This window comes from Mercenaria mercenaria, chromosome 1 (genome assembly GCF_021730395.1).
Source record: "Mercenaria mercenaria strain notata chromosome 1, MADL_Memer_1, whole genome shotgun sequence".
In the NCBI taxonomy this organism is placed as follows: domain Eukaryota; kingdom Metazoa; phylum Mollusca; class Bivalvia; order Venerida; family Veneridae; genus Mercenaria; species Mercenaria mercenaria.
Genome location: NC_069361.1, coordinates 114,863,672 through 114,923,659, shown reverse-complemented (window position 1 = coordinate 114,923,659; position 59,988 = coordinate 114,863,672). Strand labels below are relative to the sequence as shown.

Below are 59,988 nucleotides of genomic sequence, written 5' to 3'. Positions count from 1 at the left end.
CCAGCTCGAAATTCAACTTTGAAAATAATCTGAATTTCGAACTTCGAGCTGGCCCTATATTCAAATCTGGCTCGAAATTCAACTTTGAAAAAATCTGAATTTCGAACTTCGAGCTGGCTCGATATTCAAGTCTAGCTGGAAATTAAACTTTGAAAAAGATTTGAATTTCGAACTTCGAGCTTGCTCGAAATTCAACCTAGCTCGAAATTCAACTTTGAATTTCGAACTTCGAGCTGGCTCGAAATTCAGTCTAGCTCGAAATTCAACTTTGAATTTCGAACTTCGAGCTGGCTCGAAATTCAACTCTGGCTCGAAATTCAACTTTGAATTTCAAACTTCGAGCAGGCTCGAAATTCAACCTAGCTCGAAATACAACTTTGAATTTCGGACTTCGAGCTGGCTCGATATTCAAGTCTAGCTCGAAATTCAACTTTGAATTTCGAACTCCGAGCAGGCTCGAAATTCAACCTAGCTCGAAATTCAACTTTGAATTTCGAACTTCGAGCTGGCTTGAAAGTCAGTGTGGCTCGAAATTCAACTTTGAATTTCGGACTTCGAGCTGGCTCGATATTCAAGTCTAGCTCGAAATTCAACTTTGAATTTCGAACTTCGAGCTGGCTCGAAATTCAGTCTGGCTCGATATTCAACTTTGAATTTCGAACTTCGAGCTGGCTCGAAATTCAACCTAGCTCGATATTTAACTTTGAATTTCGAATTTCGAGCTGGCTCGATATTCAAGTCTGGCTCGAATTTCAACTTTGAATTTCGATCTTTGAGCTAGCTAGAAGTTAAAAGCTAGCACGAAATTCTTGATGTTGATGTTGAATTTCGAACTTCGAACTGGCTCGAAGTTCAAAGCTGGCTTGAAATTTAATTTCGATCTTCGATGTTAGTGCCAACTTCTCGACGCTACACCTGCTGAGATATATACAGTATGAGAAGAACCTCCTGGAAGAACCACTTTCTGCTTTCTCTCGAATAAATAGTCTCGAAACCTATTTAACTGGCCTCCAGATATACCGGTAGATTCCAACTTGAACCGAAGACCTTTGTGCCATACGCGGTCAAAGGCTTTAGAGATATCACAGAAGACTGTGCGGACTTCTTTACCTTCGTCTAATGGTTGGCAAAAAGTATTATCTATAGAAACAAGTTGGTTAGTAGTTGAGTCATTGGGAACAAATCCAGATTGAAGTACTGAGATAGTGTTGTTTGCTGAAAAGAAGTTAAAAACATGCTTATGAATGATTTTCTCTAGTGCTTTGCTGATCGTGCTTAGAAGCGATATAGGTCTGTAGTTAAAAACTAGCTGTGGATAATTTTTCTTCAAAACAGCACAAACATGAGCTAATTTCCATTGGGATGGCATTCAACCAGTGTTAATGGACTTGTTAAAAAGCTGACAGAGTGGTCTTGCAAGCTCCTGTGAAAGTTCCTTCAGGACCCTATTATTTACGTTATCGGGTCCTGCCGCTTTACCTACTGTGAGTGATTTGAGTGTTTCCATTACTTCTTTCTCTGTGATGTTGATTGAGTCAAGTTTTGGATGGGTTGTATTAGTTTGCAATTGTGGTAGTGTTTTGTTATTATCATTTAATAGTGTTTGAGATTGAAAGAAAATACCATTGTCATTTAGTGGTGGAACAGATGTGTTTTTTAAGGTGATATGAACTGTTTCAGTATCTTCCAATAGTCGGATGTTTTAAGGTTTAAGGTTCTGTAGTTTGTCTGATAGTTTTTGTGACAGTTGTGCTTTTGCATTTCGTATTAATTGTGTAGTTGTGTTTCATATTAGTTTGTTTGTGTTCCAGTGATGTTCATTTTGAGTTCGTTTGGCCTTATCGTATGCCCTCTTTCTCTTTCTAATGTGTTTTCGTATATCGTTATGCATCCAGGCAGGGTCTGATTGTCTGACGGTAACCATTTTGTTTTGAATGTGCTTTTTGATATGGATAGAATTGTATCAGAAATATTGCCATCATCCGGGTTGAGGAGTCCCAACTGATGGAGGCAGCTTCTCGTCTCAGGTTGTCATAATCCCCCAGGTCGAACTTCCTTATATTACGCTTATATGTTTTTGAGTTGGGCTTTGAGCAATTAAGACAACAATAGACTAAGATTTTGGTCAAGAAAGGGATCTCCAACTCCGGATGTATTATACACTGCATGCAGAGGATACCAAAAAAAGGTCGATGAGAGAGTGAGATGTTTCAGTGAAATGAGTTGGTTCATTTATGATCTGATTCATGTTTATTGTGTAGCTATGTCGTTTATTTTTCATTGTGTTGTCGGTTTTAACATATCTAGATTGAAGTCACATGTGGTGATTACACTGTTTATGTTTGTGTTGAAGGCAAGACCGATAGAGTTTTCTATATTTGACAAAAGAAGAGGGGAGGAGTTAGGAGGGCGATAGAATGTACCATAAAGAATATTTCTATGCATGATTCTAAGTTCTATCTACATGCACTTGACTCCAGTAATCTCTAAATCAGATTTCCTAATAGCTGGGATATTACTTTTAACATAAACCAAAACGCCACCATGGCTGTCTCCAGGTCTGTCCTTTCTGAAAAGCGCAGCATCATTTCAAAAATGATAGAGTCAGACTCAGTATCATTACTTAGCCAAGTTTGGGTAAAAGGAATGACGTCGAAGTGTTGGAGTTCTCCTTGTAATATGTCTTGTTTGTGGAAAAAACTCTGGACATTATAGTGTACTATAAGATTCTTTCACTGGTTGTAGGTGCAGATGGGAATTTCCGGTCTCGAGGGTAACTGTTAAGGCGGTTACGAGGCTCCAGCCAAAAAAATCATATTTGTTAATCGGATGATTGCATACGCATATAGGCCCAGGGGAGTTACGGATTTGTACCTGATATTTTCTTGTTATGTGGAAAGACATATCAACAAAAACAACATATGTCAGTATTAAATGGAACATTTCCACCAAGGTATACATAGAAAACTTTGATAAAGAACAACATACGAATTGTTCATCAATATGAATTTTGTCAAAGTATTTGATCGAGAAATAGTATGATGCAAACAATGGCCCACGGCCTGTAAACACTGGCTCTAACGGTTTTTGGCGGGATGAGTTGAACAAAGAGCCAATGATACTGCCGAGGCGGCGCTAATGAATCCAAGACGTAAAACAGAGTGTGCCGTGATTTTATTTCTTTTGTAACAACTTGAAACCATATTCCCATAAACAGACAATGTAGTTCTACTCAAAAATGATTGTATCTTACATGTATGAAGAACAGTTTGCAGAGAAAATTTTTTCTTTACACGAGCCGATTCAAAACGAAAGTTGACTTTAGACAGTATTTTCGTGACGATTTCTACAATGTAACAATTTCAGAAAACTAGTTGCGTCTGATCTGAGAATCGCACAGTATCAAAAAATAAATTGTGTGGTTTGTCTTTGATGTTAGAGATTGAGCCAACCAGAGTTGAAGCCAATACACTTATAATTAGGTTTAACGCCCGTTTTAACTTGTAAGCAATTAGCTAACCATACAGATTACGTGTATTGCACCTCTATCCGCGGTAAGAACATATCAAATATTTGATTACTTTCACCAGGACATGTCACAATCATTAGATCTACTGGGTAACTGGGTGCATTTATACATTTGGTATAGAGGATACTTGTTGATTTCTGTGTAAAATGAATAGTTTTTTTATGCTTTTTTTAATGAAGTACTGAATATATCAATGAAATGAATTTGATATTTTCACTGTTTCAAAGCTACGGTGTTCAGTTTGGACCATCGAGATTTTTATTCAACCTGAACACCATACCTCGAAAGTCGAAATCACAAAACCACGATGGTGAAAGTTGAAATCACGAAACCAAGATGATGAAAACGCGATATTAGTTCGCGTTTCCACCGTTTTCATCATCGTGGTTTCGACTTTCAGCATCGAACATTCGACTTTCGACTTCCATCATCGTAGTTTTGACTTTCAACATCGTGCTTTCGACTTTCATCATCATGCTTTCGACTTTCATCATCGTGCTTTTGACCTTCGACTTTCAAAAGTGAAAGTCGAAACCACGATAATTTAAAGTCGAAACTACGATGTTGAAAGTCGAAACTACGATGACGGAAGTCGAAAGCACGATGATGAAAACACGAAACCACGACGGTGAAAACGCGAAATGATATCGCGTTTCATGATCGTGGTTTCGTGATTTAGGCTTTCATCGTCGTAGTTTCGAGTTTTCACCATCGTGATTTCGACTTTCATCATCGTAGTTTCGTGATTTCGACTTTCGGTGTATGGGTTAAGAAATAAAAATATCGATTGTCAGAACAGAACACTGTACACAGCAGTGAAAATATCATCTTTATTTCTTATTGGTACGGTGCGGTGCGAAAGAATATGACCGACAAATAATTGGAAATTCTTTCCGAAATATACGCCAATAAAACCTGCACTGACAAAAAGATATACGCTGCAACTTATCCACATGCTAAAACAACAAGAAGAAGAAAAACACAGCTAGAACTCCCATGTACCTACCTAATCATTATTTTAACAGATATTGTGACGTCATGACATTTGGACGTCAAGACGCAGAGTATTCATGTCGTGCGGGTAAAATTTGGTAAAAAAAAAACAATGAAAAAAATGTACATGTAGTAATAAAAAGAAAAATTGTCTGTTTTACATGTAAATTGGAGGTATATAGAAATATCTTTCACGGAATATATTTCACGAGCGGCGAGGCCAGGACGGAAAATTTAAAATCTGGTGTTCTCAGCTAAAACATATTCGATCTTCTTTAAATGAAAACAAACATTTTACATGACTTTTCAATGGCTTTTCTCAATAACACCAGTTTTTTCTCGTTCATTGATGTATATATAGTATGTAATATTTTAGAAAGATTGAACGATTTGATTGTCTACTTGCCGATATTATTGCCACTTCAATAAATTTCATCATAATGACTCACTCATAAAAGAAAATAATAATTTTCTATAGAACTCAACTTTCAATTAATAAGGTGCGAGAGTTTCAACTTTTAGCCATTCTTTTTTGTATGATTTTCATTAGTCTAATTACTAGTCTTTAATTAACTTTTTGATAAATGTTTCACATGATAAAATATGAAACAAACAAGAAACATGTCTTCAAAGATTCAGACATAGCATAGTTACATTATTCGAACAAACGCTGGCATAGAACATCGAAATCTGTATACTTTCATATATTAAGGCGCAGCTATATAACCTGTATATTCAGGCGAAATAATGCAGAATTGAAGTGCCATTTTTGTTTCTCATGAACAATTGTAATGTAAATTGTTACCATTCGATCACTAAAATACTGTTAAAACGGGCGTCATACCCCGTGAATTGCAGCAGTTTGGCTCAAAATCCGACAATATGTGAAAGTTCCGTGGCGGAGGCCCCAAATAAGCGCAGACCGGCGATAACCGTACATAAAGCACATAATTTATTGCATCTGAAATAATCGGTATTATTTCTGCGATACCAACAGTACGTTGTGGAATACACAAGTATGGTGAAATATCAACAACGAAAAGCAAACTGCTTAAGAAGCAAAAGTTAAATTAAAGGATTAGCAATTTACCTCCGTTTGTCTGTGCTGAAGTAACTTACCTTTTAGGTCTCATTGTTCCATTGTCTTGACGATAGTGTATCAAAATTTGATGTTTTAATTGAGGATAGGAATACAATAAACGATTTGTGTAACCAAAACGCTAATTGGTTACCTGATGATTACTTAAATACTGATAAAGATGGGCGTTAAACCTTATAAATGTTAGATGTGCATCGACTCCAACTCTGGTTCTTATAGCGCCATCTCCGCGGCATTGGCTCTAACTCTATGTACAATTGGTCGGAAGTCAATTTTCCTTTTGACACGGTCCTATTTCATCACATTCAAGAGTTCAAATAAAGAAAAATGTTTTCTTTACATATCGGTCTTAGTATATTTGTAAGGTACAGTCATTTCCGAGTGGAACTACATCGCCTGTTCATTCAAATATGGTTCCAAGTTGTTAAAAAATGTATAGAATAAGCTCACCCCGTTTGTTTCCTTATGGTATGGGTTCATTTGCGTCGTCTCGGAAGTGTCATTTGCTCTTTCTTCAACTCACCTCCAGAGTCGGAGCCTTTGTTAACAGGCGGTGCGTATTAATATAATAATACATTTGTAATTACAACAAAGGGCCATATTGGCCCTAAGTAGCTAACCTGACCTTGACTATATGACATTGAGTAAACATATGACGCACTGAATCATGAATGGTTATATCTGTATTTAACAACTTATACATAAAACAGTGAATAATTTGAGGGATGACCTTAAAATGGCTCTACATACAAAGTTTGACAGAGATGCATCTATTGCTTTTAGCTGTAATGGCCCCTTAAGGGGGCCAAGTGCCCCTATTGGAAAAATTTGTAGAGTAATTTGTAATTATCCATCTTACTGTTCATGAGTTGTTGTTATTCTCTGTCTCTAAAAGGGACCAAGTGCCCCTATTTGAACAAAATTGAGAGTGGACTTATCAAAGATGCTACAGACCAGGTTTGATGAAGATCCAGCAAGCAGTCATGAGAAGTTGTTTAAAGGTCCTAGCAGCCCCTAAAGGGCCAAGAGGGGCTCTTCTTCCGAAAAAGTTTGAGAAGAGACTGATGACTGATGAAGATCAATCAAGCAGTTCATGAGAAGTTGTTTAAAGGTTTTTCTGTTTTGGCCAGATGCCCCCATTTGAAACAAATCGGAGAGATGACCTTACACTGATGCTACAGACCAAGTCTGATGAAGATCGAACAAGTGGTTCATGACATGAAGTTATTTATATGAATTTCTAATTTTAGCTCTTACAGGCCCTAAGTTGTTTCAAGGTTTTTCTGTTTTTAGTTCTCAATTAAATGTTAATACTTCTGGTGGCAACTTTGAGAAAATACTTTATTAATAAATTGTGATCTTACAGTCTTTTAAAGTTTCTCGATATATTATTCCAGGAATTGTCCAAACCGGTCTCTTAATAAGACACATTGTCAAGGTGTTATAGTGTTTACTTTCAAATGGAGGTTTCAGTTGTAATATTTTGAAGTCTCCTGAAAAAGGGTATAACTCCAGAAATAATCAGCCATGAACGTCCCGATATTATGCACATGTCCCCCTCATGTTGATGATGTATACCACGTTTCATTGTTCACACTCTTCTGATGCAGCTATAATATTTCAAAGTCTAAAACAAAGTCATAATTCTATACAAGAGATCATAAAGTGATCTTGGCGCCCACCATTGAGCCTTTTTTGAATGTTCCAAATTTCAAGACTAGCTCAAGGTCGAAATTAAGGTCAAAGTTTATTTCGGTACACAAAACTGTACATGTGGTCCATGCATGTGGTCAAAATTTGAAAGCTGTAGTTTGAGAAATGTGAAAGTAGGTCACTAGATCAATTTCAAGGTCAAAGTTCATTTCGGTACACAAAACTAAGCACATGCTTCAAATTTGAAAGTTGTAGCTTGAGAAATGTGAAAGTAGATACTAGGTAAAATTCAAGGTAAAATTTCAATTCAGAACACAAAAGTATGCATGTGGTCCAAATTTGAAGCCTGTAGCTTAAGAAATGTGAAAGTAGGTCACCAGGTCAATCTCAAGGTCAAAGTTCATTTTGGTACACAAAACTATGCATGTGGTCCAAATTTGAAGGCTGTAGCTACAGAAATGTGAAAGTAGGTCACTAGGTCAAAATCAAGGTCAAATTTCATTTCGGAACACAAAACTATGCATGTGGTCCAAATTTGAAGGCTGTAGCTACAGAAATGTGAAAGTAGGTCACTAGGTCAAGATCAAGGTCAACTCATGTCAAGGTTCATCTAGCCACTCAAACTATACATGTGGTCCAAATTTGAATGTTGTAGGTATGGACAAGAAGTTTTTCCCTATATAAGTCTATATAAACTATGTGACCCCCAGGGCTGGACCATATTTGACCCTAGGGAAATAATTTGAACAATCTTGGTAGAGGACCACTAGATGATGCTACATACCAAATATCAAAGCCCTAGGCCCTGTGGTTTTGGACAAGAAGATTTTCAAAGTTTTTCCCTATAAAAACAAAGGGCCATAACTCACTCAAAAATTGTTGAATCAGTCTGATTTTCTGAAGGGACACAACTAGGGTACCAATACATCATTCTGACAAGTTTGGTCAAAATCCCCCAAATAGTTTCTGAGGAGATGCGATAACGAGAAATTGTTAATGGAAGGACGACGGACCACTGACGCAGAGTGATTTAAATAACCCACCATCCGATGATGGCGGGCTAAAAATATAGTAACTGAACATAAAAGTAATGTCCTCTTTATGATGACGTATGAGGGCTATTCCAAAACTAATGCAACTCCCATGTTAACATTTTAAAATATGGTTAGTACCTAGATTTTACAGAGATAAACATTTTGGAAAATCAAGACTTAGCTGTATAAAGTTTATTACCTTGTCTAATTGTAATTCATGGTCCAAGCTTCCAGTACAGTTGTTTCATTACAAGTATTTCTACATGGACAATTTTACCTTGTTTTTTTTCTTATATCACCACTTCATGTAAATGAATCTATTACAGGGAAACAAGAGGGCCATGATGGCATTAGATTAGTCGTCCGAGTTTCACAGCTGGCTTCAACAGTTTTGGTAGGGGAAAATAAAAACACAAAGAAACAACAGGGTCATATGACCCTATATCGCTCACCTGTTAAATTTGGCCGTGGAATCATCAAGATAAACATTTTGACCAAGTTTCATGAAGATAGGGTCATAAATGTGGCCTCTACAGTGGTAACAAGCTTTTCCTTTGATACGAGTGGTAACCCCACATGACCCAGTTTCAAACTTGGCCTTTGAATCATCAAGATAAACATTCTTACCAAGTTTCATGAAGATAGGGTCATAAATATGGCGTCTAGAGTGTTTGCAAGTTTGTATCAAGTCAAACCATAAATGAAGTCTCTGTATGGCTGCAAAGGCCAAAATAGCAAATTTTGGCCCTTTTAGGGGCCATAACTCATGAACCCATGATGGGATCTGGTCAGTTTTCGAAAGGAACCAAGATATTATGCCAATACAAGTTGTTTGCAAGTTTGATAAAAATTGATTGCAAAATGTGGTCTCTATAGTGTTCACAAGAAATTGTGGACGGACGAAGGATGATCACAAAAGCTCACCTTGGTGAGCTAAAAACACAAGGAAAATATCAGTTCTGTTAAATTCTTTTGAAATAGGACCTGTGTTTTCTGACAAGAAGATTTTGAAAGTTACCATGTGTTGGTAATAAATGTGTATTTGTTCAAGGATACTAAGACACAATATCAAGAATTTTTGGTGTAGAGAGAAAGAGGTAGTTATGTGGGGGTGGGGAGATAAAGGGTGGTAGAGTAATGGGGGCAGGAGTGGGGGAGTGATATCATGATAAAATATCAAGAAAAAAATATACTAAACGTTATGTCTTTGTATTTTGAAAGGCAGTGGGTGAAGGTTGGGATTGGGAGGTGATGGAGTGTAATGCAAGCAAAGGATGGGTACGTACGATACTAAGAGACATTATCAAGAAGAGTAGAAAAAAAATGTGGGGGTGGGGTGGGTGAATATAGAGTTAGGGGTAACGTGGTTGGGAGCTATACGGAATTTAGTACAGGTCAACCCAAGGAACATCTGTGTGAAATTATTTTGAAATCTGGCCTGTAGTTTCAAAGGTGAAGATTTTGTTTTCTACTTAACCAAACTGAGAAAAGAAGCCCATCTCCAGGCAGCCATGTTTTAAATGGAACAGAATTATCTGAAAGAATCTGGTAAAGGGTCATCGAAGGAACATTGCTGCGCAATTATCACAAATTCTGAGTGTTTTTTTTTGTTTCTCCTTTTGGTTGCCATAGCAACCAGAATTCTGCCTGGATGAAACAGACAGAAGGAATCTGATAGCTGACCACCCAAAGAACATTCATGTGAAGTTTGGTCAAAATGGATTGGTGATTTAGAATGACATGTTCTTAAAAGAAATTGTGGACGGCAGATGGAGGACAGACATCCAAACAAGAGGGTCATGAAGTACCTGTATCGCTCATCTGACCTATTGACCTAACGATCATCAAGATTAACATTCTGACCAAGTTTCATTCAGATATGGTCATAAATGTGGTCTCTAAAGTGTTAAGTAGCTTTTCCTTTCATTTGATCTAGAGACCTAGTTTTTGACCCCACATGACCCAGATTCGAACTTGACCTAAAGATCATCAAGATTAACATTCTAAGTTTCATGAAGATACAGTCATAAATGTGGCCTCTAGAGTGTTAACAAGCTTTTCCTTAGATTTGACCTAGTGACCTAGTTTTTGAACCCACCTGAATCAGATTTGAACTTGACCTATAGATCATCAAGACCAACATTCTGACCAAGTTTCATTACGATATTATCATAAATGTGGCCTCTACAGTGTTAACTAGCTTTTCCTTTGATTTGACCTGGTGACCTAGTTTTTGGTCCTACATGACCCAGAGATTCAAACTGGACCTTAAGACCATCAAGATTAACATTCTGACCAAGATTCATGAAGATACAATCATAAATGTGGCCTCTAGAGTGTTAACAAGCTTTTCCTTTGATTTGACCTGGTGATCTAGTTTTTGACCCCAGATGACCCAATATCGAACTCTTCCAAGATTTTATTGAGGGTAACATTCTGACCAAGTTTCATTAAGATTGGCCAAAATTGTGACCTTTAGAGTGTTAACAAGCTTTTCCTTTGATTTGACCTGGTGATCTAGTTTTTGACCCAAGATGACCCAATATCAAATTTGTCCAAGATTTTGTTGAGGGTAACATTCTGACCAAGTTTCATTAAGATTGGGCCAAAATTGTGACCTCTAGAGTGTTAACAATCTTTTCCTTTGATCTGACCTGGTTACCTAGTTTTTGACCCAAGATGACCCGATATCGAACTTGTCCAAGATTTTATTGAGGGTAACATTTTGACCAAGTTTCATTAAGATTGGGCCAAAATTGTTAACAAGCTTTTCCTTTGATTTGACCTGGTGACCTAGTTTTTGACTCCAGATGACCCAATATCAAATTCTTCCAAGATGTTATTGAGAGTAACATTCTGACCAAGTTTCATTAAGATTGGGCAAAAATTGTGACCTCTGGAGTGTGAACAAGCTTTTCCTTTGATTTAACCTGGTGACCTAGTTTTTGAGCCCAGATGACCCAATATTGAACTCGTTCAAGTTTTTATTGAGGGTAACATTCTGACTAAGTTTCATTAAGATTGGGCCAAAATTGTGACCTCTAGAGTGTTAACTGTCAAATTGTTGACGACGGACGACTGACGGACAACGGACACAGGGCGATCACAAAAACTCACCTTTGAGCACTTCGTGCTCAGGTGAGCTAAAAACCTTAAAACTTCGTGCTCATGTGAGCTAAAAACAAGTCAACTCATAATTTTACCATAAATAATCTGTATTTTACAAGTGAAAATAACATATGCATAGTGAATGTAGCAGTTGCAATGATCGACAATATTTAAATGAACTTATGAAAAATTGACAAAGTGACATATGAGTTTGTACCGGCAACAATGATGGATAAAAGGGACTGGTTAAAGTGTATGTACACATCGAAAAAGATGATTAAAATATATACACTGTATCTAAGAACTAAAATTAATTATACATATCTATTAAGTTATTTTGAGAATATAACGTGGAAATGTCCTATATTTAATGCCAGAAGGAATCATATGGAACTTTCTCACTTTATTCCTAAATTCTTGGACACATTTTGAATGTTTCCAATTTTCCTAGACAAAATTGTTCAAATTGTATAATCTTATCTCTGATTTTGAATATAAAATGCAAAAAATAAAAATGCTACTTGAATTTTTTTTTAAATCAAAAATCTTATTTCTAAAGCAAAATTAAGAACACTGTTTTCACTTGGTATTATGCAAAGGTTCAAAAAAGATACTTAAACATGCAGGTTTTGATTGATGCACAAAAAAACTGACATAAAACTAAGGCATAAAAATGTAAGTACAATTTCACCAGCAACAATCCACTACAAATAAAGAGTGTTTCAAGTATTGTTGAGAGTATTCAAGCTGTTCACATTTGGGTTCAAGGTTATAAAAACTTGAGCTTGCAGACCTGTCTTAGAATACAGCCTTGCCATTGGTCAATTTTAAATGTGGACTCAAAAACAACCAGTCACATACTAGAATTTTGAGACCCAAAACTACATATATCTGAACACATCTGAACTAGACACAGTCGAAGGCAACATCACTTCGACAATATCGCTTGATGTAAGACACCTTTACAACAGTGGTATCCCAAAGTTTGATCACTATGACTATTGAACTTTTTTCATAATTATGTTGGAGGAAGTGGACACCTCCTAAAATTACTTTAAAATATAAAGAATTCATTTCTATAATGGATGTGACTGTCAATTTATCATCCACATACTCAATTTAGAATTGTTATTTTGTTATATTGTACCTGATTTTAAATAAAGTATCCTGTAAAATTTAATGCATATTGTATTTCTTGTTTTCAGATAATTTTAATGTTACCTGTAGCACTCAATCTTTGTATAATTAATGGAATGTAAACTCAATAACTATATTAAGAAATTTACAAAAACATACTCCTTACATTCTTTGTCAAGACAAAAAGGTGTGCAAGTTATTTTTTAACAGAACTAAGTTCATCAATTTAACAAAAAACATTACATGTACAAAAACAAAATACCAATCATCATGAAGATAACTTTTCTTAAACTGCTTCCTTTCAAATTTTAGTGTAACTTGTTTAAATGTGTAAAATTTAAGACACTTTAGATCTATAAATACTTCTATGTGAAAAATCTTCTTTATGTTTTTACTTTAAATTATTTAGTTTCTTAAAACACTAATACATTTTTTCTTGCATCTTGAAATAGTGTTTGTTAAGCCTTTTGAAAGACTTTCTTGAAAACGTTAACAGGCATACACCATATAAAAAGCCTATATAATCTGCTTTCATTCTTTGGCACATAGTTGTAAAATTTAACTATTGCAGTATCTTAATTAAAGTTTATGAAGGTTTCATTTCTTCTTTCTATCAATTTCGAGTTATTTGAACAAGATGATGTTTGTAAGACTGTTTTAAGTCCAAATGACACAATTTAATGCCATATTGTTCATGGTGGAGGAAGACCTAATGTGCTCCTAAAGAGCATTATATCAGACATAAGGGGCACCTTGGTAGAACCACTGAACTTCCATAAAACAGCTGAATTACTTTCTCATTTGAAGATCACAAATAAGTACATGTAAATCTGAAATAAAATCTCAATCAATTTTAACCCTTACCCTGCTAAATTTCTATAATGAACTTGTCCATCTTTCAATTTCGACAGTACCATTAACTGTTAAAAAGGATGCTTACCAAAAAGATACTGACTGAATGGCAAACAGTGCAGATCTTAATCAGACTGCACGGCTGTGCAAGCTGGGCTGATCACGATCTACACTGGTGTCTAAGGCAGAATCAATCGTGTCCAGCATGATAAGGGTTAAAATGATGCTTCATATGTTTGCTAGCTGACACACATGAATGTTTAACAGTGCATACTTCAATAAGCTGTTCCAGCACAATATACTAGCAGTATATATGCCACTTAACTGTCTGAAGTGAATTATTTTCATTTTATAATTCACTTTTAAACACTTGAAGATATTATAACAAATAAAAAACTGATTATGCATCCAGAAGCAATAAAATTCTATATGCAATAAAATACAACTTTACTTCTCATTTAAAATACTTTAAATTTAATAGACTTCAGATAAAACAATATTACAAATACATAACAAGAGTGCAAGAATGTCACAATATACGCCCGTCACAGCAAATTTCTTTACTCTAGCACCTGTATTTGCAAATGGAATTTTAATTTTGTGGTTGTTTAGTAATAACTAAGTGTTTTGTTTTTCTAAGTCCACAAAAAAACTCCTTACCAGGTAGAGATACCTTAAAATACACCTAAAATTGGAAAGTAACATCTATGTTGTACCACAGAAAAGTGGTCTTGGTTTTTCCCTATGGTCAATTATAAAACAAGTTACAATATAAGTTATTTATAGTAACAACTAAGGGAAGTTAATCTTTAAAAAAAAAAAAAAAAAATAATCAAAAAAAAAATTGTAAGTCCTCACAAAAATCTTTACCAGGTAGAGACTGGTCAAAATACACCTCAAAATTGGAATGTAGCATGCATGTTGTACTACAGAAAGTGGTCTTGATTTTTCCTACGACTAGTAATGAAAAAGTTACAATATAAGCTATTTATAGTAACAACAAAGGGAAGTAATTCGAAAGAAGGGAACTGCGCATGACACTTCGTCTCATGATGGTGTATAATTGTGTCAAGTTACATCAAAATCCTCCATGCATGAAGAAGAAATGCTTCGGACAAAGTCATTCTTGTATCTGACCTTTGGCTCTAAGTGTGACCTTGACCTTAGACTAGGGACCTGGTTCTTGCGCATGACACTACGTCTCGTGGTGGTGAACATTTGTGCCAAGTTATATCAAATCCTCTATGCATGAAGAAGAAATGCTCCGGACAAGGTTTTCATTCTTGTATCCTTTGACCTTAAGTGTGACCTTGCCTTATAGACTAGAGACCTGGTTCTTGCGCATGACCACTCCGCCTCATGGTGGTGAACATTTGTGCCAGTTATATCAAAATCCCTCTATGCATGAAGAAGAAATGCTCCGGACAAAGTTTTCATTCTTGTATCCTTTGACCTCTAAGTGTGACCTTGACCTTAGTAACATTAGGGACCTGGTTCTTGCGCATGACACTCCTTCTCATGATGATGAACAATTGTGCCAACTTTCATCAAAATCCCTCTATGCATGAAGAAGATATGGTCCGGACAAAGTCATTCTTGAATTTGACCTTTGACCTCTAAGTGTGACCTTGACCTTAGACCTAGGGACCTGGTTCTTGCGCATGACACTCCGTCTCATGATGGTGAACAACTGTGCCAAGTTTCATCAAAATCCCTTCATGCATGTAGAAGATATGCTCCGGACAAGGTCTGTGGACGCCGCCCGCCCGCCCGCCCTCCAACCCACCCGCCCGCCCGCCAGGGGCGTTCCCATAATACGTCCCGTTTTTCAAACGGGCGTATAAAAACTATATTAAAAGCTAATAAAACGACCAATCTAAAACCCTGTCAAACAAGTACATATTTCTTTGTGTTTTAATGACCAACAAACAGTGCATATCAACAATTAATAAGTATGCATTTTTGCTGTTTTGATCTTTTGATGCAAATGCTCGTTAAATCAGCCATTCGACAAACATGTACATGTATACAATAAATCTGAACCTTTGATGCCAAAAATCTTTTAAATATTTTTTAAAAACTTACCAAAACAGTTTAAAGCCCATTAAACAATCGTCAAGTCACATAAATCCATGTGCATTCTCTGCCAATGTTTTTACTACTGGCACCTCTCTACAGTTAAAAACAAGCACTGTCACTATTAGTGACAAATGCGCTTGAAACAACCCTTAGGATTAGATGAACACTTGTATTAGGGTTAGGGTTTGTAACCTTGACCTTGACCTGAAAGACCGTGGTCATAAGCGCGACACACCTTCTCAATATGGTTAACATTTGTGTCAAATTACTTTCAAATCCCCCTATGAATGTTGAAGTTAAAGCCCAGACAGGAATTTACATGAATGCACACACACACACACACAGACCGACAGTGCGATTTTAATATGCTCACCTTCGGGGGCATAAAAATGTTAAAGGCTCCTGCTGTAATGTTACCTTCCTTATCTGAATGCAATCATAAACAAAAATCCACACCTATATCACTAATTTGACCTTGAAAGTTTAACATTCAGCATAAAATCTAAATGATAAAATTCACGATTCCATCTAGAATTTTCATGTGACTATAAATTATTTCTAAACTGTATTAAACTTAAAGATTCAAAATTCCTACAACAAGGTTTGAACACAATAATGTTGTAACTCATATTAAAGAAGGACATACGACACTGTGACATTCAACCCTTAAAAATCTTAGTGTAACTGATTAAAAGAAATGCACTAAAACTGCACTGAAAGATATGATCTGTACAATAACTACACACAACAGTTAAAATCAGCAGTTTTGTCAAATGTATTTCATGTACATCTATACAGTATATAACTACACTTACCAGCAATGATTTTTGGTTTTGTTAGGTTTAACGTCGCATCGACACAATTATAGGTCATATGGTGACTTTCCAGCTTTGATGGAAGAAAAAGACCCCAGGTGCCCCTCCATGTATCATTTTATCACAGGCGGGCACCTGGGTAGAACCACCAACCTTCCTGAGCAGGCTGAATGGCTTCCTCAATGCCCCGAGTCAGGCTTGAACCCACATCAGTGATGGGCAAGTGATTCAAAGTCAGTGGTCTTAACCACTCGGCCACGGAGGCCCCTTTATCTAAAATGAACATTCACCATTAACATAAAGCCTTGTACAATGTGCAGTTTTTTTGTATTTTTCTTTTTCAAAAATAAATACATGACTAGCAGATTCATGTTACTTAAAATAATTCTATACTTCTAAGAATCTTTTGTAGACTAATTATAAACTAATAATATGAAAATAAATTAGATAATAAACAGTATTAAAAAAAAATCTTCAAAATGAAATACATGTGATGTACATCTTCGGTAACCGTATTTTACTAACAATGCACTAAGTCTTTCTCTTTTACACCTACTAAAACATGCTGACATAACATTTTTCATTTCAGAGCATAAAATACCTATGTGTATTAGACAGAACAGTAATGAGACTGAAAAAGAATCCAGTGAACACTGTAAATATTCAGTAACAGAGACTGTACTTTGACAATCATGAGTTTTAACTTGGAAAAGGCAAATATCCTATGGATTTCAATAAAAACACATGGAATAATAAAATCGGTAGCAGTGTGAAACTGATAACCTGACACTTAGTCCGAGCTGAACCAAGGTTTAACATGATCTCAAATATCTGTATGAGGATGGTCATATGAGATATTTTCTCTATATTAGAAGCTTATTATGGGAAAGGAATACATAGAGTGAAAGTGAAAGAGGTATAAGTACTTTTTTTATTTATAAGCACTTAGGCCTCTTTCGCTTTCGCCCCTTGCATAATACTGTGCCTTAATAAAAAGTACTGTCATAGTTTAAAATACAACTATAGGGAGACATTATGAATTAACTCAATTGATGAAGATATTGAGAGATTACCACCTACTTAGATTTAGACACTTTAAAAGTTGTCATGATTATTTCACACAATTGGGTGGACCTCAAAGAATTCTGTATGAATTTGAAACATCTAATTGTCAAAACATGGTTTGAAATCTTTATTTTTCATTAAAAAAGAAAGAAACAAAACTGTGGGCAAAATGACGGGATTGTACTGTTGCTATTTGCTTTCACTAGCATAACAACAGAAAACAAGAGCACCGCCTTGCGGGTGCTGACGCTCATCTGATTTTTTTTGTGTAATAGAAATATTGTCCTACCCATGATTTTCTAAGTCTAAAAAGGGCCATCATTCTTGCAAAAAGCAGGATAGAGTTATGTTTCTTGATGTACAGTGTCCACTTATGATGGTGAAAAACTTTTGAAAATTTTTAAAGCATAGTTTGATAGTTTAGAAAAAGTTGACTTAAACATAATCCCAAACCCAAAAAAAAGATTTTCTAAGCCCAAAAAGGGGGCAAAATTTTGCAAAACGGGATGGAGTTATGTTCTTGCTGACAGGTAGCTTATGATGGGAAAAAGTTTTGCAATTTCAAAGCAATAGCTTTGATGTTTAAGAAAAAAAGTTGCCCTAAACATAAAACTTCCCAAAAAATCTGTTTTTTAAAGCCCAAAAAGGGGGCCATAAATCTTGCAAAAAGAGGACGGAGTTTGTTTTTGCTATACAGGGTCAATTTTTAGGGTGAAAAGTGTTCAGTTTTAAAGAAATAGCTTTGTATTTAGGAAAAAAGCGCCTAAACAAAAAACTTAACCAAGAAAATAAATTTTTAATCCAAAAGGGGCAATAAATCTTGAAAAAAGCAAGAGGGAGTTATGTTTCTTGATGTACAGGGCTGTTTTGATGGTGAAAAAAGTATTCCCAAGTTTCAAAGCAAAAGCTTTGTTTTAGGAGAAATTTGACCAAAAACAAAAAAACTTAACCAAAAATTTTGATTTTTTCTAATTCAAAGGGGCCAAAAATTTTGCAAAAAGCAAGATGGAGTTATGTTTCTTGTTACGGGGGTCGTTAAATGGGGGAAACAAGTATTCCAAGTTTCAAAGCAATCTTTGATTTTTAGGAGAAAACTGACCTAAAAAAAACAAACCAGGCAACCCGACGCCGACCCCGAAAAAACCCGCTCAGTGATGAAAATAACTCATCATTTTTTTAAAAAAATCAGATGAGCTAACAATAACAAAATGTCTGTAAGAAATAAGAAAATTTTTTCTTTTTTGGTAACATTTTAAAAAATTTGAAACTATTAGAACTTTAAAATGGGAATGAAAAAGCAAAAAAACTTTAAAAACAAACCTTAAAAAAAACACTTACAATTCATAAATTTAACCAATCACTGGTTTCTCCCTTACCTTTTTTAAAAAGAATTTTACACAACTGACAGGGTTAATTAATAACTATCTTTCCCCCCAATCCGTGACCAATAGGTTGCACAGGCTAAAAATACTTTAAAAATTCCCAAATCTTCAAAAAAAATTTTGGGGAAATTTTTTTTTAAAAAAAAACAAAAAACTTTAAAAAACAATCATAAAAAATAGGTAGCATCAAAACTATGGCGACCCCATCTACCCACATTGAAAAGTTCAAAAAAACCTTGAGCGATCTGAACAATTTCTTTCCTTTTTCAACTTTTTAAACGAACTTTCCACTATATTTAAATTTGTCATGTATAAAAAAAAAATGGACTATATTTAATAACTTTAAGCCTCGGGCAGCGGATTTTGCCTTTGCGACCAGGATGGATCAGTCCTTTTAGAAATATAGCAGGGTAAAGGTTAAAGCAGTCCAATATAATCACTGATCTTTCTTTGAATCTTTTTCATCTGTTTCTGTCTCTTTTCCTTTACTTTCTGCGTCATCTTCTTTATCATCTGTTTTATCAGCATTATCAGTATTCTGTACGTTTCTTTTCTTACAGCAACCCCCCGCACTGACTGAGTTATCTATGATTCGCCTTCCCTATATACAATAAAAAGAAAAAAAATACAATTCTTGATCTTTATAAAGTTGGTACTTTGTTTGTTTCAATAAACTTGGAATATTCGATGGTGACATTCCAGCATAAAAAAAAGACAACGCCCCCGGTTTTTGCTTTCTGGCTTCCCTATGGCAGGACAAATCCGGGTACAACCACATTTTTCACCATGCTGGTTAAATGGCTTCCTCACAAGGTGGCCTGAGCAAGGCTTGAACCAAAAGAGGCTTAAGGGGACCAATCCATGTAAGTGGACTTTAACCATTCAGTCATGATGAAATGAATCATATTTCAGAATCCAAGTACCCAGTAAAAATAATGCAAACAACTGAAACTTATAACAAAATTACATTGGCTTTCATTCAATATCTATATTTCTGTAAAATCTTGAATTTTCACAATGAAGTTTGATAAAGTTTGGTATTCCCCTTTCCTTAAAACAAAACTAAAAACAAGGGGGCATGAAGGCCCGTATGGCTCCCCTGACCTATTGACCTAAAGATCATCATTTAAACTTTTTACCAATTCCATTAAAAATTTGGTATAAATGTAGCCTCTAAAGTGTTAACTACTTTTCCTTTGTTTTGCCGGTGACCTATTTTTTGACTCCAATGACCCGTTTCAAACGGGCCTTGAAATCAAAAAATTAACATTCTGACCAATTTCATGAAGAGTAGTCATAAATGTCCCCTTCCCCCGTTTTAAACCCTTTTCCCCTTTGATTTGACCTGGTGATCAGTTTTTGACCCCAGATGACCCAATACAAACTCCTCCAAGTTTTATTGAGGTAAATTCTGACCAAGTTGCATTAAGATGGGCTATTTTTTTGCTCCCCCCCCCCCCCCCAGCCCCAGATTTAAACTTGACCAAAGATCATAAAGATTAACATTCGTTTAAGTTTCTAAAGAACATCATAAATGTGGCCTCTAAGTGTTAAAAGTTTTTCCCTTTTTGATTTGCCCAAATGCCCTAGTTTTTGACCCCCCTGACCCAAATTTTAAAACTTGCCCCTATAGATATCAGATTAAATTCTGCCCAAGTTTCTTTAAATAGGGTCATAAATGTGACCAACATGTTAACAACTTTTCCTTTGATTTAAAAATGGTGACCTGTTTTTAACCCCAGATGACCCAAAAAACAAATTCGCCCCAAATTTTTTAGGGTAAATTTGCCCAAGTTTTTTTAAGTTTGGGGCCAAAAATTTGTGACCCTAGAGTGTAACAATTTTTTTCCTTTGTTTTAAACCCCTTTGTGCCCTTTTTTTTGTCTAATGACCCAGATTCAAACGGCCTTGAATCATAAAAGGTTTAACATTCTGACCGTTTCATGAAGAGTAGTTAAATGGGGCCCTCTCCAGTTACAACTTTTTTTTTGATTTGCCCCGGTGATCTATTTTTTGACCCAGATGCCCCAATATCAAATCCTAAAGATTTTTTTAAAGGAAACATTCTGCCCAAAGTTCTTTAAGATTGGGCAAAAAAATTGTGACCTCTAAGTGTTAACTTTTTTTTCCTTTGATCTGACCGTGACCTATTTTTTTACCCCAATACCCAAAAATTTTTGAACTCGCCCAAAGATTTTATTGAGGGTAACTCCTGCCCAAAGTTTCTTTATGATTGGGCCAACATTTTGACCTCTAATTTTAAAACAAGCTTTTATTTGATTTGCCCTGGACCTAATTTTTGACCCCAGTGATGCCCCAAATTCAAACTCCTCCAAAATTTTTTTGAGGATCATTCTGCCCCGATTGCATTAAGATTGGGCAAAAATTTGACCTCAGGTGTTAAAAATTTTTCCCTTTTGATCTACCTATTTTTCCCCCAGATCCCCCCAAATTTGTTTCTCGCCAAGTTTTTATTAGGGTAACATTCTACCAAGTTTCATTAAGATTGGTCAAAATTGTGCCCTTTTAAGTTTTAAACAGTCAAATTGTTGACGAGGGAGGGATGATGACTCAAAAGGGGAGGACACAGGGCGATCAAAAAAAGCCACCTTGAGCACTTCACCTCAGGTTAAACAAAATTTTTTAAAATTTGATAAAAATATTTCTTATAGGAATAAGGTCAGCAAGTCGGTCAAAAATGTGCTTTTGTGGTGTAGTCAAAGTCCAAAGTGAACAGATCCTGATTTTCCCACTTTTGAGGCAAATTTGTGTAGAATGAGTACTTCAATCACACTTTTTCAATGCTCGAATACATTCTGCATGAAATGAGACTGTTTTCATGTTCATCTCCAACAATGGCAAATTTTTTCAGATTGAAACCGGAAGTAGGGGTTTATTGTGCACAAGACAAAAATTTCGCCATTTTTTGGACAGTCCAATACTGTCCCGCACCGTCCAAATCAAAAAAGGGAAACATTCCCCAAAATTTTGGAGGACAAACTTGTCTATTCAAAGGTGGTGTTTACTTTCATCTATGTTTTAGTAACCCAATATTGTATAGGGTTTATCAATACAAAAAGTGAAGGCATTCTCAATAAACTAAGCATGTAACTTTTTTTCCATTCAAGGGACACTGCTGCCCAACCATCCAGATTTATTGTCACTGAAACACAAGGTAAACTTGACATTTAATTAAAAGGAGAACAAGAAAGTTTTTGTACATAATCATAGAACACTAATTAGGTTAACTGGAACAGACTTGAAAAATAGTGTTAATCCCAGTTCAAACTCACCTTTTTTAGCAATTTAATCACAAAAACATAGACCCATATGGTTTACAGAAAACATTCAAGACAAATTCAATTTTCAATGACTATTTTTCTCAAAACCACATCTTTAAACTACAAAAAGCAAAAACTTGACCTTATTTCTAAATTGGATAATTATATCAGAAATTAACGTACACCCATATAATCTTTTTATAAAATGCAGTCTTTTAAGAGTATTACCAGACTGGTAAGTGACCAAATAACATTATTTTCTTTCAAATTATCTTCAATTTTCTGTTTCTTGTCTCGAAATTTTTAACAAAAAAAATTACGACGCCCTTTTTTCAGTATTTTTGGGTTAAAATTTAATTTATTGTTTCAAAATTTTATACTTTTGGTTTTTTAGTGTTTTTTCACTTAATTTTTCAAAAGGGGATTTCAAGGACAGCCTAAAATTTAAGGGCTTTTCGGTTTCAAAAAACCGAAGAAGGACCACGCTGCCTTTCACAGCTTTCCTTTTCTAAATGAGGCTGCATTAATCCCTGTGGTATGGGGGGGAATCTCCTTTGTTGGGCTAATCACATCACATAAACATACCAGTAACTGGAAAAATAAGAAGAAAGACGCATATTCAATAAACACACTGAAAATGTAAAAATACAGAAATCAGTAATATATAAAGCCGAGGTCTATATGATTTTCAAGGGGAAATTTTTCATACAAACCCCCTCGGTAATGCAATATTTTTTTTCATTATACCGAAAATGTTAAAAATCAAATAAATTTTCTGGAAAAACCTACAAGAGCACCCCCTTGCGGGGGGCTGACGCTCATCTGTTTTTTTTTTTTGGGGAATAGAAATTTGCCTACCCAGATTGCTGTCTAAAAGGGCCTATTCTTGCAAAAAACAGGATATATTATGTTTTTGATGTACAGTGTCCACTATATGGTGAAAAACTTTGCAAGTTTTAAAACAAAACTTTGATGTTTTTGGAAAAAAAATTGACTTAAAATAATACTCAACCAAAAAAATGATTTTCTAAGTCCAAAAGGGGGAATAATTATTTCAAAAAGCAGGATGGAGTTATGTTGCTTGCTGTACAGGGTCAGCTTATGATGGTGAAAAAAGGGGTTCAGTTTCAAAGCAAAACTTTGATAGTTTTAAAAGAAAAATTTTACTAAACATAAAATTAACAAAGAAAAATATATTTTCTAATCCGAAGGGGCCCTAATCTTGCAAAAAGCGGGTGGGTTTTTCTTGCTGTAAAGTCAAATTATGATGGTGAAAAGTGCTGCAAGTTTTAAACAAAAGCTTTGTGTTTAGGAAAAGCTTACCTAAACATAAAAATTAACCAAAAAATGATTTTCTAAGTCCAAAAGGGGGAATAAAACTTGCAAAAAAACAAGAGGATTTTTTTTCTTGATGTCAGGGTCTGCTTATGTGGTGAACAAGTATTCCCAAATTTCAAAGCAAAAGCTTTATAGTTTAGGGAAAAATTGACCTAAAATAAAATTTAAAAAAAAATTTTATATTTTTCTAATAAAAAGGGGCCATAAATCTTGCAAAAAACAAATGGAGTTATGTTTTTTTGCTATAAGGGTCAGCTTATAGGTGAAAAGTATTCCCAAATTTCAAAGCAATACTTTGATAGTTGGAAAAAGCTGACCTAAACATAAAACTTAACAGGCAACGCTGACCCGACAACCCCTCAAGTGATGAAATAACTCATCATTTTTTTTAAAAAGAGCTTCCGTAGACGCCAACTCAATTTCAAATTTGTCCCCGAGGGAGGAAAATTACCCAAAAAGGTTTAAAAAACAAAAAAGTTTTAAGTTCAAAAAGGGGAAAAATTTGCCAAAATTATTCATTATGGGGCTTGTGCATCAACTAGTTTTAAACCCTAACCGTAAGTTCAATTTAATTTCTTAGTTTTTTGGGGATAGAAACCGCATGTAAAACTTTAAAAACCCGAATTTTCAAAAATCCAAAAGGGGATAATTTCCCAAAATTTATCCCAAATTTTTGGAACTTGATCCAGTGAGGTAGTAATTGATCTAGAAAAAAAAAAAATAATTTTAAACTTATGCCTTTTTGTAAAATTTTATGTACTTGCACGCAAAACTTTAACCAGAATTTTCTAAGTCCCAAAAGGGGGGGATAATTTTGGCCAAATGAAGGTCGAGTTATGGGGTTGCTGCTATCAACTATTTTTTTAACCCCCGGAGACACATGTGAAGTTCAAAAACAATATCGCATTTGTTTTGGGGATAAAAACTTTCATGTAAAAATTTAACCAAAAATTTTTTAATCTAAAAGGGGGGTAATTTGTTCAAAAAACATGTCAGAGTTATGGAACTTGATCCAGTGAGGTTGTAATTGATCTAGAAAAAGAAAAAATAAGTTCAAATCTATATGCCTTTTAGAAATAGCTGTATGTACTTGCACGCAAAACTTTAACCAGAATTTTCAAGTCCAAAAGGGGGGCATAATTTGGCCAAAATGAAGGTCAGAGTTATGGGACTTGTTTGCTATCAACTTTTTTTATAACCTCGAAACACATGTGAAGTTTCAAATCAATATCTGCATTAGTTTTGGAGAAAAACTTGCATGTAAAACTTTAACCAGAATTTTCTAAGTCTAAAAGGGGGCATAATTGCTAAAAATACATGTCAGAAGTTATGGGTCTTGACCCAGTGAGGTTGGTAATTGATCTAGAAAAAGAAAAAATAATTTCAAATCTATATACCTTTAGAAATAGTGTTGAAACTTGCATGCAAAACTTTAACCAGAATTTTCTAAGTCCAAAAGGGGGCATAATTTGGCCAAAAATGAAAGTCAGAGTTATGGGACTTGCTGCTATCAACTAGTTTTAAACCCCAAAGACACATGGTGAAGTTTCAAATCAATATCTGCATTATTTTTGGGAGATAGTAACTTGCATGTAAAATTTTAAACCCAAAAAATTTTCTAAGTCCAAAAGGGGGAAATAATTTGCTCAAAATACATGTCAGAGTTTGGGACTTGTCCCAGAGAGGTTGGTTATTGCCCCTAGAAAAAGAAAAAATAAGTTCAAAGCTTATCCCTTTTAATTGATGGCTTTTATGTACTTGCATGCAAAAACTTAACCAAGGTGTGACGCCGAGCCGACACGACGCCAGGGTGAGTAGAATAGCTAGACTATTCTTCGAATAGTCGAGCTAAAAATCAGATGAGCTAATAATGAGTCAAATGAAGTATCAATAAAAAGTAGATTATTACTACCCAATATAGCAAAGACAGTAGTCCTCAGTTCTAACTAGAGAGCGCCCAAAGACTTTTTTCAAGTAATATTATGGATAGGCTTAGGCTTTCTCTTATCGTTGCCCCCTATATCTATGTGCGTATTTTAGCCTTGCATCAGTGCCGAAACCGACAGCAGTAACAATCGAAATACGGCTGTAACTTTCTTATTTCTAAACAAAATATGCAAGTGTGAACACTCTTTTCTTAGTTAGATCATTTCTGATCCAATGATCATAGTCTTGATTCAAAATTATTTAAACAGTTGTCGGAATTTTTGGCACGGACAGCAAATCGTTAAAAAAGAAAAATCGGCAGGGTTAACACATGCATGTACACCAGAGAAAATACTTCAATCCTATAATATAATCATAAGTGCCTCGTCAAAACTGATTGCTGCAGTCTTTAATTAATGCGAAAGTATCAATCACTGTACTGGAGATCTAAAAAAATATATCACATGCCTACAGAAAACCAAAATAGTGCTGCAGCACAAGTGATATTAAATTACAGATTATATCATATAGAAAGGAAAATATCGATTTTGCAATCACACAGGAATATGATATATTATTAAACTAATGGGAAATTTACATTGGGCATTTATGTGAGTATCACATAAACACCCTAGAATCTGGAAATACATGTAGACAACTACGCTATGTTGCACATTTATAAACATGCTAGGAACTGGTGATATATATGTCACATTAACACAAATATTGCTCTTATAAACACACCAGTAACTGGAAATGTACAAAAACTATGTGATAAACAAATGTGTTAAATAAATCATGTAGTTCGTAAACAACATGTACATTGGTATAATACATGTTTCATCACAAAAGTGTGCAAGGTAGTAAAATCAGAACTGTATCTATTACCAAGAATATCAATTAATAATCCCAATATCTAAAATAAATATAGGACGTGATAAAACTTTTAAAAGATACAGGTCACGCACTGTTTTGTATTTCTTTCAAATCTGGACAAAATATTCAGACACTGCTTCGTTGCATGAATTTTCTTGTCTGGATAATTGTAAATTTGTGTACTTTTATTGCAAACCTACTGGGGTTCTTAACATTTTTATGTACAAAAACAGCTTACCAGTCCCAAGAGTAACCCTGTCACTATAGTCAGCAAGGCAAATATTACATAACATCCCCACTCTGGTATCCCATACTCCTCTGTCATCAGTGTGTAAAATGCCTGCAACAGTAAAATGACAATTTCTATCACCAGACACACAGCATCCAAAATGTTCAAGTAGGCCTTGACCATGTAGTTTGACCTACTGATCTGACCAAAAAATGTTTGGAAAATATTTAAGCTCACCTACAAGCAGGTAGTTGGTTACTGCAGTTGAATAAATTCCAACACTGCCAACCATGTTTAAGCTATTTGTAGAAATCACTACCACAAGTCTAACTAGAGATGCTTTTGAGAAAAGCGCATGTCTCCCACAACTGCCCCTATGAAAAATGTTAGTTTCTCTAGATGTTATAGATGAGTGGATCCAATTAGATGGTCTGGATGAGTGGATCCAATCAGTAATTCAGGGGCCATAAATCAAAAATGCCTGGGCGGATTTGGCTAGTTATCGAATCTGGGTAAGGTCTTATGGCCAAACACATTTTGTTCAAGTTTGGTGAAGATCGGATGAAAAATGTTCGACTTAGAGAGCGGACAAGAGTAAACAGACGGATTTTTAGGTAATTCAAGGGCCGTAACTCTAAAATGCCTGGACCGATTTGGCTAGTTATCGAACTTGGCCGAGGTCTCATGGTCAAACACATTTTGTTCAAGTTTGGTGAAGATCGGATGAGTAATGTTCGACTTAGAGTGCGGACAAGAGTAGAAAAGCTGATTTTTCGATAATTCAAGGGCCGTAACTCCAAAATGCCTGGACCGATTTGACTAGTTATCAAGCTTGGCCGAGGTCTCATGGTCAAACACATTTTGTTCAAGTTTGGTGAAGATCGGATGAGAAATGTTTGATTAAGAGTGCGGACATGAGTAAAAAGGCCAATTTTTCGATAATTCAAGGGCCGTAACTCCAAAATGCCTGGACCGATTTGGCTAGTTATCAAACTTGGCCGAGGTCTCATGGTCAAACACATTTTGTTTAAGTTTGGTGAAGATTGGATGAGAAATATTCGAATTAGAGTGCGGACAAGAGTAAAAAGACCGATTTTTGGTAATTCGAGGGCCATAACTCCAAGACGCCTGGACCGATTTGGCTAGTTATCGAACTTGGCCGAGGTCTTATGGTCAAACACATTTTGTTCAAGTTTCGTGAAAATCAGATAAGAAATGTTTGACTTAAGAGTGCGGACAAGCTTTGTGACAGACACACACACAGAGACTGGAGTAAATCAACATGTCTCCCACACCACTGTGTGGTGGGAGACATAATGAATAACCTGAAAATAGCAACTTACTGACTGACCAACATGTTCACACAAGATGCCCCCCTTCTTCAAATGGGGTTGGGGGGAGTAAGGGTCATCTCCACTTTATGCCTAATCATCCTATCAAGCTTCAGGTGCTTCTCAAGTTAAAAGGCATAAATAGTTTTCAAAGTTCAGGTCCCTGTGACCTTGTCATTTGAACTATTTACCCAAACAAGAGGGCCATAATGGCCCTATATCGCTCACCTGAAACCCCCCTGGGCGGGACCATATTTCACCCAAGGAGGATTATTTGAACAATCTTGGTAGAGGCCCACTATATGATGCTACATACCAAATATCAAAGCCATAGGCCCTTTTGTTTTTGACAAGAAGATTTTCAAAATTTTCCCCTATATAAGTCTATAGAAACAATGTGATCCCCAGGGCGGGGCCATATTATATCCTAGGAGGATAATTTGAACAATCTTGGTAGAGGCCCATTAGATGATGCTACATACTAAATATCAAAGCCCTAGGCCTTACTGTTTTGGACAAGAAGATTTTCAAAGTTTTTCCCTATTTAAGTCTATATAAACCATGTGACCCCTGGGGTGGGCCATATTAGACCCTAGCAGTCTTTGTCGCAACTGGGTCGCCTGAAGTCCGGGACAAGTAGATCCTGTTTCGAGCAAGCCAAAGTTTTCAGGTGGTTGCCCGAACGGACAAGTGCATTTTCCGAAATTTAAGTCCCTTAATTTTTACAATAATTACAAAAAGAATTTCATGAATCTGAAATGAACGTCCTAAATACTAGCTTTCATATATTTATGTTTGAATTGATGGCTTCAGATTTGCAATATATAAAAATAATTGGATTAAAAGTTTCCGAAAATACCCCAAGTGTTTGAGACAACACGTAATGGAATTGACCAATGACACAAAAACTGGGAGTGATGATGATTTAAATAGTTATCGGGGAAATCAATATCTTGTAACTTAATTCAGCAAATAACTTTATTCTTGCAGAAAAGAACATTTCGATAGTAAAGCTACGTTTACACTATGTTCCCGGTGGCCACGGCAATCACGGTTCAGACCACCGTGGAGAAAACGGGATGAACGTGAAACAACGTTGGGGGACGGAATAGGCAAACGTGACAGACCGTAATTGCCGTGGATGCCGGGCCAGATTTTTAAACTGTCAAAAAATTTGCCACGGCAGCCACGGTGCGGATAAGAACCGTGCTAGACCGTAGTAAAACGGGAGAAACGCTACAAAACGTGACAGTACGTAATAGGCCGTTACAAAACTGGGAAGTGATCCGTAGTAGGACGGGAATCATATGTATTCCCCGGCATCTGAAGTTCCTTTCCAGTTTTGTCACGTTGTGCACCGTTCATTCACGGTTCTCACGGCAAGCTAGGGTGTATAATAGCCGTTTCGTTACGTTTGAATTACGGTGCGTCCCGGTGTGTGACGCTTTACAGGCCTGTGTGCTACGGTACGTTGTGTTCTACTACGGTCTGACACGGTGCACGCAGTCTTGAAAGGTGTATAAAAAGGCCGCGGCAGGCAGGAGAGCTTCATCTGAGTCTGAGAAGCCGACGACGAAACAATAATAACTTGATCAAGCTTTGAAATGCCACCAAGGAAGCAACGAACAAAGACCCCCCCCCCACCCCACGTCCTGCACAGGTAATACCTAATACCAGTTGAGGAGTGGTCTGAAAGTCCTCTTCCCTATTCAATGCCGCCAGATCAAGAGGAGGTTACTGCTCCTGCTAACCCAGTCCCTGCCAATGAGAACGAGGAGGTAGAAGACGACGCATGTACTAGAAAGAGGGCAGTCCCTAGGGTCGTTGCCAACTTTTCGGAGGAAGAGAAGGAGACCATTATTGACTTCTTGCAGCATAATCCAACGCTGTACTCCAAGAGGCTTGCTGGTTACAAAGACGCGGCGGCAAAAGACAGGCTGTGGGCGGAGCAGGCCAGGCAGATGAAACGCACCCCTAACGAACTCAAGACGTGGTACGACAGCATGCTGCACCAAGCTTGGTAAACTAAAGGAAGCGGCCACCAAGTCAGGGCAAGCTGCAGATGGCTTCACTGCCACCGAACGGTAAGTCACACTTTATTTCTGCGCCGGGATTGCTCTTAATACTTGTAATATTATTTGTAGTGACAGCTTTACCTCTAGAAGTAGTTTAATAATAATAATAATAGTAATAATAATTATAATTTATACAGATATTTTCGTATAAGTTATAAATTTCAAATTCTATTTCATCAGGTGGATTTGGCAGCACTTCCAGTTCCTGTCGGAGCACATCACTCAGATGCCCAGAAGGACCGTTGCGAGCTTCAATGCCCGACTTCATCCTTCTTCTTTTGCTACATCTTCCACATCTCCACCTGCTCCTGAGGCTCCAGAAGACGCTCTATCTGCCGGCACACAGATTCTACGCACACGTCGTCTACAGCCAGCGCTAACCCAGGTGCCCTTATGGGCCTCTTGGAAACTTTCCTGACCCAGTGACAAAATAAGGCACACCCATCAACTGCGTTTGGCTACTACATCGATGGAAGTCTTCGAAGCCTCCCACCAGCTATCCGACGAAAAGCAGAAGCCAGAATTATAGGGCCTTCTTGCTGACGCAAAGACTGGATAACTGCAGCAAACAAACAAGAAAACACAAAATCTTCTTCGTCTTGGGCATTCATGTTCACTTGTCGAAGTATCTTGATACAATGATTGCTATTAGTTGAGGGGCTTTCTTTATACCGTGGGCACAAACGTGCTCTAAAGCTCTCCGGCGTACACGTTTGATCCGTAGAAGGCCTTTACATAACGTGAAAAACGCATCAGACCTGGAAGAAGACGTGAAAAACGTGAGGGATCCCATCAGAACGCGTCGGACCGGGAAGCAACGTACATGCATCCCTGGTAGAACGCGGCCCGAAACTTAGTCCGCCTTGGAGGAGCCGCTTCTTTACCCCAACGGCCCGTCACGGATACCGTGATAATCCGTGATGAAACTTAGCACAACCTAACAAAACTTGGATATGGAGACAAAATTGGCCAAAATCCCACGGCGCAATACGTTTTGGGCAAACGGGGCTGCCGTGGTCGCCGGGAACATAGTGTAAACTTAGCTTAATAAAACATTTTTTCCCCCGATCAAAAATAAAGGAGATAAAGGTACTACTTACTTTCGAATTTTGTAAATTTATCCAACTTTTAAAATATTTAAAAAAACAAGAGGGCCATGATGGCCCTATATCGCTCACCTGTTATCATTGCACTTAAGGACAAGAAGGTCAAAAAATCATAACCAAGATCAATCAAAAGAATCATGAGAAAATATAGTTGAAATTTTCTTAAAGGTACAGATATGTCAAAAAACACCTATAAATTGGAGGTACCATCCATGTTGTACCACAGAAAAGTGGTCTCGGTTTTTCCCTACGGCCAATAATAAAAAAGTTACTAAATAAGCTATTTATAGTAACACAAGAGGGCCATGATGGCCCTATATCGCTCACCTGAGTACCATTGCTTTAACCAAAAACAAAAAGAAAAAATTCTTACAAGGTACAGATATGTCAAAATACACCTAAAAATTGGAGGTACCATCCATGTTTACCACAGAAAAGTGGTCTCGGTTTTTACTGTTGGCACTTCAAAGAGCAACTGTGGGCAACATTATCTTTATTGATTTTCAGCATTACTCTTTGATGTGGGATGAAAGTTAACCTGTTTGACATTGTGAGATGACTGATGTAATTTGACCTAATTCTGCTGAAGATATATCCAAGTGTATAAAAATGTACCTTAGATTAATATTTTTTGTACAATTTTATAATGTTGCTGAGGAACTGTATTAGTTTGTTTTCTTTTTTATAAATGGAAAACTGAAAGACTTGTAACAAAGACACCTAATCTGCACTGAAGCCAAAACAGTTATTTTATTCTATTTCTTTTTAGATTCTATTAAAATATGGTGCCTCAAACATGAAAGGTTTTCATATAAATTGTACTAGCTCATATAAAATTCATATAAATATGAAAACTGACTGTAAAAATTTAGTTCAGAACTTGGGTATAGGCACTGGTGTTGTAGAATATAACAAGTCTGATCCATTATTGCAGTTTGAACAACTACACTATATACAAAGGCCCTGACTAAAAAAGTAAGTTTCAGAAGGGTAGTGCAAATCTGAACCCAACAACTGGCATATAACTGGTTACCGGTATAGATAATACTTTTTTCTACAGTCTTCTCCCGTAATTTCTGTCTGCTAGGTAATTACTTGAATATTGGTTATCCACTTACGTTGGCTTAGCCTGCCCATGGATAGTGTGAGTAGGTTAATTGACTACCATTTAAATAACTGAATGTTGAATTAAACATAAACCCCAAAATACATCATATAAACAAAATGATTTCGGGCAAGTAAAAATGTTTTTGGGCAAGTGATTTTCTTAACTTACTTGCCCAAAATGACAAGTACTGAAAAAAAATTAAGGCGAAGACTGCCCTAGGGGGATAATTTGAACAACCATGGTAGAGGCCCACTAGATGATGCTACATACCAAATATCAAAGCCCTAGGCCTTGTTGTTTTGGACAAGAACATTTTTTAAGTTTTTCCTTTCAGTTGCCATGGCAACCAGAGTTCTGTATGGAATTCAAATCTTTGAACAATTTTTAAAGACCATCCAAGGATCATCCCTGTGAAGTTTTATCAAAATTGGCTATGTGGTTTAAGAAGAGATGTTGTTTAAAGGAAAGTGTGGATGAACGGACGCCGGCCGGCCGGACAATGGCCGGACAGTGAGCGATCACAACAAAAAACAAGAGGACCATGATGGTCCTGAATCGCTCACCTCTTCCCACATGACCCAGTTTTGAGTATGACGTCGGTTTTTCTATTATTTGACATAGTGACCTAGTTTTTCAGCTCATGTGACCCAGTTTTGAACTTGACCTAGATATTATCAAAATAAAAATTCTGACCAATTTTCATGAAGATCCATTGAAAAATATGGTCTCTAGAGAGGTCACAAGGTTTTTCTATTATTTGACCTATGGACCTAGTTTTCGAAGGTACGTGACCCTGTTTTGAACTTGATCTAGATATCATCAAGGTGAACATTCTCACTAATTTTCATGAAGATCTCATGAAAAATATGGCCTCTAGAGAGGTCACAAGGTTTTTCTATTTTTATACCTACTGACCTAGTTTTTGATCGCACGTGACCCAGTTTCGAAACTGACCTAGATATCATCAAGGTGAACATTCAGATCAATTTTCATGAAGATCCATTGAAAAATATGGCCTCTAGAGAGGTCAAAAGATTTTAATTATTTTAGACCTACTGACCTAGTTTTTGACCGCAGTTGACCCAGTTTCAAACTTGACCTAGATATCATCAAGATGAACATTCAGACCAACTTTCATACAGATCCCACGAAAAATATGGCCTCTAGAGAGGTCACAAGGTTTTTCTATTATTTGACCTACTGACCTAGTTTTTTAAGGCACGTGACCCAGTTTCAAACTTGACCTATATATCATCAAGAAAAACATTCAGACCAACTTTCATAAAAATCCCATGAAAAATATGGCCTCTAGAGAGGTCACAATGTTTTTTCATTATTTGACATACTGACCTACTTTTTGAAGGCACATGACCCACTTTCAAACTTGACCTAGATATCATCAAGATGAACATTCAGACCAACTTTCATACAGATCCCATGCAAAATATGGCCTCTAGAGAGGTCACAAGGTTTTTCTATTATTTGACCTACTGACCTAGTTTTTGATGGCACGTGACCCACTTTCGAACTTGACCTACATATCATCAAGGTGAACATTCAGACCAATTTTCATGAAGATCTCATGAAATATATGGCCTCTAGAGAGGTCACAAGGTTTTTCTATTTTTAGACCTACTGACCTAGTTTTTGACCATACGTGACCCAGTTTCGAACTTTACCTAGATATCATCAAGATGAACATTCAGACCAACTTTCATACAGATCCCATGGAAAATATGGCCTTTAGAGAGGTCACAAGGTTTTTCTATTATTTGACCTACTGACCTAGTTTTTGATGGCACGTGACCCACTTTCGAACTTGACCTAGATATCATCAAGATGAACGTTCTGACCAACTTTCATGAAGATCTTATGAAATATATGGCCTCTAGAGAGGTCACAAGGTTTTTCTATTTTTAGACCTACTGACCTAGTTTTTGATGGCACATGACCCAGTTTCGAACTTGACCTAAATATCATCAAGGTGAACATTCCGACCAATTTTCATGAAGATCTTGTGAAATATATGGCCTCTAGAGAGGTCACAAGGTTTTTCTATTTTTAGACCTACTGACCTAGTTTTTGTTGGCACGTGACCCAGTTTCGAACTTGACCTAGATATCATCAAGATGAACATTCTGACCCATTTTCATAAAGATCCCATGAAAAATGTGACCTCTAGAGTGGTCACAAGCAAAAAGTTTACGGACGGACGGACGGACGCACGCACGGACGGACGGACGACGGACGACGGACACCGCACGGTCACAAAAGCTCACCTTGTCACTTTGTGACAGGTGAGCTAACAACAGGGATCTTCTACTGCATAACCAAATCATGCTACCAAGTTTTAAGGTTCTGTGTCAAAAGGTTCTCAAGTCACTATGCAGGAATAGTTTTCAATGTTCAGGTCCCTGTGACCTTGACCTTTTAACTGTTGACCACAAAAAACATAGAGGTCATCCACTTCATAAATCCAATCATGCTAAATTTGAAGGTTTTGGGTCAAGTGGTTCTTGAGTTATTGAATGGAAACAGTTTTCAAGGTTCACGCCTTTGACTTCCTGTCCCAAAAACAATAGGGGTCATCTACTTTATAAGCAAGATCATGCTATCAAGTTTGAAGGTTCTGGGTAAAATGGTTCTCAAGTTATCAACATGAAACTGTTCTAAAGGTTAAGGCCTCTGTGACCTTGACCTACAAAACAATCGCAATCATCTACTTCATAAGCCAAATCATGCTACCAAGTTTAAGTTTAAGTGCTCAGGGTCAAGTGGTTCTCAAGTTACTAAACAGAAACTATTCGATCTACTGCGGGACAGACATACAGACAGACTGACACAACCAAAATGTGCAAAGCAATATGTCCCAGATTCTTTGAAGGTGGGCATAATAAAGATACTGAAAGAAACATATAATAAAACAGCATTAAAGTTTTGAATGAAAAGTTTTGTTTGTTTGTTTGTTTTGGGTTTAACGCCGTTTTTCAACAGTATTTCAGTCATGTAACGGCGGGCAGTTAACCTAACCAGTATTCCTGGATTCTGTACCAGTACAAACCTGTTCTCCGCAAGTAACTGCCAACTTCCCCACATGAATCAGAGGTGGAGGACTAATGATTTCAGACACAATGTCGTTTATCAAATAGTCACGGAGAACATACGCCCCGCCCGAGGATCGAACTCGCGCCCCCGAGATCCGTAGACCAACGCTCTTACCTACTGAGCTAAGCGGGCGGGCTTTGAATGAAAAGCCAAGCTTATGGCATTTACCATATAACTTACCCTTATTTTCATTGCCATCTTGAAAAATAATCCCACCATGCCCATCCTGTAATACAGAAGAAAAGGAAACTACGAATGAAAGCAGAAAATCTAGGTTACAAGTCTACCAGTAATTTTAATAAACTACATAACAAAAATTTAAATCGGAGCTGACTGTTTCTGTGAGATATTTTGTTCTACAGTGTAATGAAAGATCAATATTTTTTCCTCAAAATTAATAACTGAGGAAATTAAGCATTAATTAAACCAACAAATGTTTAAACCTGCCTTTCCTCGAAAAATGACAAAAAATACAGACCTGATTATAGTTGATTTCAAACCTGTCTCCGGAATAACATCCTTTCTACAGTACAAAACCATTATTTATTTTTTACCATTTTTTGACACCATTAGCATTTCACAGAGACGTAATTTTTGAGGTTATCTTTAACTGCCACTGCCAAGTAAAACAATGTACATGTACTTACTGTATTGAATCTGGAGCTGTCCATCTGGAAACAGGTTGTACATCTTGCCACCTTTTATCATCTACAAATGTAATGAGATCACTTTCTGTCCGTCCACTCACATACTGTCGGAATACTCCATCCTTCACACTTAAAAGGTTAAAACAGGACTCCTTATGTGCATTATCAACAATCGAGGTAGCTTAATTAATGTTTTAATTAAGTGTAACATCCTACTGCTATATCATTTTGTTTCTGAAATGTCGTTTTTCATACAAAACAGGAAATCAAATGTGTAAGCACTCTTACATGGCACCTAATAAAGTCAATATGTTGTTAATACAGCTATGATTTAATGAAAATGTTCAATGTCATGATTTTTTCATATTAGAACGTCAATCATCATTTTGGTAGAATAAGGTTATAATCTAATAAATGTACAAAGTAACCGTAATAATCTCAGTTAAATAATTAACAAAATCATAAATGAGTATGCATAATGTAACCGATTACAACTAAAACACAATACAATTACACTGCAAAACTAGAGCTTGTTTTTCATGAAAAACGTATGTCTCATAATCATATCCCTTATCACGTAGACGTAAAATGCCACCACCACCTGTAAGGTCTAGTGAAAATCCATCCAATAAAATAAGAGAAGTGGCCAAACATCATAAAGTTTGATGAATCAAGGGCCATAACTCAGCTGAAAATCACCGAATCTGAAAATACTGATGAAATGCACAACTGCACACAGGCTACGCAATAATTTTTGTACAGTTAGGTGTAAATCCGTGCTTGTGGTGCCAGAGGAGTTGTACATACAAACACTGTGACAGACAAATCAACAGCTGTAAATCAATATGTCTCCCCATTATTATTACTATAATTTTATGAACTTTATGTAAGTAAAAAACACCCTCTGTAAATGTTATAAATAACTTACTGGTATATAGAAGGGAGTGCTGTGATCAAGAAGCGTCCACTAAGACCTGGGCTTGTTGTAACATCAATCACTCCAACTTGTATATCCAAATCACGACTCCATTTCTTTGCAAAACCATCCCAAGTTTCTTGAAAAGCTCTACATGCAGGGCACCATGGAGCCATACTGAAAATTTATAAAAAAACAAGCAATCAGACTTTTGTTGCAATACATACCTTTCTGTAATAACAACTAGAGCTTTTTTTCACAAAAAAAGTATGTCTCCATCCACTAAAATACTAAAATTGTAAAATGCCACAAGAAATTAAGAGCCGTAACTCCAGTGAAAATCACTGAACTAATGGTATACATCAAGTTGTGAAAAAACTGAAATTTACAGCAAATCAAGGGATATAACTCAGCTGAAACTAGAAAGGGTTTGGAAGAAATCTGCTAAAACAGATAAAGAAGTGCCTAAACCACTGGCACCAGACCAGAAAGAAAATGCCTCTGTATATGTTATACCCTGCCCCTAGGTATTCTATAAGAACCATGGTCATGAACGGGAAAGTGCACTAATCCAATTCAATCGTACATTTCTCATCTAAAACGCACAGTTCGGTGAATGGATACCTAGTATATTGAACAAGTGATAATTTATCTTCCATCGTGCACCAGTCACATTATCTCAATATTCCATATTGCGGAGATGCTCCACATATTTTATGCTTTTGTCAACGTTACAGAAAAAACTTGCGTGAACTCCCCTAATGAACATCCGGTCTAGAGGTCACGGCAGTGTGCACATGTCAGGCGAAATGTAAACAAACAAAAACAGAATGCAAAATATTCACAGTTTTACGATAAAACTCGAAATGATGAATGAAATTCATCTTGGATATATAATTTTGGATTTGAAATCATACATTGGTATACATCTGTTCTGTTTATTTAATTCATTTTACACATTTATGCTGCATATACACATTTTATCGTACACGTGTTGTAAAATGATGACTGACATACATTTTCATATCAGCCAATCAGAATGATTTTGTAATCTAGACCGGAACTTCACCAGGGAAGTTCAAGCAAGTTTTTTGTGTAACGTTGAAAAAACTATAAACTAAGCGTTGTTTTTCTAAGATAAGAAGTACTGAGGAAATGTGACTGGTACACAATGGTAGATAAATTACCACTTGTTTAATATCCATAGTACACATTTACTGAACTGCGTGTTTTAGGTATGAAATGCGTGATTGAAATGGGTCAGTATATTTTCCCGTTCATGACCATGGTTCTTATAGAATATCTAGGGGTAGGGTATAACGTGTACAGAGGCATTTTCTTTCTGGTCTGGTGCCAGTGGCCTAAACATCATTAACATTCGACAGATCAAGGGCCATAACTCAGCTGAAAATCATTAAACCTGATGATATGCATATGTAGACTGAAGGTTTAGAAATAATCAGTTTTGAGAAGTTAGGTCTAAATCTGCCAAGTGGTGTCAAGGCAGCTGCGCAGACATGTGCTGGACAATTTGTAAGAAAAAGGAGTTATAGTTCAGATTTTCTAAGAACAAAATGGGCCATAATTCTAAACGCAGGTTAGAGTTATGCTTTTTTGCCAACATTGTCCACTAATGATGCTAAACAAATAAGCAATGTTTCAAAGCTGTAGCCTTTATAGTTTCTGAAAAAAGGTGGATCTAAACGAAAATTTTAACCAAGTAACTCTAATTGTTTATCTGGAGCTTTATGCGTAGAAATTAAATTCCGGTTCCCTAGCCTATGCATGGTACTTTGGCTAGAGAACAGGTTCCAGACGAATAAGAACGCTGTCTGTCAATGGAACCGAGTTAGGTTCTCCAGCCACTAGCTGCCTTCCAAATTATAACAGCCAAAACATACATGTAATGGTCAAACCGTTGACAGAGTTTCATACGACGTAGATAACGTGGCTTACGTGCAAAGCCACATTAAAGTTGACATACTCGCACCATTAGACATACTAGCACGGTAGCACCATTCTTAACAATCTAAACAGGCCAAAACTGTTTAAGGATCATGTAAACACCTTTGAGACCACCCCTGAAATTTATTATATATTCTTCAATTTGTCTTTGTGACGTCATACCTCCACAGTGGTATAGTGGTTATAGAGATGGCGATGATATCCAGAGGTCAGGAGTTCGATCCTCACCAGGAGACTTTTTTTTTTATTTCATTTTTTTTTACTATTATAATGGGTTTTGAAAATATTGTAAAAACTTAAGTAAATCATGTGAAATTTAACTTAAGCGTTTTGCTTTGATGTCAGGTTCCAATATAGTGGCTGTACAGTAGTCAGTAGATATAACTTTAAAACAAGAGCACCGCCTTGCGGGTGCTGACGCTCATCTGATTTTTTTTTGTATAATAGAAATACTGTCCTACCCATGATTTTCTAAGTCTAAAAAGGGCCACCATTCTTGCAAAAGGCAGGATAGAGTTATGTTTCTTGATGTACAGTGTCCACTTATGATGGTGAAAACCTGTTGCAAGTTTTAAAGCAATAGCTTTGATAGTTTATGAGAAAAGTCGACTTAAACATAATACTCAACCAAGAAAATGATTTTCTAAGTCCAAAAGGGGCAATAATTATTGCAAAAAGCAGGATGGAGTTATGTTGCTTGCTCTACAGGGTCAGCTTATGATGGTGAACAAGAGTTGCAAGTTTCAAAGCAACAGCTTTGATAGTTTAAGAGAAAAAGTTGACCTAAACATAAAACTTAACCAGGCAATGCTGACGCAGACGCCGACGCCGACAACCGCTCAAGTGATGACAATAACTCATCATTTTTTTTTCAAAAAATCAGATGAGCTAAAAAAAGTTTTGGGGTCAAAATATACAGGCATTGAACTGTGAAAAGCACACATTGCTCTTCTCCCCGTTCACATATATTTCATCCGTTATCTTAAAAATCAATGACCAGAGTTTATCACTACGAAAAAAAACTATTGGCGATGAATTATCAATAAACATTAAAAAGGTTCCTACTACCATCTCTATTCTACAGTGCTAAAAGATTAACCATAAAAGAGCCATAGACTGTTTACTTAGAAATTCAGTAAATAAACAGGGGTTTTCGGGAATTTCAGCAAACAATGTTTTTCTCAGGGTAAAATTCTGATCATTAACTTTTAAAAATGGCTAGTCTTTTGGGTTTAAAACAAGCTTTGTACATGTAAATGTTTGTCATTCTCCCATATCAGACATTATAGCAGTTAAGTACTTTTGCCTGAAAAGTGGACACATTCTTCCTTCCAAAAAGAACCAAAATTTGACAATAATGACAATCACAAGAATTACAACAGTCATTCTCAGGATTACCTAAATTCTTATCTCTATTAACTTTGGATTGAAACATGAACTATTTACATTAAGTCCTAATTTCCAAACATTCACCCGCAAAGGGACAGAATTCCTTAGGCTATCAGCCTACCGTAGTGTGGTTCTGTTAGGTTTGAAATTTTCAAAGTCCAAGCTTTTCCATTTGAAGCAATTATCATTGGTGACTGGTTTCCGGTATGATAATAACTTATGTAAAATTGTTGATGCAGTACGTTTTAATATAAAGACTAACAGAAATTATTCAAAAACGTCTTTTTCTTTATCTTGGTGCAGATGTTCATCTATACCCAACTCTCTTTTGATTATATACAGAATATTTGTCTAGTTTTCACATGATGAGATTTAATCTTAATGCAGTCTAAGGCATGCATTCAGAAAAACATGAATTATCATTAATATTTATAATTTCAATAGACCTAATAGAAGTTCTGAACATAAACCTTCTACAACGGATCCATAATTCCAGCACCACTCCTTTAATCTTTAATGGGCACTGGTGATTTTTCACGGGAGCTCTGCCTTTTAGGTAGCACCTAATTTCATATTAAAATATTACCTGTCATGAAAGTTTCTTAGAACTACTTATTACATATGATAAACCAAGGTATATGTGGCGTAAAAAAACTAAAATAACAAGAGGGCCAAGATGGCCCTAGGTCGCTCACCTAAGATACACTCCATAACAGTGTAAAACAGGTTTGACCTAGTGATTTCATGGAAACAAATATTCTGACCAATTTTCATTAAGATTGGACCAAAAAATTGGTCTCTTGCGATAAAACAAGCATTTTCTTAGATATGACCTAGTTTTTGACCCTAGATGACCCATGTTTAAACTTGACCTAGATTTTATCAAGGCAATCATTCTGACCAAAATTCATGAAGATCAACTGAAAAATACAGCCTCTATCACATACAGAAGTTTTTTCTTTGATTTGACCAAGTGACCTAGTTTTTGACCTCAGATGACCCATATTCAAATTCGACCTAGATTTCATTAAGGCAATCAACCTGATCAAATTTCATAAAAATCAATTGAAAAAAACAGTCTCTATCGCATACACAAGATTTTTCTTTAATTTGACCTAGTGACCTAGTTTTTGACCTCAGATAACCCATATTCAAAATCGACCTAGATTTCATCAAGGCAATCACTCTGACCAAATTTCATGAAGATCAATTGAAAAATACATCCTCTATTGCATACACAATGTTTTTCTTCAATTTGACCTAGTGACCTAGTTTTTGACCCCAGATGACCCATTTTCGAACTCGGCCTAGATTTTATCAAGGTAATCATTCTGGCTAAATTTCATGAAGATCAGTTGAAAAATACAGCCTCTATTGCATACACAAGGTTTTTCTTTGATTTGACCTAGTGACCTAGTTTTTGACCCCAGTCGACCCATTTTCGAACTTGGTCTAAATTCATCAAGGTAATCATTCTGACCAAAATTCATGAAGATCAATTGAAAAATACAGCCTCTATCGCATACACAAGGTTTTTACGTGATATGACCTAGTGACCTAGTTTTTGACCCCAGATGACCCATTTTCGAACTTGGCCTAGATTTCATCAAGGATATCATTCTGACCAAAATTCATGAAGATCAATTGAAAAATACCGCCTCTATTGCATACACAAGGTTTTTCTTTGATTTGACCTAGTGACCTAGTTTTTGACCCGAGATGACCCATTTTCGAACTCGGCCTTTATTTCATCAAGGCAATCATTCTGACCAAAATTCATGAAGATCAATTGAAAAATACAGCCTCTATCGCATACACAAGGTTTTTCTTTGATTTGACCTAGTGACCTAGTTTTTGACCCGAGATGACCCATTTTCGAACTCGGCCTAGATTTCATCAAGGTTATCATTCTGACCAATATTCATTAAGAAGAATTGAAAAATACAGCCTCTATCGCATACACAAGGTTTTTCTTTGAGTTTACCTAGTGACCTAGTTTTTGACCCGAGATGACCCATTTTTGAACTCGGCCTAAATTTCATCAAAGTTATCATTCTGACCAATATTCATGAAGATTAATTGAAAAATACCGCCTCTATCGCATACACAAAGTTTTTCTTTGATTTGACCTAGTGACCTAGTTTTTGACCCGAGATGACCCATTTTCGAACTCGGCCTAGATTTCATCAAAGTTATCATTCTGACCAATATTCATGAAGATTAAATGAAAAATACAGCCTCTATCGCATACACAAGGTTTTTCTTTGATTTGATCTAGTGACCTAGTTTTTAACCCGAGATGACCCATTTTCGAACTCGGCCTAGATTTCATCAAAGTTATTATTCGGACCAATATTCATGAAGATTAAATGAAAAATACAGCCTCTATCGCATACACAAGGTTTTTCTTTGATTTGACCTAGTGACCTAGTTTTTGACCCGAGATGACCCATTTTCGAACTCGGCCTAAATTTCATCAAAGTTATCATTCTGACTAATATTCATGAAGATTAAATGAAAAATACAGCCTCTATCGCATACACAAGGTTTTTCTTTGATTTGACCTAGTGACCTAGTTTTTGACCCGAAATGACCCATTTTCGAACTCGGCCTAGATTTTATCAAGGTTATCATTCTGACCAATATTCTTGAAGATTAATTGAAAAATACAGCCTCTATCGCATACACAAGCTAAATGTTGACAGACGACGGACGACAGACGACGGACGCCGGACATCGAGCGATCAGAAAAACTCACCTGAGCAGTGCTCAGGTGAGCTAAAAATTCACCCGAGGGGTGGTTCAAGACTTGACAAGAACCATAATCAAAGCCTTGAGATGTCTGGTGGTTGCGGGTTTTGTTAGATTTATTTTCTATTTAATTTTTAAATAGCAATCTATAAATATACATGAATAAAAAACAAATACAAATGTGCCTCATATCTAAGATGAACTCTGTCTGACCTAGCATGTGATGTCATACATGCCCTATTTTCAGACGGTCAATAAGGGAGACTTGTTACAACAGGGATTTTTTAATGTGAGATTTGGGTAAAAATAAGGGAGACTTTTATTCGCTGATTTTTTACGCGCTAAACAGCCGTTTTCATGAAAAAATCATCGTTTTCTATATTGAATTGATGAATGGTCCCAACAGTTGTGTACAGAATGCATGATTATTACTTATAGCACTTTACTTAATCCAAGGAAATTCAGAATTGCATGAAAGATTGTACCAGGAACATTGTTTTTGCTTTATGCGTTGATGCTTCTGCATCTGGGGAGAGTGATTATTTTGACATTTTTAAGCATACAATACTCAAAAGATTGCGGAGAAATCATGTCAAAACAGTCTCTTAAGGGCAGTCATTTTTTTTTTTCAGAAATGAAGTTTTCAAAAAAAGAAAAAAAAATGAAATGAATCCTTCTTTTACTGGACTGTCCATATTTAGATTAAAACTACATGTATTTAAACTGGGAATTCTTCTCCTGTTAATTATCACATGACAATATCACAAAGGAATGGCAGTCAATTCTTCAGGCAGTATGAATTGCAATTTATTTCATAAAATTCACTTATCCGAATTCATGTTTGTCCGAAATTCTGAGTAGTCTGTCATTAACTCGCCAATTTTTGTTAAATCATAGTTGATTTTTTGCATGTTGTGCAAGCATTTAAATTGAGAAATATAAACTCGGTGTTAGCACTAGCCTGTCTCATCCTCTGATGGCTCGATAAATATCGTGGTCATTGAAAACGAAAGTACACTTTGGCAGGTGGCAGTAAAATGACGTAATGTTATTGAATCAGTCTAAAATCTCACGTGCACATGTTTTACAATTGCCTACAGGTCAGATTAAATGGTTAATTGTTTGCAGATGGTGACAGTAGGTGGTAAGACAATTAATGCCTCAGGTGTGTATCACCCGATAACCAATTAAGCTAGGGATCAGGGTTTCCACTGCTATTCGCCAGTTACTTTTTTGGCGGAAAAAAATTTCCAGTTAACAATTTTAAATTTGCGTAAATAAAAATAAACATCTGTTTTACTATCGGAAACAACGTTATAGTACTATAGACACGTGCTGACTATCACCGATCAATAATTATACACAGCGTGTCACGGATAATCCTATATTTAGCAATACACGAAGACAATACACCAAGGAAGACAATACACCGTGTTGATACCGAATTACGCCTCTGGGCATAATTTAAAACTTCACGGAGTCACGAGAGTGTTCCTCCACGCAAGAACGATTATCAGTCAATCTGATTTGCCAAATTCAGACCCGCCTACTATTACAAAAGCAAATGAAACAAAATATTTGCTGAGCGCTTCGTCTAAAGCCCCACCCATTTTCTTGATACTAAAATGCAAGTTATTTTTATTATCAAGCCAATTCGCCGAAGTAATCGATAATAATGAAAAGTCGAAGATATTATAGATAAATTTGTGCGATCGTAAAATACCACTGTTAAATAAATCTACACATTCTTAAATTTCAGTGCGTTCGTAATTGAAAGTTCTGTGCGTTACGAAGTATAGAGCAGAACGTATGTCTTAGTGTAGCGGGGTACTGAGTCATTTGTGCGTGAAAGTCACGTGGTAATTTGGCGGGACAAATGTACAAGATAACGTAGCGTTTTCAGTTCTAGGCTTGACTTTGTCGATACAACACGTCAGCTTTTATTTTCAAATTCGAAAACAGTGTTGTAGTTTCAGTTTATTTTATATCTTAACAGAGTGGCTGTTACAAGTATTTTTGTATTATCAACGTGGCCTTGTTTAAGCAAAAGGTTCATATACTTGAACATTTCTGGTAATGTTTGTCACATGAATTTTAAACATACTTTACTGTATTGTTCACACAAATATGTTCAGACAAATCTAGTAATTCTTGAAAGACTGTTATGTTAAAAGTTGGAGCAATAAGTATGTAAAATAACTCGAATTTAAAAATCCCGTAAAACATTATCCTGAGGGCAGGTTGACACTTGCAACGGGTAAAGGTTTCCTCCTTTAAGAGCTGTCGGAGAACAGCAACGCTCGACTATTCAACAGCCTTGTCAACTGAATGAATACTCAAGTCGAAAAAGGGGCATAAATTTGTAAAAATGGGAAAAAGGGTTATGGAACCATCACAGTGCTTATCAGCTGATAAAGTGAACAAGTGCGTGAAGTTTCAATCCTCTTTCCCATAGGTAGATACTGAAATACCAGCTTACATACAAAAACTTAACCAAAAAGTGCTAAGTCGAAAAAGGGGCATAATTTTGAAAAAAATGCAAAGTAGAGTTATGGGACCTACACAGTTCATATCAGATCTTGACAGTGAACAAGTGTGTGAAGTTTCAATCCATTCCCATTAGTGGGTACTGAGATACCAGCTTACATACAAAACCTTAACCAAGAATTTCTAAGTCGAAAAAGGGGCATAATTTTGTAAAAAAGCAAAATAGAGTTATGGAACCTGTGCAATGTAGGTCAGTTTATCACAGTGAATAAGTGTGTGAAGTTTCAATCCATTCCCACAAGTGGTTACTGAGATACCAGCTTACATACAAAACCTTAATCAACAATTTCTAAGTCAAAAAGGGGGCATAATTTTGTAAAAAAGCAAAATAGAGTTATGGAACCTATGCAATGTAGGTCAGTTTATCAGAGTAAATAAGTGTGTGAAGTTTCAATCCATTCCCACAAGTGGTTACTGAGATACCAGCTTACATACAAAACCTTAACCAAGAATTTCTAAGTCGAAAAAGGGGCATAATTTTGTAAAAAAGTAAAATAGAGTTATGGAACCTGTGCAATGTAGGTCAGTTTATCACAGTGAATAAGTGTGTGAGGTTTCAATCCATTCCAACAAGTGGTTACTGAGATACCAGCTTACATATAAAACCTTAACCAAATCGGGACGCAGACGCTTGGGTGAGTCCAATAGCTCTACTATTCTTTCAATAGTCAAGCTAAAAAAGTGGGGTTTTTCCTGAGCGGTCATGGTGTCTTATCAATAATATTTTTTTAGGCAAAATACATTATAGATATTTAAGCAAAGAGTTGCAAAAAATCCAATATGTAATGTAAATGATCATGAAAAACGTAGTTAAAACAGGTACATGTATTCTCTAAGACATTTATTATCTTAGTAAATCATTCTGTTGTAGAATTATACATGTACAGCATATTGTAATATTCAAATAGAAAATGCCTTTACAGTGCATGATAGGTGTTTTTTATTTTGAGATTTTATTTGTTAATTTTATGAGTCACCTGTAAATATGAACTGTACCATATTTTATATGAAAAAATGTATTTATTAGCAACTCCTCCAAAACAAATCGAAGTCTTGCTCACTGCAAGTAGTGTTTGTTATTTGTGAGAGGTACTTAAGACAATTTCAGTCAAAGAATTGAGATACAAATGAACTAAAGCAGTTCATTTGGTTCTTTTACGTGCCCAACGTATAGCATTGATACACGGCCCTATTCAAGAGCATCAAAATAAAGAGCTAACTGTACCTTTAGGTGGTATTTTCGCTATACATTTTATGTATGAAACTTAAAGAAATTTAGATATATACCGGTATATGACGAAATTTAAGCCTTTTCGAAAAGCTTTTCAAAAGTCATAAAATAAAACATGCTGTTTTGGATAAATGACCTTCTATAAATTTTGAAATAAAAAGTTAGAAATTAGAGAGCTAAATGTTCATGTTTTAGAAACATCTTAGTAGTGAAAAATGACCATTAAAGGGAGATAATTTAAAATTGGCAAAATTATGTAATAAATAAAAAAATTACAGGGATAGTTTTATAGATCTGTTTTGAAAATGGTTGAGCATTAAGATTAAAACCTATTTTTGACTCAATGTGATATTAGGATAGAATCATAGACTGGTTCAACAGCAAATTGCATAGTATGATAGTTAAAGTATGAAATGAGAAATACATTGAAAAAAAAATGGTAAACTGGTTGGGGAACCATTTTCCGGACACATGTAATAATATCAATATCCGCTTTATTTTGTTGTTATTCATGTAACTATTTCATCTAGATCATTTAGATGTTTGTTCTTCATGTCTACAACAAACCACTATTTTATAAGGCTGTATAATGTTTGGGTTTTTGATGATAACTCATCTGCGGTTAAAAAAACAACTCTGTCTTAATGGGGCATGAAGATAGCATTGCGCATGCGCAGTAGTTCACACATACCGAGGTATCAAGTGGGGAAGAAATAATCAAACTACATAATGTTTGTCTGCTGACATATGTAACATGTTCTACTTTTAATTTCATGCTAGAAGTTACGGAAGATGCAGGACTGTTGATTTTTGCACTAATTTTATTCTATATCTATTGGAATTATCAAGAGTTCATATAAGACGAAATTCAAGTTTTTTATAGTCAACCTCAGTTTGCTTTTGTAGCTGCTATTGAACGTCGGGTTATGTTTCATGTGCAATTCTGAAGAGATGAATGATAAAGAAATGTGTAGAAATAGTTTAATTACTTATTTTGATATCAAATTAACGACAAAACACCGTCAAAATATTTGTCCGGATACTGGTTCACCTGACGGGAAAAATAACTTATAAAATATAAAATGACCCCATTTGAGGCCCCATGGAACCCATATTTTACGTCACAATGCGATGCTGATTAGAACATCAGATGTGGAAGGAGCTGAAGTTTGTGCAGTGTGGGCTTCATTTATGTCAAATATTTTTTTAGGGACTAATGGAGCCCAAAATATGAAAATGTGTCCGGAAAATGGTTCCCAGCCAGTATAAATTTGAACCGACTACTTATCTTTACATGATAAATCAATGTTAATGTGTATGCATCTGCTTGTTGAGTTATTTGTGGAATGTACAAAATAAATTTAAAAAACTGAACTAATTGAGTGATATTATATTAATTCTATTTTTTTCGACATTATTGATCCTCTGCCGCGCGCACCTTTTTCTTAAAAAATTTAAGTGGCGGAAAAAAAAAAATTGTGCCCAGTGGAAACCCTGAGGGATTATAGACAACTATCAAAATTATGTTTCAGGGATTTTTAAGGCTGATTTTGGGGCCGAATATGGGCCCCATCCCAATTGCAAAAATTTACTTATTTTCCCAATTCTTAGGTTTAAATTTCCCAAAATTTTACTAACTGTTGAGTGTCTGCGAGTTTCTCACTGAAGAAATACCAGAAAATTTAGTAGACACTTTCAAAAGACAAAAAATATAAAACAAAAGACTTGTAATATGACATAAAACAATAACAATGCTGAAATAAAGGTTGTATGATGGTAAAACTTATTTTTTGTATTTCCCAATTTTCAGGTTTTACGCGCCATTTTTCCCAACTGAATGGGCCCCGGGCCCCAGTTTCTAAATGGTAAAAAAATCCCTGATGTTTGAAGAGTATTTCCTGGCTACTCGATATTGAATTTCAAGTATTTTCTAAAGGTCTACACTGGATCCGAGATACAATTTTTCGACAGAGGACTTTTTTTAATCTAATTAATTTTTTACAGGAGGTTTTCATGTCCCGGCAGGAGACCGGTAGTCCGAACACTTAGACGTGAAAAAGTTGTCATTTGATGTTCAACATTCAATATTCTGACATTTTGCATTTTTACTATCAAAGCCTTTTTCGACGTCTAAACGCTAAGTATGAAAGAAGTGTAGCATAAATTCATTTTCTAAAACATTAATTATAAAATCGGTAAACTTTGTACCTAGATGGAACAAAAATACCTTTGCTTCAATTCTGCAAGGTTAAAATGATTTACAATTCATTATTATCCACAAAATGATGCTTCATCTTTTTGACATTTTGAAATTGAAAGTACCAATTAAATTTGATCGCCGGTAGACGAAAAAACATTTCTCGCCAAATATTTTCATTGTAATTTTTATTTTCATCATAAATGTATATTTTCTATTTTTATTCTTATTAATTTTAAATGTCTATTCTGAAAATAGAAGTATTATTGACATTTATAGTTTCTCTGTATGGATAGAGGAAAGTAGGGCTGTCATTGATTGGGTCTTAGGCATATCGACGATACCGATATATCAGAAGACAAATATCGATGATACATCGATATATCGATTATTAAGTTAGATTAACAACCTATTTGTTCATATGCATACTATATACCTTCCTGTAAATGCTATTTTTAGTTTTATTGCCTACTTTTCATTTTACTGTTTGATTGTGTTGTATCTGTATTTATGAAAATAAAAGAAACAAATAAAAATTAATTACATCTTTCATTTTTATTTTGCCTTCACTTCTCTTTTGCATTTATCTAAATTTACAACTTTGTAAGCTTAATTGTTTTTGAGGGTCTGAGTGTTTAGCTGGATAGTTTTTTCTCTCTGTAAAATATCGATTTTTGAAAATGGGAATCGATAATTGATCGACAAAAAAATATCATTGATACATCGATATCGTTTCTATCGATGACGGCCCTAGAGGAAAGGTAACTTTCGTTCAAGAAATGATTCTGATATGCAAATCATGTTTACATCCGGAACACCCTCGGTTATTACCGTGCCACTATTCAAAATTTTCAACGGACTGGATACTGGATTAATTAATCGGATAATTGATAACAAATAAGGTAAAATATAACTTTTAATTGCTGCCATAAAGCACATTTATGATTATTCTTCACACTCAATGTGAAAGTTTCAGTCATTTTTGCCAGAAAGTCGATAAACAAGAGCTGTCTGATGACAGCGCGCTCGACTATTCGAAGCACTGATTGAAGAATGGGGTCAAAATATTTCCACGGATATTCAGACAAAAGAAATAAATAGATTAGACAAACAATGTTCCTGTATTTCTTTGATTTCGGTAAGTCTTGCACTAAATGGCAATGTATGAGCCAATTTCAAAGTCCAAAAAGGGTCATAATTCAGTCAAAATAGTTATGTACTCTTGCCTATAGATGAAAATCATAATGATAAACAAGTGTTCAAAGTTTAAAAGCCATATGTCAAATAGTCTTGACAAAACATGGATTTGTATGAAAACAGAACCAATTTCAAAGTCCAAAAAGGGCCATAATTCAGCCAAAATAGATGACAGAGTTATGTTCTCTTTCCTACAGATAGAGACTATTATACTAAACAAGTGATAAAAGTTTCAAAGCCATATGTCAAACACTTTACAAAAAATATGAACTGGTATGAAAAACTTAACCAAGATTGCTAAGTCAAAAGGGGCCATAATTCAGTCAAAATCCTTGATGGAGTTAATGTACTCTTGCCTATAACTGGACATGGTGATGGTCAACAGGTGTTGAAAGTTTCAAAGCTTTATCTCAAAAGACTTTGTCAAAATATGAACTGGTACGGAATATTAACCCAGATTTCTAAGTCAAAAAGGGCCATAATTCAGCCAAAATCATTGATGGAGTTATGTGCTCTTGCCTATAACTGGACATGGTGATGGTAAACAAGTGTTGAAAGTTTCAAAGCTTTATCTCAAAAGACTTTGTCAAAACTTGAACTGGTACGAAATATTAACCCAGATTTCTAAGTCAAAAAGGGCCATAATTCAGCCAAAATCCTTGATGGAGTTATGTACTCTTGCCTATAACTGGACATGGTGATGGTAAACAAGTGTTGAAAGTTTCAAAGCTTTATCTCAAAAGACTTTGTCTAAATATGAACTGGTACGAAAAACTTAACCAAGATTTCTAAGTGGAAAGGGGCCATAATTCAGCCAAAATCCCTGATGGAGTTATGTACTCTTGCCTATAACTGGCCATGGTGATGGTAAACAAGTGTTGAAAGTTTCAAAGCTTTTTCTTAAAAGACTTTGTCAAAATATGAACTGGTAGGAAAAACTTAACCATGATTTCTAAGTCAAAAGGGGCCATAATTCAGCCAAAATCCTTGATGGAGTTATGTGCTCTTGCCTATAACTGGCCATGATGATGGTAAACAAGTGTTGAAAGTTTCAAAGCTTTATCTCAAAAGACTTTGTCAAAATGTGGACTGGTACGAAAAACTTAACCAAGGTGTGACGCCGACGCGAGTGGTGAGTAGGATAGCTCTACTTATTCTTCGATTAGTCGAGCTGAAAAACCTTCAGATCAAAATTCACATCTGAAGCGATTTTTGTGCTATACGTTATTTCAGTTCAACGTTAAGACCTGACATAACTTGGAAAATAAAAAATGTAAAATATCAATTAAAATGAACTTATAAAGTGATATGAGTTATGTCAGGTCTTATATTTAGGACTAGGAGACCGAGAGATTAGTCTAAATAATGAGACCTCGGGTAGACCGATTTTACATTTTGATATTTTACGTTGTCTACCTAGAGGTCTCAACCAGAAACAATCAAAACTGTGGTGGAAACTGTGGTCGATTGAAATTACGATTTATCAGTAGTCACGATTTTTTTTAGCCCTAACAGCTTACCTGTTGTTTAAAATCATAAACAGTAAATAAAAAACATAACAGCAGGACATATTTATCAAGAATTTCTGTTGTAAAAAATTTAAACCTCTTACATTTCAATCGTCTTCATGTAATGGCGGTCCGAGGCGTGACCAATGAAAACGCTTCGTGTAGTAATGTGTTTATCTGTATTGGTCATTTTCCAATATGTAACACGCGATTTAAACCTCTGAATTTTTTTAACTGCCATAGTTTGAAAGTTTTTTAAGGAATCTAGATAATATATACATCATTGGAAAGGAAAAATTACAGGCTTTCTATGTATGTTTTTCTTTTTTTGATCTGTCGCTTTATTAATAGGGGATGAAAATCCCCGAGACGGTAACGTCCGTATATAGTCATTCGTCTTTGTTGTCTGCATATACTGAGGCAATTTTTCGATGTTTTCCGGTTCCGGATTATATACACACCGCAGACTGGTTGTCTGCATGAACATACGAGCACCCCGAATCAGTCATAGAAACTCGTAAACCGCGCTAACATGATTATTTTACTTCTTTTTCGTAATGAAAACTGTACATGCAACTGAAAAACACTTTTAAAACAGTAAGGAAGTGTAAAGGCCGTCAAGTTTCTGCGTGGAGTGCAAACAAACAAAAAAATCCTAAAAGCTAGTGCGAGAACGCTGAATGACGTCACCGCCACGGCTTCCGTAAATTTTGCAAAGTATGACATTCGCTGTAAGAGGTATGATGACACTAAATGTAAACTACAGTTTAGAGCAAAGTTTCACTTTCTTGAGCGTTGAATATTTCTTTCTAAGCGGATATATAAGAGATAAATCCCCAATGCTAGGCGGTGTCTTAATTCATATTATTATAACACAATGTTATTTACGCAAAGAAGGGGACAGTGCTATCACATTCTTTTCCTTTTCTGGTTTGTACTCGGAGGCGGATATCGACAAGTCAAAAATATATAACGATATTTAACTCTCGAGTACAATTCTTTGGACTAACCAGGAGATATACTGAAAATACGGGAGAAAAAGTCTCCCGGCTGAAGGTATAGCATGTATGTGATGTAACTATGGGCTGGAAAACCATATCATTGACAGATCTTACATAATCTTAAACAATCTACGAATGGATACAGATTGAATCAGAACTGCTTGAACATTGATAATTAATCCGCATTGTTCATGAATTGGACTATTTTGTCTAGCACATGAACATCCTTTGGAATCAAATAAAGATGCTATATGATTGTCAGAATTACACTTAACTTTGGTAGCGGGTAAACTCGCAACCAAAAACCCTAATCATACCCCTCCCATCAATTTTAATGGCAAATATCAAAAGTGTAACGTAAACAAAGTATTAATTGCAACGGTATCAAGACGTTTCACCTCCTAGACGTTTCTCCCCTAGACTTTTCACCTCCTGGTTGTTTCACCCCTAGACGTTTCACCCCCTGATTATTTATAGTGATTAAATAGGTGTTAAATGATCTTTTGTTATACTTGACTGATCTTTGATTAATGGTAGGTGTTGAGCAGTCTCAGATCAAAGAAGCATAACAGCAGAACTTTAGCACATACTTAATCATCATATTCAGCAACTTTATTTGGAAATAAAAAATGATGTTGATTAAGTTTTTAAGAATAATTCTGCAGTCTTATAAAAAAATTTGCAGTTAATAGGTCTATTGAATTAAATAGGTTAATTTTTGTACATACATTTTTTATTTCTGAATAAATCAAAATAATTTAGGTATTTTTTTAGAAAAACTCTAAAAAAAATATATAAAAAAGGTAAAATTATGATAATCCTTCTTGTAAAATTGTTTATTCAATAAAATTGCTTGAAAGTTTATTTTAAGCAAAATGTGTAGATAACTTTGAGTCAAACTGAAAAAAAGAATCAGTAAAAAATTGTTATTTATTTCAATAAAAAGACTACATAATTTAGAAACTAAGAAAACTTATCATACCTCTTGAATTACAGAATAATCTTTATTAAGTTTATAATAATAATTCTGTAGTATTTAAAAAAAATTGTTGCAGATTATAGTTAAATTTGTAAATTATTCAATAAATTAATTTGCTTGAATGTTTATTTTAGGCAAAATGTGTAGATAACTTTGAGTCAAATGGAAAAAAAAAATCAGTGAAAAAGTAATTAGTATTATCAGAACAAAATGACTACATACTAATTTCTAAAAAAAAAAAAAAACAAAAAAAAAAAACATCATTACACAACAAGACTTATTTCAATGAATGTAAAGACTGCATAATAATTTTCGAGAGGTAAATGCGAAAAAGTTCTAAGTGTTTCTTTATTTAATTGCACTTAGAACTCTCGCATTTACTCCTTGATATTTATTTCAGAATATAGAATTTAAAAGAAAAAGCCAAAAATACCTAATTTTAATGGATGTTAAAGATAAACTGGCAAGGTTTTGCTGGTTGGGTTGGGGAGAGGCTACTCAGGGGGTTTTAATTCCTATGAAATTCCTGTGAAATTCTATGTCAGTTCATTTTTGAAATTCCTGTGAAATAAATGTGTCACTGATTGGCAGCTGACACTTGATACACATTGTACATTCCAGACAAAGTATAACTAAAGACAGAAAGACACAACAAGACTTATTTCAATGAATGTAAAGACTGCATAATAATTATTGAGAGGTAAATGCGAAAAAGTTCTAAGTGTTTCTTTATTTAATTGCACTTAGAACTCTCGCATTTACTCCTTGATATTTATTTCAGAATATAGAATTTAAAAGAAAATGCCAAAAATACCTAATTTTAATGGATGTTAAAGATAAACTGGCAAGGTTTTGCTGGTTGGGTTCGGGAGAGGCTACTCAGGGAGGTGTGAATTCCTATGAAATTCCTGTGAAATTCTATGTCAGTTCATTTTTGAAATTCCTGTGAAATAAATGTGTCACTGATTGGCAGCTGACACTTGATACACATTGTACATTCCAGACAAAGTATAACTAAAGACAGAAAGGGTCATTCTTCATTCATTATTGAATTAAACAAGGAAACACTTGTACTTTCATATATTTTATTATATTATACATTATTAAACTATTTTCCTTCAAAAATAAGCATTTAATTTTGAAAAAAAATCACATAAATATCTTAACAAGTATCACCACTTTCATTTATACACATATAATCAAAGTGAACTTAGTCATCATCAATGACATAAAATTATGTAAGCACATTTGAAAAAAAAAACTTTTATACTTAATATCACATAAATATTTGTTTACATCAATCAAATATATCTTTTATGATTAAACTATGTCATTAATTATATTTGTGTTGCTGATTTTAATTATAAATTAGTGTTTTGAAAACACTAAATATCTAAATTTATAATTTATTGACACATTAAAAACAACAACAAAAAAGTTGCTGTATTATCTACAAAGGCTTATTCACCATAAATCAACTGATCAACTAACATTATTATATATCATAATTTAAATTGCATGTTTATAGCCATACTTTTTAGGATTAAACCTCTTTTTAGATAATTTAAACTGAAACTTCAGCTTAAATCAATCATACTTTTCATATTCAAATGGGGGGTGAAACAACTAGGGTTTTGGGAGGTGAAACATCCAGGGGGTGAAACGACTGGTATTCATTGCAACGATACGTACAATTCTACCATCCATTCTCCCTGTAAGATATCTTGCCATGTATCTTCAGTAAGCTGAATTGCCCTTGGTTGATAATTTGAACAACTGACAGTGTAAAACGCGGAGAAAACGTACAGAAATGTCAAAACACACGCTATCACCGCCATGTTGAAAACAGGAAGTAAAAGAATAATATGCCGGTCTCTACCGTACTGCGCCACTACCCAATCAAATCGTTTAAATATTTTACGGAATAAATACCCTGCTACGACGGAATTTCACGAAGAAACATACACGTGTTGATTGTCGGGTGGTCGTCAAAGTCAAAGTAAATTGAATCATCAACCAATGCATCCAGCATTTGTTGCCATATGCCACATATAGAAAAAGGTGTAAAATAGTAATAAAAGAACACATCAAGTGTTAACTTACAGATTTTGCCATAAATCGGAGATAATTAATTTTTAGATCAAGAGTCTACTGTATATGATTATTAATTATGAAATATTAATTTGGTAATATGATAAGCGTAAACTGGATTAAAGAAATTTTGATATGAGATGATTCTTCAGTATGGTGCATTAGTTTTTGATAAATGTATACATGAAATATGATTTTTATAAGTGATGAAATAAGACTTTTATTATGTAAACCATCTTTCATTTGTATACGTTCTGAAGGTTTTGTGTAATATTACGCTGTTTTTGTATAAAAAATATCGTTCATGCAATGCATTTGATTAATTATATCAAATAACCAATATATGACAAACGAAATATTTAAAGGGAGAAAACTATGTCTTATGTCTTATAGGAATAATCTCCCCTCTACTGTATATTGTCAAACTCATTTGTTATAGAGAAGTACGAGAAATAGTTTAATAGCATTTTTCACCTAGTTTTTCACCATTTTGAAATTGGTGTGTTTTTGTATACAAATTATGTTTCATGTAGTTTTTTTATCCTTTGTTTTGTTCGACTGCCTGTGTGTTCGTATCGGCTTCGGGTGCCGCGGGGTCTCAATACTACACCAATTGACAACTTGGGTCCAAGGGCCTTACTCCATAGTATTTGACTTGATATTACTCCCACATGGGTAACGATATAATTTCATGGAGACAGGCCATTGGACTTTATTATAAACATAGGGGACAGAGTTTGACAAAGAAATTCACAATTCGCATATGTTTATTAAATGTAATTTTTGCAGCTTTACTTAATACATTTATAAAACAAGTGAGCATACTGCATCGCATATTGTGTTATATATGGAGCTATTTAATTTGTATTGAATGTTCATTTGTAATTGTTCTTCTTGTATGTGATATACTAAACTCACGAGCTTTGCTAAGCAATGAACAGATTAACTCTGAATTATTCATTCAATTTATATACTCGTCTATTATGGTCAAAGTAACTCTTCTGCTGTCTGGTGATATAGAAGAAAATCCTGGACCAGATACTATAGAATGCCTCACAATCTTCCATTTAAATATACGCAGTATTCGAAATAAAATGAACTACGTTAAGGATACTTTTTCAGACTTTAGCAACAGTATTTTATGTTTTACAGAAACTCATTTATCTTTTGATGTAGATGACGATATCTTAAACATTGATGGTTTCGATACGGTTTTTCGAAAAGACAAAAGTGCGCACTCCGGAGGCCTTTTAATGTACACTTCGTCTTCACTGCGGCCAAAACGATTACTAGAATTGGAAGCTTTCTTACCGGAATCAATGTGGATAAATGTCAAAGACCACAAGAAATCCTTTTTAATTTGCACGCTATACAGACCACCGAACTCACTTGTTGATTTTTGGGATAGAATTAATACTTGTCTTGAAAAAGCGGCCGAAATAAATAGTAACATTATAATGGTAGGAGATGTAAATGAAGACCAACTCAATGCAGCAAAACATAAATTTCGTGACATTCTTACATTGAATAACATGAACAATATTATAAATGAACCAACAAGAGTAACAAGTCATTCTAGCACACTTATCGATCCGATTGCAATAACAAAAGATATTCATTACTTTGACGCAGGAACTTTTGAAACTGACAGGGATATAAGTGATCATTTTGGTACCTACGTTCACATTAAGATTGATCTACAGTTAAATTCATCTTACAAAAGACAAGTATGGAATTACAAAAATGCAAATTTTGAGCTATTTAATACTCTTATAAGTAATACTGACTGGTCATTTTTAAATCATGGTAGTTTAGATAATGCGGCTGATTCTTTTGTTGAAAGATACATAGATCTTGCAAAACTTTGTATTCCAACAGGTTTAGTAACAGTCCGTCCCAATGACAAACCTTGGTATACTTCTGAAATACGAAAAACTTCACGTCAGCGTGATCGACAAAAACGTATAGCAATAAATTCTAACAAAGTATCTGACTGGAAAATTTAAAAATCTCAGGAACAAAGTCAATAATATGAAAAAATATGCAAAAGAACAATTTTATAACTCTATAGAATTTTCACTGAATGATTTAAGTTCTTCAAATCCTCGCCAGTATTGGAAACTTGTTAAAACCTTAATGAAAGAAAATTCGGTAAAAAGTGAAATCATTCCACCGTTATTAAACAACGATAATACTTATTCAACGTCAGAATATGATAAGGCGAATACGCTTAATGACTTCTTTGTCGCTGTTTCTAATGTTGATGATTCTAATACAGATCTTCCAGACTTCAGATTAAAAACTGACTCTACATTAGATAATCTTGTTATTACAGAACAAGAAGTGATAGATGTACTATCAAACTTAATGGTTAATAAAGCAAGTGGCCCGGATCAAATTAGTCATCGCATGTTAAAAGGAACAGCGTCAACTATTTACAAACCTCTGTGTATCCTCTTTAATAGATCAGTTAGAGAACACTCTTATCCAATTTCTTGGAAAAAAGCTCATGTTATGCCTTTGTTTAAGAAAGGTTCAAAGGATATGGCTTCCAATTACAGACCTATCTCATTAATAAGTTGCGTAGGAAAGGTCATGGAACGTATCGTGTTTAAATATTTATATAATTACCTTAATTGTGAAAACCAGTTCATATACAAAAACCAGTCAGGATTTTTACCAGGACATTCTACAATATACCAACTTATCGATATATATAACCAAATATGTAAATCTTTCGACGATAAACAATCTATGTGTATGGTTTTCTGTGACATTTCGAAAGCTTTCGACAGAGTTTGGCATAAAGGACTTTTATTCAAACTTCGCCAATACGGTATTTCTGGAAATATCATTAAATGGATATCAAGCTATCTTAGTAACCGCACTCAAAAAGTATTTGTCGGCTCTACTTTTTCTAATGAAAAACTTTTAGAATCAGGCGTTCCACAGGGATCGGTGCTCGGGCCGTTACTTTTTCTCATCTACGTTAATGATATTGCAGAGTCCCTTACTAGTGTTACACGTCTTTTCGCAGACGATAGTTCTCTCGCGGTTTCATCTTCAAATACACAATACATGGAATCAATTTTGAATGCAGACCTAGAAATAATTAATAAATGGTCCAAACAATGGTTAGTCAACTTCAATCCTTCGAAAACGGAAGTCTTATTTTTTTCCCTTTCAGATATGGCTAGACCTAAATTAACTTTCCAAAACTCACAGTTAAACTTTGTTGAAAATCATAAACACTTAGGTCTAACTTTAAGCCAGGACGGCTCTTGGCATACCCATATTTCTAACATCGTAGCATCAGCTTCTAAAGTACTTGGTTCTATGAGAATGCTTAAATTCAAAATAAAGCGAAAATCACTCAATCAAATTTATATTACATACTTAAGACCGTATTTGGAATATGCGTCTATAGTTTGGGATAATTGTACTTCTTATGAAAAGAATATTATTGAAAAATTACAATATGAGGCAGCGAGAATAGTAAGCGGTCTTACTAGGTCAGTCTCAATAGAAAATCTCTTACGCGAAATAGGTTGGGTATCACTTGCAGACAGAAGAAAAATGCAAAAATTGATTCTAGTTCATAAATATAAATATGGTCAACTTCCCGATTACTTAAATATACTATTTCCGCCAACTGTTTTAGACTCTAACTCGTACTTCTTAAGAAATAACTCGGACTTTGTAACGCTACCCAGACGCCTAGAAATATATTCAAAATCTGTAATACCATCAGCGATAAAACTGTGGGACGAACAAGATCAAAATATCCGCGAAATAGATACACTCGCAAAATTCAAACAAAAATTGAAAGAAGTATACAAACCCCCTATTGTACCAACATTCTTCCTTAGTGGAAACCGAGCTGAACAGGTCCATCACGCCCGTATTAGAAATAATTGTAGTAACTTACATGCAGACTTATTCAATAATCATCTAAAAGACACTCCAAAATGTAACTGTGGTCATAATTTCGAAAATGCTGAACATTATTTTTTCCGATGTCGCTTATTTGCTGACCAAAGAATAATATTATTTCGTAATACACGACCGTTTCATCCGATAAATACTAACAAACTATTATTTGGAATAAGTAGTCGTACTGATGAAGAAAATGTTAGACTATTTGCAGAAGTTCAAAAATTTATAAAAAATACAAAACGTTTTTACTAATGTTTTACTACTGCAGCCCCTGTGTTATTTCCGATGTAGATGATGGGTCCACGGGGTGGTTGGGTTGGTGCGGGTGCCGGCTGTCGAACAATTCAGAGGAATCGTCCCTCCTTTTTCTCTAACTGGATTTCTGATTATTTTTCAATCATTAAAATATTTTTTTCTTTGTGAAACAATGATGTTAGATCTATCTAATCTCAGTTCAAAGTTATTTTTTTCATCTTCTTTACAGTCATTTTCTCCTCCGTTTTCTCACTTCT

The 59,988-nt window shown here is 35.3% G+C and overlaps 1 protein-coding gene across 1 annotated transcript; it reads right to left on the bottom strand.

Moving 5' to 3' along the window:
- Positions 1-22,519: 22,519 nt before the first annotated feature.
- Positions 22,520-55,321, bottom strand: LOC123525593 (thioredoxin-related transmembrane protein 1-like). Its single transcript, XM_053530601.1, has 6 exons — positions 55,142-55,321; positions 36,697-36,861; positions 35,769-35,897; positions 35,302-35,347; positions 26,406-26,507; positions 22,520-22,618 (listed from the first exon to the last, which is right to left on the bottom strand). Exons 1-6 carry the CDS (start codon positions 55,285-55,287, stop codon positions 22,520-22,522), a joined length of 687 nt encoding a protein of 228 aa, XP_053386576.1. The 5' UTR covers positions 55,288-55,321.
- Between the last annotated feature and the right edge of the window lie 4,667 nt (positions 55,322-59,988).

Coding starts and splice junctions, on each gene's coding strand:
- LOC123525593 (XM_053530601.1), bottom strand. CDS start 55,287: ATGGCGGTGATAGCGTGTGTTTTGACATTTCTGTACGTTTTCTCCGCG. Junction 35,898..36,696: donor GCACTCCCTTCTATATACCA/GTAAGTTATTTA, acceptor TAACCTTTTAAG/TGTGAAGGATGGAGTATTCC. Junction 22,619..26,405: donor CAGGGTTACTCTTGGGACTG/GTAAGCTGTTTT, acceptor TTATTTTTCCAG/TTACTGGTATGTTTATGTGA.